This window comes from Eulemur rufifrons, chromosome 19, assembly GCF_041146395.1.
Source record: "Eulemur rufifrons isolate Redbay chromosome 19, OSU_ERuf_1, whole genome shotgun sequence".
Lineage (NCBI taxonomy): Eukaryota > Metazoa > Chordata > Mammalia > Primates > Lemuridae > Eulemur > Eulemur rufifrons.
Window position 1 is genome coordinate 100,994,411 of NC_091001.1, and position 70,075 is coordinate 101,064,485.

The window sequence follows — 70,075 nt, forward strand, 5'->3', positions numbered from 1 at the left end:
CGTCTCGCTCTTGCTCAGGCTGGTCTCGAACTCCTCGCCTCAAGTGATCCTCCCACCTTGGCCTCCTAAAGTGCTAGGATTACAGGTGTGAGTCACTGTACCCGGCCTCCTATATTTTTATAAGAGAGAGACAGAGGGAGATTTCACTACACACAGAGCAGAAGGCAAGGTGAAGACATAGCAGTGGGAAATTTGAAGAGGCTGGCTTTGAACACTGGAGTGATGCAGCCCAAGCCAAGGAATGCAGGCAGCCACCAGAAGCTGGAAAAGGCAAGGAACAGCCTCCAGATGGAGCACAGGCTGCCAACACCTAGATGTTGACCCAGTGAACCTGGTTTTGGACTTCAGGCTTCCAGAACTATTAGAGAATCAATGGATGTTATTTAAGCCACCAGATTTGGAGTAGTTTGTTACAGCAGCCACAGGAGACTAACACACCGCCCAAGTCCTCTTTCTTGATTCAAGGTCAGGTCTAATGGCTTCTCAACCCACCCTCATCTGTGAAACCTTTTGGAGCCTTGTCCCAGCATTTGGAGTCCATTGTTTCCTTCAGCTGCTGGCGAACGGGCTAGTAGTTCACACAAATCTTGGTCTTAAAATGATCATTTATATATGTTTCTCCCCAAAGACTGTGAACACCTAGAAAGCGAAAACTTATGTTTTCACTTTTCTATCTCCAGCATCCATCTGGCCCCGGGCCCGGCTCCCAGTATGTTCTCTGCGGCCGTCACACTGTGGCGCTGCCCAACTCCAGGGGCACCATGCATGCTGGACGTTATGGGAAATGAATCCCTAGAACAGATTCCGAGGGGAACCATTTACATAAAAGATACTGTGAATCGTGCTTCCTGGAGTTGGGCAACCCTGTAGCTCTGGACACATTTATCAAATGAATGAACTATATTCCACCGTCCTCCTCCAAAAAAAAAAAAAAAAGCTATTCCCTATTCCCACAGATGATGGCAGCATCAGGCGTTAAGTGTGGCCTCCCGAGGGAGCTGCTCTAGGAAGGAGATACTCTGATTGGGATGTGTCCATTCCAGTGATATTCACAAAGGCCTGTCCTTCCCTCACTCTTCGGCTGACATTCTACAGGCAGCTTAGAAGGTGCAGGAAACCATACATTAGAAATGCGCAGGAGGCCCGGGGGCGAGGCAGGGATGAGGATGGTAACAGAGAAGCACCTGCCATACAGGCAGTCCCTCCATGCTCAGAACTAGCTGAGCACACAAGTGAAAACAGAAATGCACTTAGATACATAGTTCCCATATCTTCCAGAACAAACATATTAGTTCCTCAGAAGAAATAAAAACTTGCCACTGCCTTTAGGTCCATTGCTCATCTCAGTGGACTCAAGGACAGCTCTACTGCGTGAGGGGCTTCCTCTGGAGTCCCCTGGTGGAAGTCAGGGCCACGCCCTGCGCTTGGACCCCGCAGGGCAATTCCATGGTGCATCAGAGGAGCAAAGGGCCTGTGTGGCCTCCAGACGGTCCTCAGAGAAACCTCTGCCAAACACAGCTCCTTCCGCTCTACACCTCTTCTGGGGACAGGAGCTGTTATGTGACTTAAGTCAAATCCAAAAGTTACCATACAGTCCGGGCTGCCTCCCAGAGGCTCTTATTGGCGGCATTTTCAAAGCTGTTTCTCGAGCCTTCCTCCCCGGGTGCCTCTTCCTCCCTCTTCCAGCCATCCTCCCCTCACTCTCGTGGGATTATCCACTTAGTCATGTACGGAGGACTAAACTTATCAGTGTATTGTTAGGACTAGATATCCTGGCAAGTGACAGAAAATTCAGAATAATAGTGTCTTAAACAACAACAAAAAAGTATATATTTCCATCATGTATAAGGGTTGGCGTTGTGCTCCATTGGCCAGGGACCCAACCTTCTTCTAACGTGTTCCTCTGCCACGCATGGCCCCTGTTCCCAAGTTCACTTCCTGGCGCAAGATGACTGCTCCAGCAGCAGCCATATGTCTGCATCGAGCCAAGAGGAAAGAGAAAGGGGAGGAGGAAGGGCACACCTCTTTCCTTTGACACTTCCCTGAAGGTGCGTGGACCACTTCTGCTCACGTACCACTGGCAAAACCCTAACCACAAGGCCACACATTGCTGTAACAGATGCTAGAAAAATTAGTCTTTGAGTGGCCATGAGCCCAGTTGAAATTGAGGGAATCTCTTATTGAGAAAGAGAATAGATACGGAAGCAACCAGAAGTGTCTGCCCCAACCAGGTGGTAACAAAAGGTTTCAGGAAAATGTTTCATAATGGGTGGGACATTCAGCAAACAACAATGAGATATCATTTTACCTACATCAGATGACAAAATATAGAAAGTCCAACAATACCAAGTCATAGAGAACATGTAGAAAAATGGGAACTCCCCTAACTGCTGTTGAGAGTGTAAATTACTATAAGCCCTTTGGGGAGCAATTTGCTTAGAGAAATTGCTTAGAGCAATTCCTAAGGAAGTTGAAGATGTTCATACCCATAATCCAGGAACTCCACTTCTAGGGAAAGTCTCATACATGCACTCAGGAAGACAAGTATAAGAGTTGACTGCAGCAATGTATGTGACATTTAAAAAAAAAACAAACTGGAAACCACCACCAAATGTCCATGGATAAACAACTGTGCCATTTTTATAATGCAAATAAATGCAATGAAATATTATAGAGCAATTAAAATAAATGAACCACATCCACCTGTATCAACATGGATAAATCTCAAAACATAACATGAGTTGGGAAAATTCAGTTGTATCTGTGGATTAGTCAGGATTCTCCAGAAAAACAGAACTAATAGGATATGTATCTATGGAGACCAAGAAATCTGCCATTTGTAAGCTGGAGATCCAAGAGAGCTGGTACTATGCAGTCCAAGTCCAAAGGCCTGAGAACCAGGAGTTCCAATGTCCAAGGGCAGAAGATGGATGTCCCAGCTCAATAAGAGAGAGAATTTGCCCTTTCTCCACATATTTATTCTATGTGGGCCCTCAATGAATTAGATGGTGCCCGTCACACCGGTGAGAGTGGATCTGCCTTACTCAGTCTACTGATTCAAATGCAAATTTCTTCTGGAAGCACCCTCACAGACACACTCAGAAGTAATATTTTACCAGCTACCTCGGCATCCTTTAGCCTGGTCAAGTTAACACATAAAATTAGCCATCACAATCTGTAATGTTCCATTTCATAAAAAGGGATAGAAGAAAAAAAAATCATATCAAGATTTGGTAAACTAGGTGGTAGTTTCACAGGTGTTCATCGTGTTATTCTTTATTATATGTTTGAAATGGTTTACAATGAAACAGTTAGCTGTCTTTTAAAATGCTTCACAAGGGGAAGAAATTGGCATGAAAAAGTTTGTGTTTTGCATCATCTAGAAGTAAGAATGCCCTCACATGCATCTGATCCTCTCTACGAAGTCAAAATGTTTAGTGGACATGGTATTGGCTCCCCCAAATCCAAGCCCCTGGATGATTAATCTAAAATCATACTGGTAATCAAACTCCCTTTGCCAGTGATGGGTTCAGGGCCCCACTTTGGGCTGGTGAGTTGTTTTAAGAAAATAATAGGTCACTCTTTAAATTGCTCTTTTCACATAAAAATAGGTTTTGAAAAACTTTCCATGTCAGGACCTAACCATCTTCTTCATTTAAAAAAATGTTGCATCGTATTCCACAGTGTGCGAACAGTCACGTTTATTTCACTTTTCCTTTATTGGTGAACATTCAGACGTGCCTCTTTGGACACTGGTGAAAATACTTCTGAAGAGGAAATGTACTAAAGTAGAATTCCTGACTTACAGGAGCTAAGTGCCTTTTAAGTTTAGATAGATGCTGTCGGCTTGCCCAGAGGATGCCTGTGCCAGTTTAGGTGCCTGATGTAGCAACGTGCACCGTGTGCTCAGGTGCTGGCCTCCTCCCTCTTCCTGCCTGCCCACTCCATGGGCTGCAGCTCCCGTGCAATAGCGCAATAGCCTGCATTTCTCCCACAGGGAAGCCCTGGGTGTCCGTGGGAAGAACGAGAGAGAGAGAAACGCAGGAGGAGACAACCGGCCCTGCCTTCTAGGAGCTTTCTTTGATTCACCATAGATGACACTGAAAATATTTAATTACCCATGGTTCTAACACAAATCAGGACAGAGGCCTTGCCCTAGAGTCCCCAGGTAGGAGGCTAGAAGCCCCTTGCTGATCTAGGTGTTAACCCTTTAGTTGCTAGAATCATATGAAGGTCTCAGGGCCCCTCAGAGGAAGGGGTGATGAATGCAGACAGCAATGGCCATATCCAAGCATGTGTACTGCAGGAAATCTGAGGAGGCACAGGTTCCTGAGTACCATGGGACTCCGAGATAGGTTCCTGGAGGAAGAGGCTCTCCTGCAGAATTTGGGTGAAAGCAAGCTGGACAAGCTTGGACCCTCCAATTCTGTGTACATAGCCTTCTTGGGCCCCTCTGTAGGACCCCTCCTCTTTCCTGTTTGCCCCAAAGACACACTGACCTGGGGCAAATTATTGTTTGAAAGAAAAACCACGGATGATTTTAAAAATATGAATGAAAAGACCCCATCAAATCCTCCTTGACCTCAATTTTCTCTGTTTTGAGCAGTAGAGAAAGGTAAGATTCCAAATGGACCTGCTTTCCCACCAAATTGGGTTGGAAAAACAGAAGAGCTGACTTCAGCAGCTCTGTGGAGCCAGCCTCTGGTCAACCAGTCAGGGCCTTCAAAAACACCATTCTTAACCTCCCAGGACTCCCTGGGCTCCTGGGGAGGCCCTCCTGGACCTGGGTGGTGCCATGCTGTGGGTGACCCATCACCAGGGCACTCAGGAAGCCTGCATCAGCCCCAAGGAACCCTGAGGAGGATCTTCACCCCACAGACAGACCTGGGGAAACAGAGACCCCCAAAGGGAGAGAGTTTGGGTCCAACAGGTATTCAGGAGCAGGGCCTTAGTGCTCTGAGGGAGGAGTATGGCCGAGGCGGGGACGCAGGAGGCTGCTCCCCTCCAGGAAAACCTGCTGCATGGCTGCAGAACCCTGGGGTCCATAGTCATTGTCCCTTCCTGCATGACCCAGGAAGATTTAATCAATCTTTTAAAGAGAAACAGTGGAAACTTCCTAAGAGGCCAGGAAGCCTTAGGAGACCTCCTTGGTTCCAAGTTCAGCCAGCTCAGCTCTTGCCCTCTGCCTGAAGAAGGTGGGTAAGGAGGGCGCCATCTTTGGTCCACAGGTCCAGGTACGAAGGTCATTCGGCACCTTCTCTCCTGCCTTCCCGCCGGTCCTTCCCCTTTGCTCTCAGGGCTGTTGGCCTCACTCCCGCAGGCCTTCAATAGCCTTTTTGGACTGAGGTGCCCAACGGGCGATGCAAACACTCATGAGGTCCAGGGCCTCGCAGGGAATGACGCAGGAGCAGGAGCTCACCCGGTGCTTCTCAGACCAGCATGCCCGAGGTCACCCGGGAACAAAGCAGTTATTTATTTCTCCTTTTAGCTCAGAGTATGAAGAGAGAGGGCATTGTCTTCTATAGAAAGACGCTGAGAACTTTTTTTTTTTTTTTTTAACAGCCCTTCCCAAGCGTGTCCGTTTAAAGAAGGCCCCAAGTCTCCAGCACTTTGTGGAGGGCTGACAGAACCGAGCGCACGTAAGAATCCCATCCGCAGCCGGAGGAGAGACGGGCAGTGTGTGTGGGTCCGTCGGTTTCAGGCCCCATCGCCCGGAGACCCCGCACCGCTGGGGAAAGCGATCCCACCGAGCCGGGACTCCCGCGCACCTGGAGCGCGCTCCGCGCTCACGTCCAGAGGGCGCTGCAGACTCGCGCCCACAGAGGACCAACTCACACCCTCTCTGCTCCCCTCCCGGGCAGCGCCCCAGGACCCTGGGCCGGGGACGGAAGGAGGTGCGGCCCGGCCTCACCACCGCGGGTGCAGCCGAGCTGAAACGCCGGGAACCACAGCTTGCGGGAACCACGGCTCCCGAAGGCGGCGAAGTTCAGCCCCTACCCGGCGGGAGCGGGGCAGGCTCGGACCCTAGGGGGCGGGAGGGGCGGGGCTTGGCCGGGGGTGGGGCGTTCCAAGGGGCCGGGCCCGGCTTGGTGGCTCAGGGGGCGGGGTTCTGGGGGGTGGGGACTGGGGCTGGCCTCTAGACCTGGCGGAGCTGGGGGTGGGGGGCTAGTTTTTGCAACGGCTAAGGGCCTCTGAGTTTATTATAAGGCGGAGCTCGGCGGGAGAGGTGCGGACCGGATCCGATCCGAGCGCAGAGGAATCCGGCAGTAGAGAGCGGACTCCAGCCGGGGCACCCCGAAGCCCTCGCCTAGGACAGCAGAGCCCTGGGCAGGCGTCCGAGGGAGCATCGCGCAGCGCAACCCGCGGAGCCGGCCCTCAGCCCCGACCCGAGCAGCCCGCCGAGCTCCAGCCGCCGGTCCGGGCAGCATGAAGCGCGCGGCGCTCTGCCTCTGGCTTTGCGCGCTGGCGCTGCGCCTGCAGCCGGCCCTCCCGGTGAGTGCGGCCCGGGCCGGGCTGGGAGGCGGCGGGAAGCCGGGGCGAGCCACCGGCCGATGCCGGCAGCGGCACGTGGAGGGGGAGGGGTAGCGGGGACTTCCCTTCTTCCCGCGCTAGTCCAGCGGGCCGGGGGACGGTGAGCCCCGAAATCAGGGCTCCACCCCAATTCTCTCCGCTGTCGGTGGGCGCCGCCCGGGTCCCGCTGCTCGGGTCGGGGGGCTAGGGCGCCCCGCCGAGCGGAGCCTGCGCCGGGGCTCCGCGCTCAATTATGTAAAACGTCTCCACATGTGTCGGAGCCCGCCAGCCCGCCGCGGCGCCCGGGGTCGTCCGCTCCCACCCCCTCGCCCGGGCCACCGCGGCGGCTAGGCCCCCGCCGGTGACCCAGGGGATGCAGTGACCGTGGCCACGGCGCCCCTCTCGCAGACCCTAATTCAAACCAGACCCGCGGGCTTGCGCCCCAAGCGCCACCGATCCTGGGCGCCCGGCCCCTTTGCGCGGAGGCAAGTTTGGGCGCAGCTCAGGCGGCGCGGGAGCGGGTGGGTGCGTTGGCCCAGGGAGCCGGGCCGGGGCTGCGTGGGGTATGCGGGCGGCCGCAGGGCCCTCGAGCTTTCACTTGGCTGCTGAAGGTGAGCCGGGCCGGGCCGAGCCGGCAGCGGGAGGTTCCATGAAGTTGGCCTCGGAACGCTAGAGACCCGGACGAGCCCAACTTCTGGGCTACTGAAGTTGAGCTGGCCCCGGAGGGCGCGTTCCCGTGCCGGGCACGGCCGAGGCGCACGGGCGCCTTCCACGCGAGTGGACCCGGGAATGGCCTCCCCCTCCCCGGCTCGGCTTTGTGCTGAAGCCGCGCGGAGGGAAGGCGGGTCCCTTGGCCCGCCCAGGAGAGCTGGGGAGAAAGAGGGACAAATGTGGAGCTCGAGGCTGGGGGAGGCCTTTGGGTAGCATGCAGCATCCACTTTTGGCGGGGGTCATTCTCTTTTAAAGAGGGACGTGGCCGAAAAAGAGCGGCCTGAGGGTCCCCAGAAAGTGAATCTCCCGCCCCAACCGCCGTCCGCTAGCCCGCCTTCCCCAATGGGGGCGCTTTGTTCTCGGCCCCTGTAACCCTTCCTGGGAACCGCCCCGCAGCGGCGGCCCCTTGACGGGATCTGGGACCTGGGCCGCCGCCAGGTGTCAGCGCCGGCCGCCGGGTGCCCACGTCCACCCCCCAGCTCCCGCATCCGGCGCTGGAGTCGTGGAGGTCCTCCCGGCGGGCCGCTCGCCCATCCCTGGGGATGCAGAGGGGAGGTGTGGAGCCGGGGGCTCTTCCCCTTCCGGAAGTGGCGGTCTCGCCACCACATCTGGACAGCTCGACTTCCCCAGCTCTGGCAAAAGGAGGCGCTTGGGCAGGGAAGGAGCGTTGCCGGGGTTGGGGGTGGGCACGCGGGTCCCTCACTTCTAATGTGACATCTGGACAAGTGACCTGCTGTGAGAGCTGCCCACTATAATAGTACCTACCAGTTAGCGAGAGCTTTGGGGTATTTTATGGGGGTCTGGCTCACATGAGGGGAGGTAGGTACTGTGGTTTTTGAGGCTACCGTGGAATGTGCCTTCCCTGCTTCCCGAGTGACCTGGATTTCCAAACATTTGAAGTACAGGAGAGGTCCCTGCTGCCTGTTGAATTGCGAGTGAGTTGGAGTGTGTCGGGTGCTGTATCTGGAGAGCCACCGGGAGGGATATGATTTCTGAGCCGGGTCTCTAGTGCACTCCTGGCTTTCAAGTCCAAGACGTTGCTCTTTAGGGTTGTGGTTTCTGCGGGACTCAGATCGCGCCTGGAATTGCAGTTAGGACTCTGGAGGAGACAGTGGAGCGCTTGGCTTACCTCCCTGCCCCGCCTGGCATCACCTCCTTGCTCTGCTCTCTCCAGGCCCAAGATGGGGCCTGAGCAGGGGATGCCAGGGTGGGGCGCTCCACCTATTTCCAGCAGGAATCAGGGGGGCTGGTGGGTCCTTTGCCTGTCTTGGGTGAGGCAGACATTCCTGTGAGCTCGGATCCTCCAGCGCCCCTTAACCCTGGGAGGCAGATGGAGTTTGGGATTCTCTATGAACTGAGTTTCCTGGAGTTTTCTGTGGGCTGGGTAGGGCCAGATACTGCAGTATGAGGGGTTATTTCTTGCCCAGAAACGTTGACATTTTATGGAGACACAAGGCCCAGGAGGCAGGAGAGTCTACAGGGGGAAAGGAGGGAGGGAGGCCTTCCCAAGGAGGGTTTGCTCCAGCTGAGCTTTGGGGTCAGACTCCGGCTTGGAGCTTAGGTGCTCTGTTTTCTTTTTCTTATTTTATAAAGTTTAGTTTGTTTCTCTTTCCCAGCCCTGCCCTCTCCGTCTTACTGTGAATGCCCATGTTTGCCTAAGGGGGGGGTGGGGCGTAATGTGGCGTAAAGTGCCTTCCCAGAACCCTGCTTTACCCCTTCCCTAAAAGAAATAAGGCAGCTGCGATTTGCTTAAAATGGGAGAAGGTGCCCACAGGTGGCAGAGACCTGGCCTGTCCAAAGGTTCCCCTTGGCCCCAGTGGGAAGCAGGTCAGAACTCCCTGGGGACCAGCGAGGTAGGGAGTGACTCCTGGGCGCCTGACTCTGAATGGGCAGGGGAGGCTGCCAGGGCAGGAGCTTGCTCAAAACCGCTCCCAAGAGACGAAAACAGGTTTGTCTAAAAAGATTTCTCTGTGTGCGTGTATCTGTGTGTTTCCTGTGGTCTTTTGTTTCTGCCATGTAAGAAAAATTGCTTGTTCTGGAATAGTTATTTGCTGTTTTTCTCTCTTTCTCTTGTCTCTTTCTTGAAAGGCATAAAATCCCTTTTGCCTTAATTATGAGGGCCAGTGGAGACATTTCCCCGTGGCCTGGCAGAGTGGGTGGGGGTGGGGGAGAGGCACTAGCTGCCTCCGCTTGGGCTCAGAGCCTTGTAGAAGTGATGTCACCCCTGGCTTCAGCTCCACGGGGAGGGTGGAGCCAGTTTAAGTCTCTACCTGTGGCTCAGGATGGGGTCCAACAGAACCTCATTAGTGCAGATTGGTGGGGAGAGGGGTAAGGAAGGAGACGGGCCTGGAAAGAATTAATGAAAAGCTTGACTTCTGCAGTATTTTATAGAGGAATCTTTTATGTTGCAGCAGAATTTTGGAGTCTCGAAATCCCCTGGAATGAGGTGTCCTTGGTATCCAGGTTTTTTTGGCGAGCTAAGAATCCGTATTGCCCTCAAAAATACTCTTACTTCAGCAGGACTCGCTGAAATATTTGTATCCCTTCCTTTATCAACAAAAAAATGCCAGGCATGATTTAATCTCCTCTAGATGCCAGGGTTGTTGTCCTCATGGTTGTGCTTGGCCACGGCACTGTCTCCTGGGTTTACTGTGCTCTGAAGAGCGCTTTGCCCCTGTGCCTGGTGCCCCCAGGTTGCCCTGGTTTGAGTTCTGGTCTGATCTTTTTCCTTTGTCTATCCCTGTCTGAGAGCAGCCAGAAGTGACATTTGTGTGTCTGGGGTCAGCAAGCAGTTTTTCTGTACAGTTCCAATTTGTTGCTTTTTTTCAGCAGTGCTAAGAAACTGATCAGATTGGTTAGAATTATTTCTAAACCAAGAGTTTTAGGCTGACTAAGAGTCTTGCCTGTGAGTAAGGTTCATAATCTGTGACACGTGGATTTTGTGTCCTTTGTGGGCCTCACCTGGGACCTGAAGGTTTTATTGTCCCCCTCTGCCTCCCTACCCCCACCTAGAGTAACAAAGGGATGCTGACAAGGTGGGGCACTTACAGGCCTCCCTCAGTGAAGAGATGAGTAATCTCTTGGAGGAAGCACCTGAAGACACCCACGTCCCAAGTTCCTCACCCTGGTTTGAAAGTGACTTGCCTGTCACAGGTAGCCTGGACCAACTAGGCAAGGGCCATCGTTCTTTAGCCTTGACTGTTACTCTCAGCTTTGGTCCTGTCTCTGTCTTCACATATGTTTTATTTGGATTTTAGTTCATGTTTCTGAATAATCTACACCCCATACCATTTGGCAGGCCCAAAACAGCTTTGGATTAAGTAGAGCCCCAGGACTGATTCTCAACTCTGCCACCAATTCGCTTCGTAATCTGGGGTGAGTCACTGTCCTTCCAAGGCTTGTTGTCCTCATCTGTAAAGCGGACACCATAATACCTGTTCTCCCTGTCCTCATTCTGTCATTTGCGTATTCATTTCATAATGGATGTGTGAAAGTACTTTGCGATGAAAGTGCCTGAGGAAAGTTAGCTGTCGATATAATTAAGAGAGCCTGCTATCTCATGCTCAGTGCTTTCCTATATTCTTATTTAATCCCAACCCTTTACAATGTATATTATCGCCCTGTCTTGTGGACGAGGAAGCTAAGGCCCCTGCTAAGGCCCCTGCGGAGGTGAGCCCCTCCAAGGGGCAGCAGTGGCAGAACCAGGATTTGTGCGTGCAGCGTGTGGTGTGTGCGTGTGTGTGTGTGTGTGTGTGTGTGCGCGCGCGCGCGCGCGCGCGTGCGTGTGAAGGCATCAATACATCATAGGGCTGTCAAGTCTCCCCTGAGAAGCCTGGGTCTCGGGGGCTGGCTGAACCCTGAGAGGCCCTGCTGGGTGTTTGCTGGTCCGTCCTGGAGAACCATGGGTGTCAGCATTTTGGATGGGAGGGCGTTGGGCTGGGCTCAGCTGGCCTGAACGGTGCCTTTGGGCAAACCATGAGCATTGGGCAACATTCTGGGTTTGTGTTGGGTTTCGATGGCTGCTCAGGGACAGACAAGAGCTCTTCACAGGAAGCCTAGTGAAACCCAGCAGAGCACGTTGGGGAATGTGTGGGCTGTGGCCCAGGCAGAGCCCTTAGGTCTTTGGCTGGGTGTGGGGTCGCCTGTTTGGATGGTGCCCTTAAGCTGGACCCCTGTTGGCACCCAGCATGCACTGGGTGGACATTGTGGAATTGTTAAGCCTGGGAGGCAGGCTCTGTGACACAAGTGGGGTGCTCAGAACCCAGGACTCCTGGCTCCTGTGCTAGGTTTACCTCCTGGTCCCCTCCAACGCCAGGTCCTGCTGAAGGGGCAGCCACATGGGGAATTGGTCATTAGATGATTTCTAGCGTTGAACTGTTGCCTGATTGCCGTCTTCTTTTCACCAACCAATTTTGGAGTACTGGACTGAAAGTGCCCCTCGAGGCCCTGCCTGAGCGTGTCTAGAGAGAAGGAACAGGATTAAGGGAATCTGTGGAAAGGGGGCTTTTGGTGCCAGGATCCTGTACCCTTGAAGAGTCAGTACCATGTCAGTTCCCTCTCAGCTGTTCCAGCAGAGGTTGGATTGTGGGTGGGAACATGCATTCTGGAACCTTCCACTGAGTGGGACATGAGTGCCCTGACAGGCACCAGAGAAAGGCGGATGTGTGTGTGTCCAGGCTGTGGAGCTGAGGCCACACAGGCAAGACCTGGGCTTGGGGCCACTTCAGCAACTGTGCAGTTTCCGGTTGCAGGCACATGGGGAGCCCTCCATGGCCTTCCCCAAAGGACCAACTTTATCTGCACAATGTTACCAAGCCTGCCTGCCCTCAGGAAGCTTACATTTGGGCGGAGAGGCAGTACGAGAAGGTCCCTGGCATTCCCAGAGCTGAGACAGGCACACCAGCAACTCCCCAGTGGTCAGTGCTATGGGAGCCCAGAGGAAGGGGTGGTCTGAGCGTCCCCTGGAAGGTGTCCTGCTGCCTGTCATGCCAGGCGTGTTGGGCGGGGCCGTGAGAGTGGAGGCAAGCTTACAGAGCAAGGGGAGCCTACAGGGAAATCTTGGGGCTTGGGGCCGTTGAGCCAGGAGCCGGGAAGGGATGGTGGCCAGACCTGCCCCTCCACTGTGTCGTTTGCCTGGTGAACTTTCCTGTTGATTTGTGTACTCCGAGGCTTCCAGATGTGTCCCCTTTTGCCCCTGGGCCCTCTCCCCACCGGGAGACCCTCAAGGGTCTCGGACCTCCTGGCATTTATGGCTTTGTGGGTTGCCTAATTATATGTAGAGGATGCGCCTCCTCTGGCTTTCAGCCCTGGGCACAACTCCTCTGCCCAGTGGTTCACCAAGGGTTGCAGCCCCACCGGAGGCTGTGCGTTGCTGTTGTCAGGCTGCAGTCCCAGTTTTGGGAAGCCTGGTCACCACCTGGCTGCACCTTCCTCCTCAGAAGCTGGGAAGCTCCTTCCTCTCTGCATCCCTTGCTGGTGGTCTTTTCCCTTTGTAACTGCAGCTCTGACATTCCTCGGTCTTTGGCTGTAGAAGTCTATAGAAGTTATTCCTGCAGAGAAGGGCAGCCAGGACACCTGTCCTTCCTGCTCCCAGCTTAGCCCCCGACCCTGTGTTGCCTGGGCAGGCCATTGCCCCTCTGGGCCTCAGTTTTCCCATCTGCTCAAAAGGTCTCCTTCCCCTCCTCGGTTCTGAGAGCCATGTGGTTGCAGAGACCTTGTCCTGGAAAGGTGAAGGTGGCACTGTAGGACTTGTTTGGGGCTCATGGTCCTCTGCCATTATTCCTCTGGGGACTCGGAGAACTAGCTGCTCGAGGGTCATCTGTGGGATGGGCTACGCTGGTGGAGGCCAGGGTAGGCTGCGTGGAGGGCTGGATTGGAGCCCAGTGTGGGAGGCAGGGTGATGGAGGCTCCTGGGCAAGGTCGGGGTGGGGGCTGGGTGATGTTTTCTATACACACACACACACACACACACACACACTGGGGCATCCTGGCACCTGCCCCGAGGCCCACTCAGGCAGGTTGGGGCAGTGGGAAGGTGGGTGTGGTCATCAGCCCACTCATCAGCTGAGTCATGGTGCCAGGCCCATGGGTCCTCCCCGGAGACTTACCCAACCAGCCCTGATCCGCTGTGAGCCCACTGTGTGCCAGCGCGAGGTGGGGGAGTACAGCAAGGCGCAGGCTAGGGCCTGGGGGCCTGGCTTCCAGCCCTGGCCCTGCCTCTTTACTGTTGAATGGCTTTGTTCGTGGGTGTCTCTTGGCCTCAGTGAGCCCATCTGTGAAATGGGGGGAGGGGGCGGGGAAGCAGAGGTGAGGTCATGCTTTTGGGTGTGTTTGGCCTCTTGTGGCTGTGTGGTGTGACTGGTGGGTGTCTGTGGGGCTCCTGCTGCCCTAGGAGGGTTCTGTCTCAAGTGCTGAGGGGCTTTGTGAGCCCTACCTGGCTTGACCAGATCTAAAGCCCAGAGCCTGAGCACTTGCTGTGTGCACAGCCCTGCGCAGTGGGGAGGGGTCCATGCCTGGTCCAGGGGACTCATGAAAGAGAGGGTGGCCATTACTAGACAGGAGGGTTGGGCTCTGCAGATAGGCCAGGGGGGCAGTGACGATGAAGGGCGTTCACGATGCAGCACCTCATGGGTCTCCCCAGTCAGAGGAAGGGTTTTGTCCCAGAGATCTTCAATACAGCGGTTTCAAATCAGGAGCTTGGGCTGTAAGATGGAGCTGTTTCCTGGCCGTGAGAAGTGTTAGGGTAGGGGATCTCCCTGAGCGGGGCAGCAGGAGCTGCAGAAGCCACCAGTCCTACTCAGGGACCACTCTTGGGCACCATTGATCTCCAAAGATGTCGAGAGAACCAACTTTCCCGCCACCAAAACATTAGCTCAAATTCACAATCTTTCCCTCGTAGGGCTCCTTGGTGCTCTCTGTGGCCACAGTGGCCCTCTTTGGGTGCATTCTGTGTGACTCAGAGGGCTGAGAGACAGGATTCTGGTGCCTGGCCTGAGTGGGTAGGGGAGGATTGCGTGACCCCCAGGGTGGGAGGTGGAAGGGAACTTCTGGAGGGCTGAGGAGCTTGTGGCCACCCAAGGCATCTAGCATATGCCGAGTACCAGGGGGTCCCAGAAAGCTGTTTAGGACTTGGGCTCTGGCCTTGCTGTGTCCATGGCACCGACACCAGTGGTGGCTGCTGATGATCCAGGGACCTCACCTAGTTGGGGATGAGAGTGTGTCAGTCCTGTGGCCGGGCACAGAGTGACATTGACTCTACTCCCCAGCAGCTTCCCTGCATCCCTGCCGCTCAGAAAACTCTCTGCGGCCTTGGAGGTCCTATATCCCGGGAGTGTTCCGGACGGATATGACGGTCAGGTTTGGGCTTGCAGGGCCCTAGGCTGTAGGTGTTTCAGGAGCCTCTGGACCATCATAGAGGCTGACGTCACTCCAGCTTCTCCTAGAGAAAACCACAGGGGTGCAGTGCTGCTGTCATGGTGATCATATCTCTTCCAGGATGGGGTGCGGGGGAGGGTCTGGACTGCCTGAGATCCTCACGCTCTGCCCCCCATCTCCCCTTCCCGCCCTCACAGGTACTCTAAAGGAGACCCGGGGCTGGGGAGTGGACACAGGTGGAATTTTCCCTGGGGCCAGGCCTGTTTGTTGTGAAGTCCAGGAAGCCGACCCCTGAGCTTTCCGTTGTGAATCTGAAGCAGTGACTGAGGTGTCCTGGGCTCGGGATTGTGGGAAGAGCAGAGACCCGCCCCCCTCCCCCACCTACCCCCATCCTCCAGTCCAGGAGGGCCATTCTTACAGGCCCTGTCTAGGGGGCTGGCCATGCAGTGGGCGTGCTGGCCCACCTGTCTTCCCCGTGTAGGGGCAGCCACCTGAGCTGGGTCTGCCTGCCTTCGGGGGCTCCAGTCTGGGGTCCTGAAGCCTTGGGGTGGGCGGAGCGGTGGGACACAGAACTAGCTGGCTAGTCTGCCTTGGTTCGTTCCAACTCGGGCTGGAGCAGAGAGGTGTGCGGAGGCTGGGAAAGGCCTAGGACATGGAGTCTGCCCACCTGGATCACATCCCGGTTTGTCACTTCCTCCCTGTGTAATCTTGGGTGCAATTCTTCCCCTACCTCCAAGCCTCAGTTTCCTCATTTATAAAATGGAGTTTCTCATATCCTGCCTCAGGGCTTTTGGAGAGATTCAGGGAAGTAACATGTGATATGATTGGGGCCTCTTCCTTGCCTGGAGCAAAGGGGAGCACATCCGGGTGAGCCCTGAGGCTGAGCTGCCCGGGGAGCCCCTGGGAGCACCCTGTTGCCGAGACTGGGGCAAGGCTGCAGTCTGACCCGGCGGGCATGTGGTCACAGTGTGAGCTCCCCCGACCCCAGCCTTCCTGACGTAACAGGGTCTGCAAACATGGCTTTTGCCCCTTCTCAGGAGCACAAGCCTTCCCTGGCAGGCCAGACTTTGCTCTCCTCCGCCTGGGCCCCTGCCAGGGGCTGCCTCCTGACCTGGGGAGGTGTGGGCTGGGCTGGCAGCAGGGGAGCAGACCAGGTAACCCACACACCGGGACACCTGAGTCAGGGCTCTGGCCAGCTGAGCAGGGCCCCGGTTGTGGGGCACAGTAGCCGGTGTCCTTAACTTGAAACTGCAGTTTGTCCAGGAGAAGAAGCCGGGTTCTCTGCGGAGGCCGGCAACGCTGGGCCAGGCTGCAGGGTGCGGGGAGGGCCTTGCCTGTGCTGCCTCCGGTGGAAAAGATGGCTGCTCTCCTCCCACGGTGGGCGCTTCACAGCATGCCTGCTGGCCCCTACTTCAGTGGCCGTGTGCCCTCGGTCAGGTGACATACTCCCTTTGCCTCAACGTCCTCGTCCGTAAGATGGACGTGGTACTACAATCGAAGGTGGTTGTCAATATCAAATAAGTTCAGGGAAAGTGCTTAGATAAGTACCTGCCACGTAGTACTCAGTAATTATCAACTGTGATCATTATTTTTTTCAAGGCCCAATTCAGTTGTTTCTATTCTTTAAGTAACCCCCAGCCCAGGTCAGATGCTTGGATTCTTCTCCCACCCCTGACTATCCCTGAGCCCTGGGCAAGGTGTTGTGGCCACTTCCCTTCCCTGGGGTCACTCTGAGCCCCTACCACCGGGACTGCACCCACAGTCTCCCTGCCAGCCGCCTCAGCGCCAGCAGAGGCTGCGAGGGCGCAGGAGCTCCGCACTGTGCATTTGAGGCGGCTGTGCAGATCTCCTGGCTGGTCGGGAGTGGGGCAGGCCGCTTGGGCCGGGGTCCACCATGATCTGAAGGAGTGGCCCAGCCTCTTCAGACACGGCCTTCACAGAAAGCCCTGTCTTCCATCACCCAGGCCGGAAGGTACCAGCCCCACCCTCCCTTGGGACCCCCTGGGGCCCCTTCAAGGATACTGTGCCCTTCCTGTGTCCCTGTCTAGGCTTCCCAGCGGCCTCAGTGCCCTCTCAGCCCGAATTGTACTTCTGAGAGGCAGGTTCCCAGGCTAGGCCATTGTTCTTCTGTCTGTGGGAGGAGAAGCCATGTACATCTGTGGCTCAAAGGAGGAACAAAGGGAATTTAGTCTTCCTTTCCTGGGTATGGCATTGCTGGTATCCACATTCTGACAAAGGCTAAGAAATTTGCTCTTGGCACCTTCCAGCCTCCCTTTTATCATCCTTTCTCATCTCCTGAAGCTCCTACCCACCCCCAGCGCCCCAGTTCCAGAAATAGCCCCTCCCCCACATGGAACTAATTTATGCTATACTGTGAGTGACTAGTACCCCTTCACCTTCCTAGAGGCATTTTCCTTTTCAAGGGGATAGTACGTGATGACAGGAACGCTGATAGGAGAGATTTTGGTGATAAACTTGGCGCAAGTGCCCCCTCCCCCCATAAACACGCAGCTGGTGCTCTGGCTGGCTGCAGGTGTGTCAAAAGCTGCAGTTTCTGCCTCTGTGAAACTTGGGGACACTTTATTTAGCCAGTGCAGGGGGAGGGTGTCACTAGAAGTCCATATGCCAGAGGTGTTAGGCCCCCAAGCCTGTAGGACTGCTGTTCTAGGGAACCTTCTGGGGACCGGTTTGGGGAGGAGGATGGTGAGGGAGAGAGCCCTGCAGGGAGCAGCCAGGGCTGGGGGAGGGGCAGTGCTCTGGAGGCATCGGCTGCCCACTCTGTCCCAGAGTCACCTTGGTTTGGGATATCGGCAGCATCCTGCCTAGGCCACGACTCCCCTTGGGAAGGTGGCAATGATGATATCGAGTCCGTGTGAATCAGCGGCTCTGTCCCTACTTGTGGGTCTGCCCACTGCTGAGTCCCATGTTGTGCTGCGCCACCCCTCAGGTGGGCAGCCTGCTGTGGCCCCTGTGTCTGGCTGCCCCTTGGGGGCAAGCCCTGACTCTCCAACCAGAGAGCCACAGACTTGGCCTTAGGACCCCTCTTGCCACCATTTTGGCCACACCCCCATTGTATAGATGGGCAACCTGAGGCAAGGTTTTTCCAGTAATTTAGGAAAAGAGCCCAGACTGCAGCCAGGGTTCCCGTACTGGGTCTGATCATTTCCCTTGGCCACCCTGTGGGCAGTGCTGTGGGTCCCTGAGGAGGGGGTGTTGGTTAGCCTTGGGGGACAGACCCCCTGTCTGGCTCCCAGAACAGCACCAGGTGCCGAGGCTGGCGGTGCTGGGGCTGGGCGTCCTTGCCCAACGCCCGAGTGCAGTCTTGCCCTGCCCGGCCCAGGTTCTGGCAAGTGGGGAAAAGCAGAGGAACTGGTCTTCCAGCTCTGTGGCTCCACACCCAGCCCTCCGCCCGGCCGTTCTGAGACTAGTCCTGGCACGCGGGCCGCCGAGGCAGGCGCCGTGGAGGGGGTAGGCATGGGGGTGCTGGCGGAAACACCGGCCCGGCTTGGGCATCAGGGCTGGCATTGGGCTGCTAGGTTCCCCCCTCTCTCAACAAACATCCCCAGCCCCTGGGGTACCCCAAGCAGACCCAGGGCCACGAGGCTCCTGCTGTGACCTTGACCTCAATTTCCCATCTGTGAAGCCCTGACATTACACTAACTTGAAAATGCTACTGGAAAGGGGTCTTTAAAGCCAAGCACAATGCCGGGGTCCCTCCACCTGAGGCCCTGCCTGGAACCCCCCACCCCACCCCCATCGAGGTGCCAGGGTGGGAACTGCTGAGGGGAGTATGGCAGGTGCCCTCAGGGCTGAAGGCCATAGGAACCTCCTTGGCCTGCCCGTTCTGTCCCCTCCTGTCCTGGGCCGAGCCCATCACTCCCTGCCTGTCCTGCCCCCAGCAGGTCCCAGCTTGCCTTGTTCTCGGTAGAGAGTCAGTGAGCTGATAAATCACTGTGCCTTTCCCCGGAAATGCTGATGCTGCCTCGAGGCCCCTGGGGGCTCCTCCCTCCTGGGAGTGGCTCCAGCGGGGAGATTTCAGGGTCCTGAGGCCTAACCTCAGCAGCCCCCCTGGCAGGCCGTGGAGCTAGGAAACAAGCCTTTGGAGAGCAGTGATGCGTCCACCACCACCTGCACATCCAGGGGCAGGTGGGAGCCCAGTATCTCCTGGGCCCTGGGCTGCAGCTGGCCCCTCCCACCCACCCCCCTGCATGGGTCTGTGGCCCCCTTATCACCCCACACGCCCCAGCCTAGCCTGTCAGAGCCATAAGGGAGTTTAGGGTTATCCAGCCAAGCCCTTTCCATTGTCCAGCTGGGGGACAGGTCCAGAGAGAGACAGAGAGCTGCCCCAGTCACCCAGCATGGGGGCTGGGAGCGGGATCTGGCCCTTGCCCTGAGACCCTTGCTCCGAGGTGCTTTGGGTCTGACCCGCCTGCCTGGTCAGTGCATAGTCAGGGCTAATGGAGAGGGTCGAGTGGCTCCCCACAGAGGGAAGGTGGTCACAGGCCACACTGCATTTTTGCAACATTCCCTCTCCTGGCCCCTCACTGGCACCCCTGAAATTGCACACGGAAGCCCTGCAGCCTATGCTGCCCTCCCGGCCTTCACCTGTGGGCCCAGCCTGGCAGTTCTCCTCGCTGAGTCTGCCAGCTGTGGCCTCAGGCCAGCTGAGGAAGGTGGTGGGCGGGGTCTCAGCCCAGCTTCAGGCAGATGCTCCTGCTTTTCTTCGTGACCTGGTTCTTGCACTGCTAGGAATCGAGCGGGCTGGCGCCTCTGGAAGTTTGGCAGATCCCTCGGCTCCTCCGGGAGGAGGCTGGGCTAGCACCATGGTGTACTGGCTGCGAGAGTGGACGCATTGGAAATGTAGGGAGGACATGCCAGAGCCTTCCCCAGTCCTTTTGCCACTAGAGCTTGTTCACGGGGCTCTGTTGCTATTCAGTCCCTTGTGTTTGAACTCTGGACTCAGTTGAGGGACCTGAGTGGGGGTCTTGCCCATTCACTCCGGGGGAGGCCTTTTCCTCTCTAGACCGTAGTTCTCGAAGTACATTCTAGGGACCCGCCTGCAGGACCTGGGAGCTTGTTAAGCGCGCCACAGTCAGCCTCTGGGCCGGAGCTCAGAAGACTTCCTTTGTCACTGTCTGCTGGTGATTCCTGGAGACCCTGAAGCTGAGAGCCCCTGGCCTGGATGTAGGTCATGGTTTGTACGTCACCCTCGGCCAGTGTGGCATCTTGAAGTGGAGTTTGGGGGAGAAGGCTGGGGTTCTGCCGCTCAGAAACCTCAGCCCCAGGAGTCGTGAGGTCTGGGGAGGAGAGAGTCAGCCATTTCCCTTGGATCATAGATCTGACCAAGAAGCCGGGGGGCGGGGTAAAGATTTCTAAATAATCACAAAGCTGTTTTAAGCTTCCGAGGACGTTTGTTGTTGCGTGGGATCTCCACGGGATGGGGTGACGAGTGTTGGTCCTGGCGTGACTGTGGGGCCCTGCTGCCTTTGACCTGGCAGCCTGGGCTCCTGGAACAGGTCTGGGACCCTCCTGTCCACCAGCCCCAGAGCTGGCGCCAAGGCCTGGGGTCCTGGCTGTGACCCAGCTCCTTGGATAAGGGGCAGCTCTTTCTGTCTGGTTGTGACTAATGGGACTTCAGTGACTCGGCTCCCACCCACAGAAGCCAGGGCTTTCGTGAGCACACGGAGCAGTTACAGCCTCCCTTTCCTCTCTGCTGTGCAAAGACTGCGTGTCAGAGGCCCAGCATGGCCGAGCCACTGTCCCGGGGCTAGCACTGTCCTCTCATGGGCCTGGCTGGGGGCTTCAAGGCCCGGCCCTAGCACCCCCCCGTAGGGAGGCCCTCTGTAGCCCAGCCTCCGTCACTGGAATAGGGCACCTGGCTGTGTGTCCTGGGGGCTGGGAGCTCTGCCAGGGCTGGGACCAGATTTTCTTACCCTCTTTTTTCTCCAAAGTCCATGGACAATTTTTGAAGTTGAAGATTTTGAAGTCCCCAGATTTTTGAAGTTGAAGACCTATTAAATATCAAAATTCCATGACCTATTGTAGGTGTAGAATGTGCTGGCAAAAGCAACACGACCCTGTGAAGTCAGTAGTGCTTTTTAAGGGAATTGTGTTTTATCTGTCACTCAAGCCAAGCAGCAGGTGACACACATGTTAGTGATTCAGGGTTTGCGTTGGAAACCATAGGTCTTTGGACCTGGTAGTCTCAGGTTGATGGGGTCGGGGTGGGTGGCAGACAGGCGGCCTCTCTGGTTTATCAACTGGTGCCATCATCCTCACTTGAACCCTCCAGAGATGGCCACTTGATAGCTGGGTTTGTGACCCAGCCGAGGAGCTTTTATGCCCACGATGTCGTGGACAGGTGGGCAACACATCACGCCCCTCAGCCCCAGGGCCAGCCAGGGCAAGGGGCTCTGCTGAGACGGAGGTTGCCAAGGAGGGTGGCCCTCTCTATGACCAGTGTGGGTGGAAGCTGGCAGGACTTGGCTTGAGGCTGCCTTCCGGAAGGCTCTGTGCCAGCCCCTCTGCCCACAGACTCCAGTGTGCTGGCGGCGGGTGATGAAGGCTCTCAGCCCCTGGCAGCCCTGGCCCTGTTCTGGTCCTCACCCTCCTCACTCCACCTCTCAAGCAAGGGCCGGCACCTCGGTACCTTCACCACCGGGCCAGGGCTCTGGGAGTTGTACTCATGGGCTCAACCGGGTCAGGTGGTCCTTCAGGGTTGGGGACAGGGAGGTGGGGATGGCAGGCGAGGCTCTGTTCCTGTCTACCAGCCGTGCTCAGCCTGGCCCTGCTGCCTCACCTGCAGGTGAACTGTAGGAATCAAAGGGTAATGGGTGGAAAGTGTTTCCTGTCTCAGTGAAGGCCTCACACCGTCACACCCTCCTTCTGGGATGGTCCCCACCCTGCGCAGGGTGTGGCCAGGAGGAGCCCAGTATGGCTGAAAAGGAGGCGGATTGACCATTCCCCTCTTAGTCCCTGCCCCCTGGACTCCATGCGTGTGTTCCACGATCCCCCAACCTCCAGGGGAGCCAAGCCTTCTGGCTTTGGGCTTTCCAATCGGTGTCTGCACTGTGGGTGGGGCAGGGGGCAAGGTGGCCCTTGCTTTGAGCAAACAGAACAGTGCGGAAGCCTAAGACCTTGCACCATAAGGTTGTTGATTGGTTACAAGAACAGCTGATTTTCCTGGGATTTATAGAGGTTCAAGGCTGGTTTGCTTTTTGCCTTCCCAAGCAGCCTGAGGCAGGCTCCAGGCTGAGCCCACCTGTTCTTGAGAGGGACAGTTTGCTGCAGGTTGTTAGGGCGGCAGGCCTGGTAAATGAAACCGAAAGTCTCGTGGAAAACTCCAGTCAGCTGGCACCTTGGTAATCCAAGTTCAAACTCAGCAGTTTCTGCTAATTTCCTCCCCAGGGGGCTGCAGGCTCCCATTTTCCTCATCCGAGGTGCTGTCACAGAAGGTCCAAGCTGGAGGAGGTTTGGGAAGTCACTCTAGCCATCCCTAGAGAGGGGAGAGGCTCCCTGAGGCCAGGGGGCTGGTTTCAATGGAGAAAACATTTGCTTAAGAACTTGTGTAAACAAGATCACAGTGGGATAAGCAGAGGGAGCTAAGGGAACAAACTGTTTTTAGGGACTGGCAGACCCAAAGTGCTACCCAGGCAGGGGAGAAGCCCTGCTCTTGGGAAACTGTGAACCTGTTGGGGCTTCTCTGTGTGGGTGAGGGGCCGGCCTTCCTGCGCCTGCCTGGTTTCACTTAGCCCATCTGCAAGGAACAGTCTCAGCCCAGAGGCACAGAGGGTGGTGCCTCTGAGGTTGGAGGGCCCCAGTGTGCTTCTCTGCAGGCCTCCGGCACTTTACCTGTTGACTAGGGTCTGGATGCCATGACTCTGGCTTCTGCTGGAAGGTTCGGCACTCTTCATAACCCAGTGGAGTTGTGGGTTCAGAGCCCCAACCCCCTGCCCCATCCTGAGCTTTCTCTCCAAGGGAGGGACTCGGTGCAGCAGGAGCGGGCGGGGCAGAGGCCTTGGGTGAGTTGGGGGGAGCACCCAGTCTGTGCCTATCTGATGGGTGGTATTCTTTATTGCTGAAGGGTACAGGCTTGGGGGAGGCTAGGGGCAGCATCAAAGCTCTGTGGAAGCATCACAAGTGTTTGAAGCACCTGGGGATGGTAGAGATAGGTTGTGATCTGATGTGAGGGCAGGGATGAGCTGTGACTGTTCATTGTAGATGGGCCATGGTGGGCGGTGAGTATTCATTGTAGATGGGCCGTGAAAGGCCCTTCTAAGGTCAAAACCTTACTCTTGGTGGGGGGCGGGGGGTGCAGTTTTGCTTTTGTACTTTCAAAGGAAGTTCAGTGTTATTTCTAGTCTTGCAGTTTCTACACGTGTCTCATGTGTCCCTGAGACCTGGGCCCTGAGCTGGGGAGCTTCCACCTGATCCAGCTCTACTCCAGGGCTGCCTCAGGAGGCCAAAGGTCATGTCTGTCCCTCCCTGCTCTACTCAAGAGTGAGGCCCTTGGGCCTGTGGCCAGGGCTTGGCAAGGCCTCATGGGCCGAGGTTGCCCTGTTCCCTTGGAGCCCAGCCTTAGGCGGGCCCCTCTGACAAGTCTGTGCAGACGCTGCTGGCGAACTGGCTCCCCCCTGCCCCCTCGTCTCATGAAACCCTGTCCACCTCCGTCCCACCCTCTTTCAGACAGGCCTGCTGGCATCTGAGGCTGCCGTGTGCCCCAGAGTCCCTCTTCCCCAGGCTGAGTGGCTCTCGCTCCCTGGTCAGAGCAGTGGCCTTTGTTTGTGGGTACTTGCTCTGTGCCAGGCTCTGTTAGGATCTTTACTTGCATAACCTCATGGAACGTTTGCACCAGTCACGGAATGTAGGTGTTACTATCGTCCTCAATTTACAGATGGGGAGACTGAGGCCATAAGAGGGTCAGTGACATCCCCAGGGTCACATGACTAGTTAGTGGTGGAGGTCAGGCGTCTGTGAAGCCCGTGTGCTGAGCTGAGTTCTGCTGCTTCATTCATTCTTTGTTCTGGTCCCTGACATTGGGGCCCTCAAGATGGACGGTATAGCAGGTGGGGTTGTTTGGGTCAAAGCCTTGCTGCTGAACCGAACTCTCAACGCCACCCTTCCTGCCACCTGGCTGCTGGGTCTTCCTTTCCCCACTTGCCATGCTGGGACCAGGGTTGGGGGCAGAAGTGGTCCTGACTTTCTCCCTGCACCCCCAGGGTTTCTGCACAGGCCTGCTCACGGTGCGTGGCATGTTTCGTCTCCTCACAGCCCCTGCCTCAGGAACTGGGCATAGGTTTGCACTCAGCCTCTTGGAGCTGGGCCACGCTGGTGGCATTCCTGGGGCTGCCATTTGCAAACAGGGTCCATCCCAGGCCCACAGCCCATTTACTAGAGGCTTGGAGCAGAGCCCCTTCCAGATGAACCTCGTGGCTGCCCTGTCCTTCCTTCCCTGGGGAGGACAATACTCTGGCCAGAGGGCTTGGACCCAGTCCCTATTGTGGATGGGGGCCTGGGCTGGGTGTGGGAGGAGCATCGTGGCCAGGCCTGGGGCTGCCCCATGTGGGCAGTGTGGCCCTCGGGGTCCACACCCTGGTGTCCAGCGTGCCTGGAGGCAGTCTCTCTGGATCCACGTTGTGGGATTGTCCTAAGGGGCTCTTGAAAGCCCCTCAGAAGGGCAGCATCAGCAATCTTGGCCCCCAGAGCTCATGGCCAACAGCCCCCAAGACCTGGTGGGCTGATGGTGTCCCATGGGGCCCCCAGCCTGTGCTCCCAGTAACAGTGTTTGTGTGCCCTCCGAGAGGTCTGGGGCTCCCTCCCCTCTCGTGCGTCCCTGCACGCTGCACCCCTGCACCCCCCTGTGTTGTAGCAGCAGGAGTGTGTGAGGGCCCAAAGGGCTGCCCAGAGCTGAGGGTCCCAGAGCCACACGAGCAGGCTTCCTACGCGTGTGCCTGTGCTGTGCAGGCTGGGGTGAGCTCACTCGGCTGTCTAGGATGGGGACCTGGGAAGGGCAGGGCCCCACCCCGCCTCCACTCACACCTTTTTCTGATCCTTTTCCAGCAAATTATGGCCACAAATGTGCCCCCTGAAGATCAGGACGGTTCTGGGGACGACTCTGACAACTTCTCCGGCTCAGGCGCAGGTGAGGCTAACAGAGGCCATGGCTGGGGGCAGCGGCCAGGCGGTTGCCCGTGCTTACTGAGCAGTTCCTGCGGACACCCCCGCCCTGTCCCTGTCTGGCTGGGTCTGAAGGGTGGTGCCGAGGAAAAGAATGGGGTCCGTGCTGCACGGAGACGCCTGTTAGGGAGAAAACGCGCTCGGAGGTGAAGCTAGGGCTGTAGTTCCCCGGAGGCCCCAGGCCTGCCTGCTGCACACAGGCTCGTGTTCTCTTCGCTCGCTAGGCCACCTTTGGAAGGTTACTTGACTTCTCCGAGCTCCTGTTTTCTCATCTGGAAAATGGGAGTAGTACCTTGTCCTGATAAGGTTGTTTGGAGCTATAAGGCAGCGCAGAGCCTGCTGGGCAGTCGCTTTTCTATCCATGTTCCCTTCCCAGTTTCCCCTTTTCATGGGTGAGAGGAGTTTCTGAGCTGGAGGTGGTCAGGGAGGGCTCCCAGAGGAGGTGGCTCTTGAGGGAACCTTGGAAGAGGGGTGAGAACTGAGGGGGGCACGCCGAGGCCATCCGTGGGGGAGTGGCCTAGGCAGAGGCCTGAGCGCCGCAAGGTGGGATATGGCATCTGTTCTCGGGAGCAGGAGCCTTTCCAGGAGGGAGGGGCCAGAGAGGTGTATGCGCCCCTAACGGATGCCACCCCCACCTCCGTTGCTGCAGGAAAGCTCCTTTCCTGATGGCCTTGGCACCTTTGTCATGGCTCCAGAAACCAGGCCACCCCGGGCATGTGCAGCGGGAAAGGTGGCTCTCCATGTTCGTTTTCCAAGTCAAGTTCAGCGTCAGCTAGCTCCATCCCAGGGCACAGCTTCTCGGGGGGAGGGAGGGTGGCTCTCCTTGCTGGTCTGGGAGTCAGAGCCTCCCTCGCAGCTGGAGCCTGGCTGGCCTGGGTGCCCTGGGGCCTCCCCCACACTGACACGCTCTGCTTCTGGTCCTGCAGGTGCTTTTCAAGATAGCACCTTGTCACAGCAGACCCCCTCCACCTGGAAGGACATGTGGCTCCTGACAACCACGCCTATGGCTCCCGAGCCCACTGGCCCAGAGGACACAGCCACCTCCACATCCATCCTGCTGACTGGAGGGGGGCCCGAGGAGGGAGAGGCTGTAGTCTTGGCAGAAGTGGAGCCTGGCCTCACCGCCCGGGAGCAGGAGGCCACCCTCCCACCCAGGGAGACCACGCAGCTCTCAACCACCCATCGGGCCACAACAGCCAGAGCCACCACCGCCCAGGCACCTGCCACCTCCCACCCCCACAGGGACATGCAGCCTGGCCACCATGAGACCTCAGCTCCCACAGGACCTGTCCAAACCGACCCTCACATTCCCAGCGTAGAGGATGGAGGGTCCTTTGCCACCGAGACGGCTGCTGAGGATGGAGCCTCCAATCAGCTGCCGGCAGGAGAGGGCTCAGGGGAGCAGGTGAGCGGCCTCTGCCTTTCTTGAGACATTGGGTGGCCCCTAGTGCCTGACACCCAGCAAGCCCAACACCCTGTGCCCTGTGAGCACAGGGTCCCACTTTCCCCTGTCCCCAGGGCCTTGCATAGAGCAAGACAGGCTACTCATGAGATCGGAGCCACAGATTCCTTAAAGATCACCCAAGAGAGGGCTTCCCAAACTTAGTCGAAGGCCCTGCTGCAAGGGTGAAAATTCTATTAATACCAAGTCTTATTTTTGATTTTATAGCATCATGGGAATTTTACACATTATACTAAAATAAGCCTACTTATTTCCGTATAAAAAAATGTGTGCTTTGTATCAGTTTTCGTGATATCTGTGCCACGGTCCAGCCAGGGTCGAGTGCGATATGGCCAGAGGGCCGGGCTTTGGGTCCCAGAGGTGGGTCTGGGTGCTTCTGAGCAGGCGTCAGGTGAGATCACAGGCAGGCACTGGCCACAGGGCTGGATGCTGCTGCCTGCGGTGGCCCAGCCCCCTGACCTGCCCTGCCTTCCACAGGACTTCACCTTTGAAACTTCCGGGGAGAACACAGTCGGGACGGCCATGGAGCCTGACCACCGGAACCAGCCCCCAGTGGATCAGGGGGCCACAGGGGCCTCGCAGGGCCTGCTGGACAGGAAGGAGGTGCTGGGAGGTAAGTTTGCTCTCAGGTGGGGGGGGCAAACTCCTACTCTAGGGTGGGGGCGGCCGTCTTTAGCCCTTGGGGTGGGGCTCTGAGCAGAGCCAAGGCCACCTCTGAGGCTGCCTGGTGGCGGAGGGACCGCGCGGAGCCCCAGGAGCCGAGAGCTGAGCTGGCCCCTGTCCACCACCCTAGGGGTCATCGCCGGAGGCCTGGTGGGGCTCATCTTCGCTGTGTGCCTGGTGGGCTTTGTGCTGTACCGCATGAAGAAGAAGGACGAGGGCAGCTACTCCCTGGAGGAGCCGAAGCAAGCCAACGGTGGGGCCTACCAGAAGCCCACCAAGCAGGAGGAGTTCTACGCCTGACGGGGGCACCGTCCTCCCCCTCCCCCACCACTCACTAGGCCCCCACTTTTCTCTTCCATGAAGAACTGCAGGCCCTGGCCCCCTGTCACCACGCCACCCCCCCAGCACTCCGGCCCCGCTGGCCACTCCCTGCCCACGGAGTCCTGGGGTGTGCGGGGAGCTTCACTCTGCTTCTCTGACTTCCGCCTGCAGACTTGGGGCGCAGAGGGTTTCTCGCATATGACCTTTCCACCAGGCCAGCGCCTGGCGTCGCACCGTTCTGACTCGGTTTCCCCAAACTGGAGCAGCCCCTCCCCAGGCCCAGCTCTGGAGAGAAAGGGGACCCAACCGCTTTGGACCTGGAGGGCCCTCTGTGGGTGGGGCCTTCGGGCTGACACTTCTAGAGCACTTACTGTAGAACCAACAGTCCGGGGGCCTTGACCGCTGAGTGCCGGGGAGAGGAGTCAGGGCTCCATCAGAACTCTCGCTGTTCCGTGGGGAAGTCTAACTTAGATATCAACTTGTTTTTGCACATGTTTCCTCTAGTTTCTTTGTTCATAGCCCCTGTAGACTTTGTTACTTCTGAGGTAAGTTAAGTAAGTTGACTTGGTATCCCCCATCTTGCTTCCCTAATCTACGGTCAGGAGACAGCATCAGGGTTAAGAAAACTTGTTTTGTTTTGTTTTTTTTTAAACTAGGAGAACCAAATCTGGAAGCCAAAACGTAGGCTTAGTTTATGTGTTGTCTCTGAGTGTGTCGCTCATGTGTGCAACAGGGTATGGACTGTCTGGTGGCCCCATTTTTGGTGGCCTGTGGGCAGGCTGGCCAGTCCAGGCTGCCATGGTGCTGCCACTGCTTTTGAGCAGTCATGCCTGTGACCTTGAGCTCACGGCCATGCTGTGGCTGGTGCTGCCGTGACATCGGAGGAGCCCGTGTGACGTGAATGCTGGCGGCTCACACCGCAGACGGAGAGAGGACCTTGGGGCCAGGGAGCGGGTGGCCGTGGCCCGGAGACTCTTGCAGACCTCACCCCTCTTGTGTTTGGCCCCTCCCGGGGGGGATGCTTCCCCCTGGCAGTTGACAAAGGGCGTCTGGAGCACAGCTGACGGCGCACGCCTCCATCAAGGACCAGGGTCACCCTTAGCTCCTGTGGCCCTGCCCTGGGCTGGAATCAGGAATGTTTTCCAAAGAGTAATAGTCTTTTGCTTTTGGCAAAACTCTACTTAATCCAATGGGTTTTTCCCTGTACAGTAGATTTTCCAAATGTAATAAACTTTAATATAAAGTAGCCCTGTGAACTCTACTGCCTTTTTGCTTCTTTGCTCTGTGCTGTGTGTGGACGTGACTGGCCTTTTCTGCAAACACCAACGTATTGGGGCACGCGGCTGGCATCTCTGTGCCTTCATCTTTCCCACATGGAGGGATCCTGAGTCCAGAGTCCCTCTGGTTTATTTGTCTTTTTATTTTGGCTGAAATTCTTCTGGAGGTCGGTAGGTTCGGCCAAGGTTTTATAAGGCCTGATGTCAGCTTCTGTGTTTCTGGGCTCGAAACCCCGTCTTCTCCACGGCTGAAGAAGGTGGACGGCCCGGCCCGGCCCGGCTCGGCCCGAGGCTGCTGGCCCTGGTGGAGATGTGGCGCCCAGGCCTGCCTCGCACACACTTTGGACAGCCCTCCTCCCGCGCTTCCGCAGGGACCAGAGACCCCCAGCCCAGGACTCCCAGGAACTCCTGCACTTGCTTATTTAATTTGACAACGTTCCAGCAGCTCTGTGGGCTGGTCTGTGGATCAGAGACGCACTGCCAAGCAAGGGAACCTGTGCACTGGTGCTCGATACTGGGACTTTCTGCCCGGAGTGTATGACTGGACATGGCTTGCGGGTGGGGGAAGGGTTTTGTGACCGTGCTCATCTGGTGGTCCGTGGGACGGCGCCCATGCCTTTGGCTGGGCCCATTCATGTAACTGCAATAAACGGTACTTGTCATTTTGGGCAACAGCTGCTGTGGTGGTGGTTGAATCTCTTCCTGGCCTGGCGATGTCCTGCCCTGTCACCTTCCTGGGGTGGGACCCTACATCATTCCCTTCTTCAAGGGCACAAGGGGCTCCCTACTGACTAACTTTTGCTATCCTGGTTGCTCATTGTTGTGTGATTCCTGAAAACTCACTAGCAAGCAGTCTTGCGTGCCAAAGGTCAAAGGTCTAAAGTCATCTGCACATGAGGGAAAACAGCGTGGGAGAGCTGGGGGCTGAGGAAGCGCAGTGCGCCGTGTGCTGCAGGGGCCCCCAGTGTTCTAGGCCATCTAGCTGCCCTCCCGTACTCAGTCTCATCCACTCTCTGGCCCTGGGGCAGGTCAGCCCCTCACCCCACACCCCAGGCGTGTGCTGGGTGGTGCAGAGCAGGAGGGACCATTCTTTCCTGGCCTCTGCAGCTGCTGCTAGGGCAGGGCCTGCAGGCTCCAGGCAGCTTTGCAGGGTGGAGAATTCTCTTCCCTGTCACACATTCTGCTCCAAAGGGGTTGAAGGCAGAGGTCATTCATTCACTCAACAAACACTGAAAACACCCAGTGCCTGTTTTCTACCACTTCCCTGGACTGGATAGTGAAGTCCCAGTTGTGGAATTGGCCCCTAGATATTAATGCTTTTATTAATAGTGTCCCCTCCACATGAGACCTACAAGGTTGCAAGACTCATCCCCCTGGCCCACCTGCTCCTGTTATAACCAAATTAATTAACCCTCCCTCTCTCCGCCTCCCCCTCCCCATCCCACCCATCCTTAAGCCCTCTCTTGCCTGGCTTTCCTGCCCCGGGTCCCTCCACCCCAGGGCACCACCAGGACGGGGCTGTGCCTAAAACAGACTTTGCTGCTTGTTTGAGGCTAACAGTAAGGAAGCTGACATGCGGGTGTTTGAAGGTCATCTGGAGTTCCCTGGACACGCCTGCCCCAACCTCCTCTCAGGCTCACCTGCCGTCTGTGTCCCAAACCTCCTCCCCTTTTCCTTCCCTTCTTCATGTTCTCTGCCCGGCAAGGGAACAACTAGGCTCTATTTCATTTTTCCTCCCCTGCACGGCCCGGGTGTGGGAGTGTGTGTGTACGTGTGTGGGCACTGGGGGCTCACTGGATTGTCCACTAGGACAATCTAGCTATTTTCAATCTTTCAAGCTATTTTTCAAACAAATGAGCCATCTTCTCTTAGATTGTGTTGTGCTCTCAATTTGCAGCGGTCTGTGTTTTAAATTGCACTTTTTGCCGCGTTTGCCTCTGGCTTGTGCTCTGGCTATGTTTCCACAGCCAGAATAAAGACCCTGGACGTCTATTCTGCTCCCTGCTCTCAGGGAGGTGGCGGCGCGAGGGAGACAAATGAGAGAGGTGTCAGTGACAGCTGGGCCAATGTCTAGGTCACAGAGGTGCCAGAGGGTGGCTGAGCTGGGTCTGGAAGGGCAAATTCAAATCAGCCTCTCAAACAGGGGGAAGGCACAGCTTCGGCCAAGGTGGGGACTTGGAGCCCGAGGCTCCACGTGGATGTGAAGGGCAAGCGGTCAGGGCAGGGACGGGGCTGGGGTGTGGGGCCACCGTGAGGGAGCGGGAGCCCTGAGGGGCTGTGGGGAAGGTGAGGTGTTGGGGGGAAGGTGAGGTGTTGGGGGGAAGGTGAGGTGTTGGGGAGGGGCGGGCCCAGCCTCAGGACAGCCGTGCGGTGGGTTGGGACTGTGAAGGCAGAACTGGCAGTGCCTGGAGATGTGCCCCCGCCTCACCTTGCTCCCCCACAGGGATACATGCCCAAGGGCAGCCTGAGGGAAAAAGCCCCCGGAAAAGGGTGTCCTCTGAGCCCTAGTCAAGACAGGGGCAGTGGGCCCACAACAGCATCCGGGAGAAAAGGCTTCTTTTCGATGGGTCTGCACCTAACTGCCATGCAGAGGAGCCGGGGCCAGGCCTCGCTCCCACCTCCCAGGCGCCTGGCAGAAGAGAAGGGCTGGGCTGCCCTGGCAGGAGATGAACCCTTGTCCCTGGAGCTGAATGAGCAGAGAACCTGGAGGGCTGAGAATCTGCTCTGGGCCCACAGACCCTAAAGCTGTGGGAGCTGGAGGGTCCTGCCAGCTTCTCCCGGCCGTGGGAACAGCTCTCACCTGGCTCTCTCCCCTCCTCCCACTCCCCAACACCTCTGCACCGCCCACCTGTCCTTGAGCCACGCCCACTTGTGTGAGGAGTGTGCAAAGAGGGGCATGCACGTGCCCCAACTCAGGTCCTTGGCAGTTCTACACCATGCCCGCTCAACTTCAACCTGGGGGAGACACATGAGCCCTCTGTGCCCCCATAACGTCCGGGTCACCCCTGTGGGGCACCTCTTGCCGTGTTGGGGCAGCTGTCTGTCTTCCTGCCACCCTGGGTGCTGTTTTTTTGGTTTTTTTTTTTTTAGACAGAGTCTCACTCTGTTGCCCAGGCTAGAGTGCCGTGGCGTCAGCCTAGCTCACAGCAACCTCAAACTCCTGGGCTCAAGCGATCCTCCTGCCTCAGCCTCCCGAGTAGCTGGGACTACAGGCATGTGCCACCATGCCCGGCTAATTTTTTCTACATATATTTTTAGTTGTCCATATAATTTCTTTCTGTTTTTTTTTTTTGGTAGAGATGGTGTCTTGCTCTTGCTCAGGCTGGTCTCAAACTCCTGAGCTCAAACGATCCACCTGCCCTGGCCTCCCAGAGTGCTAGGATTACAGGCGTGAGCCACGGCACCCGGCCCTGGGTGCTCTTATGTGGCCCAGGAGGAGGCCTGGCACGCAGGGCTCATTGTGAGTGTGGGAGCCTCTGCCTTTTTGGTGCTTATCGTGGCTGGCTGGTGCTGCTATCCTGCTCTGAAAATCAAGCAACATTTACAAGCTTATTAACAATGCAAGACACCACCCCCATCCCACCAGAAAGGCTGGACTTAGAGACGGACCCTATGTTGGAGTAGGTGTGGAGCGACTGGCGCTCTCCGAGGCTGTTGAAGGGAGTATTAATCCACTTGACAGTATCTGTTAACACCAAGCACACACCTACCCCATGATCTGAGTGGAACGACAACATATGTCTGCCGAAAGGCATGTGTAAAATGTTAAGCAGCTGTATTCAGCAGAGCCCAAGTGTGGAAATAACCCAAATGTACATCGCTGGGAAAATGGATATAGTGTGGTATATTCACACAATGGAATATTACTCAGCACTAAAAAAGGACAATCCACCGACACGTGTGCAATGCAGATGAACATCATGGGCAATACATTAAGCACAAGAAATCAGAAGCAACAGAAACCATACTGCATAATTCCATTTATAGAAAGTCCAGGAACAGGCAAAACTGATAGATGACAATAGAAGCCAGTGGGTTCCTCTGGCCGAAGGTGTGGTGTTGACTAGGCAGGGACACAAAGGAGCCTTCTGGGGTGCCGGAAATGTTCTCTGGCTTGATGTGGGTGGTGATTACAAGGGTGAACGTATATGTAAATAAATCATCAAGCTATACACTTAGATGAGTGTACTCTGTATGTTATTCCTCAATAAGAAAGTTAAAGGGAAAAAAATGCTTATAAAAGGGCTTCTGAGATTCTAATTAGTTCCTTTAAACCTCACTGTAGCTTTTTCAGCAAAAATGAGGGAGGCCCACATGGCCCGCGTTTTCTTCAGAATCCCAGAGGATTCTAATTTATGGGCAGAGAGGCCGGGGCAAAGCTTCTGGCCGCTGCACACTAAGCAGGGCAGGGCTGCTTCCCGGCCTGGGCCCGGCCTGCTGGGCTAGGTAGAGTAGGACCCCCTCGGACAGCGGGACAGTAGGAGGGTGGCACCGCCCAAGGACAGCCCTCAGGACCCCTCCCCTCGCTGCAGCCGGGCTGTCTTCCTCGGTTCCTGGAACCTGCCCTACCCAGCCGGTGTTTCCAGCACTTAAGGCTGGGAGCTAAGCTGTTCTTCCACTCCAGGAAAATATTTGTTCAGGGACTTGGCACCCGCAGAAGAGGAAATAAAAGCCACCTTGGAGTCGAGCGGGCGGCCCTGCTGCGGGCTGCTTTGTCTGCCCCTCCAGGTCGTCTCACAGGCCTGGCGTCTGGGGCCGGGTCCGGGGATCCCACCCCACAAACAGGCCCGCTTTAGGGAAAAGCCCGGGTGCCCACTGTTCACCCGTTCAGTGCCTCAGTCATCCGTCGGTTTGGTCAACAATTGTTTCTGATGCCTACTATGTGCCGGGCACAGCGCTGGGCCCTAAACACTGGCGGGGGCCCAGGCCCCATCCTTCAAGTCTGTTGCAAGGTCGTGACCTGCAGAAAGGTCCTTACGGCACAGTGGGAGCATCGGCGTGACCAAGGGGAAGCCAGGGCACTGGGGGCCGCCAGGCGGGGCCACGCTGCTCAGGACAAGTGCCTGGCATCAAGCTGGAGGCTGTGTAAGGCCAAATTGAGGGGCGATCGGGAAGGGAAGAGCATGCAGCTAGATGGAACAGCATGGGCAAGGCCCAGAGGTAGAGAGCACAGGGGCTGTGGGGTGTAGAAAGCTGGCGGGGTCAGGAGTCCAGAGGGGTGAGATTGGAGGAAAACGCTGTGGTGGAACCTCCCTCGGGTGTAACACTCCGAGTGTGGACTTTACCCCCAGGGCAGTGAAGGCTTTTGTTTGTTATGAAACATTTTAAGGCATTGATTTTAGTTCTTTTTAATTTAAAAAAGTATAAAGAAAAAAACTAAATTGGCCTTGAATCCCACCACCCAGATATTTCCTGATCACATTTAAAAAATGAATATATTGGGTGCACATGATTAGAAATGCAAGCAAAATGAAAACTGAAATCCTCCTTCTCCCCACCTGTCTCTTGCCAAAGGCAATTTCATTTAATAGGTTTTCAGTGTATGTTTCCAGAAATTTTTTCCATGCACATACCTGTGAGGATAAGTCTACGCTGTTAAAAAGTTACACCGAAGGGCTGGGTCTATCCACAGAGATCTGTGGCTCCTTTTTCTGACCCAATTTCACTTCGGCTGGTGCAGACAGTTCTACCCATGCTTGTAACGGCTGCGGAGCATTTAGTTGTAGGGATGGACCGGAACTGACCCGATTCTCTTCTCTTGGTGGGCACTTTATTTCCAGGGTTCTGCTCATGGACACAGGGCTGGACCGAACTCACGCAGATGTCTCAGTGAGCCACGATGAGCACACACCTCAGCAGTGGGCTCTGGGTGGAAGGGGATGTTCTTTACAATTGCCCTACAAAGTGTCACCCATTTGCCACACCTGTCACCACACCCAGACTGCCGGTGGGAGTCCCCACGACCACCCCTCACACAGCGAGTTTTATCAAATGGTTTCATTTTCTTTTATTCCATTGAGGTGGTGGGTGGAGACGGTATCTATCACATAGTTGTTTTACTTTTCATTTATTTAATTGCAAATGAAGCTTTTCATGCTTTTGCCATTTGTGTTGCTTTTTCATAGGGGAACAGCTTTTGCCTATTTTCTGGTCCATATTCCTAATGGACTTTTTCTTTTCGTTGTGGATGGGTATGGGTTCCTCTCTGCCAATGATTTTGAGAGAGGAGCATGTCCGACTTTGGTTTCTCAGTGATCTGCTGGCCACAGTGTAAGGGGACAGGGTTGGGGGGGGCAGTCAGCTGGGGGACCATGCAGGGGTCCCTGAGGGAGGCGCCAAGGCCTGGAGCAGCTGCGGGGGAGGGAGCTGGGAATGGGTTCTGAAGATATTCAGGGAAGAAGACTGACAGGACTGGCGGTGGATTGATTTTTTTGCACAATAGCCTACAGCACTTTTGGTTCAGTGACCAAAAAAAAAAAAAAAAAAAAAAAGTGCCAACCACCCTCCCCTGGCAAGGGCAGATGGGCTACAACGTTTTGACACAGGGTTCTTCTTGATAAGCCACACAGGGGGCCTGCGTCCCCGCTGGGCCACTGCCTGCCGGCTGCTGCTTCTCCTCCCTGATGGTACTGGGTGGGGTGTGAGGGGGGTGGGGAGACAAGGAGGAGGATGGTTCCCAGGTTCCCAATTCAAATATTATGGTCCCATAAACTAGGGAAACGTCTCAGAAATTCCACTATTTCAGCACAAGTAACTGGCTGATCCACATTGGTCACCGTTAGGCAGAAGACATCCAGAGTCCCCAAGAAGGGACATAGGGGTGCACTGGGCCTGAGGGTGCGGCATTAGGAATGTGCGGAGGGTCTTCTGGTCCAGCCCCCTGCTCCCTGCCAAGCACCGGACCTGGCCTAAGGGAGAACTCCGCAAATATCCACTAGGTGACATTCTTTAATGATTCAAATTTATGTTAAGGTCAAAATGAGTAGAAAAAGAGTCAGGAAAGGAAATGTAATTTTTTCCTTTAAAAAAAAAAAACCTGATGTTTATTTTACATACGGTAAAATTTGTCCTTATTGGACCCCTTTTTTCAAATGCATGCAATTGCAAAATCACCGCTACAGTTATGACTTAGAACAGTTTTATCACCCTCAAAACTTCCCTATACCCTTTGTAGTCAACCCCTCCCCTCCCCCGCCCCTAGCAACCACCGATCTGCTTTCAGTCCCTATAGTGTTGCCTTTTCCAGATGTCCCGTGAATTCATCATACAGCATGAAGCCTTCAAGTCTGGCTTCCTTCATTTAGGAGACCGCATCTGAGCCTTATCCAAGTGGTGTGTATCAGGAGTTTGTCCCTTTTTATTGCTGAGTAGTCCATGGTGTGGATACGGTAACTTTATTTGTAATCACTCAAAACTAGAAAAATCCAAAAGCTCTTTTTTTTTTGAGACAGAATCTCACTCTGTTGCCCAGGCTAGAGTGCCGTGGTGTCAGCCTAGCTCACAGCAACCTCAAACTCCTGGGCTCAAGCGATCCTCCTGCCTCAGCCTCCAGAGTAGCTGGGACTACAGGCATGTGCCACCATGCCTGGCTAATTTTTTCTCTATATATATTTTTTTAGTTGGCCAGATAATTTCTTTCTATTTTTAGTAGAGACGGAGTCTCTCTCTTGCTCAGGCTGGTCTCGAACTCCTGACCTCACAAGCGATCCACCCACCTCTGCCTCCCAGAGTGCTAGGATTACAGGCGTGAGCCACTGAGCCCGGCCTATTTGTCTCTTTTTTAAGGGAAGTGTTTTGCCATATGAGATGTGCTACCCCTTGAACCCACTAAAAGAGTCCCGTTCCTTGGTGTGACAGACTAGGGCTTTCGGGCTCGGAATCCACACACGAAGCAGGGCTCCCCCCAGAGAGAACTCGAGCATGCTCTGCGTACCAAGTGCAGGTCTCTGCCTCCCAGCGTGAGCTTAGCTGTCCCTGAGAGGTGCCTTTCAGCTAGAGTTCAGCGCAAGGCTGGCAGCCCAGGGCCCTCAGGACGCCCCTCCCCGAAAGGGACCCCTTGCAGCCTTAGGGCTTCCGCACGATCCTGACTCTTCATGTTCTCACAAACACTCTGCAGCTGTGTCGTGGCACAGGTGTCATCATCACTCCCAGTTCACAGATGAGCACACAGCTCTGCAGAGGACAGAGGTTTGCTCAAGGTGGCAGGTGGGTCTTGGGGCACGGCCTGACTCAGTTATGTGGCCCCCAGCGGGGACTGACGAGGGGCCTTGCTGCCTAGACACTCCCGTCTAGGCCTGACAGGCGCCCTTCTTCCCAGCCCCGTGTGCAACCCGTGCCCACAGACGAGGAAGCCTCTCCTGGGAGCAGGGGGCAGGCCGGAGCCCAGACCCGGAGCTCAGCCAGGCTCTGCCCCCACTGGCGAGGGGCTGCGTGGAGCCCCGCACCTCCTCAGGCCTCGGGTTCCTCATGTGAAAACCAGGAAAGCTGGTGCCCACCTTCAGATTCAGATGAGACCTCGAAAGAGATGTGAGAATGCGCAGTCTCCCACCAAATGCCAGGCAGCAGGATTCTGGACGGTTATGAATGAGAGCTGCCATCTACTGTGTGCCTGGAACTGCCGGGCCCTCTACACACCTACCCTCCGATTTTAGGGACACAGGGTCACAGTGGCAGGAGCAGGAGCTCTGGAGTTAGACCCCACTGTATTCGCTAAGTGGCCATGAACTCCCCAGAAACTCAGTTTTCGGTCTGAGAAATGGGGCTAACAGCTCTTGCCTCCCGGGGCTGTGGGAGCATCACAGAAGACAATGAGAGTAAACTGCGTAGCATTTCGGTGTGGGCACTTTGCAGGCACTCCACGAATAGTGGCCGTTACTTTTACTGTCACACAAAGCCTGACAGGCAGGTATACTACCCCCACTTTGCAGATGAGGAGCTTGAGATACAAGTTGGTACTTCACACAGCTACTGAGTGGCCAAGCGACTGCAGACCAGGCCTTCGCCAGCCCCTGTGCCACTGCTGTGTCCCCGTTCTGGTCCCAGAGGATGCCTGGCGTGGGGAGGCTCTTCCAGGCTGGAACCGCCCCAGGGAGCCCTGAGGCAATTCCCAGGCCTGGGAAAGGGTGGCCTCCCTGAAATGTCTGGGCGCTGGCACCACAGTCAACAATGATAATGTGCCCTTCAGGAAACCATGGTCACCAGTACACAAACAACCGGAGGCGGGGGTGGCAGCTCCTTTCTGCCCGGCCTCCATGTGCCAGTGGGCAGGGAGGGGTGTCACTGGTATATCTCAGACCCAAAAGCCGGGGACCACCCCTCCTGCAATGATGGGATGAGTGTGGGCAGCACCCTCTGTCTGTCCTGCACCCTCCCAGGAAGCTGCCAAGGAGGCGGCACTGGGCTCAGCCGTGACCCCGAGGTGGCCCTTGCCCTGTAGCCCTGCACCCTGAGCATGCCTGTATGTGTCTCATCCCTTCAACACAGTCACGGTGGCCTCCTCTGTGCCGGGGCCCAGGGAACTGGAGACCAACAGGAACACAGCCCTGGCCACTGAAGAGCCCACAGTTTGGTGGCAAGGACAACTATGCATTATTACACAATACAGATGTCCAAGGGCAGTATTGTAGAAACAAAGCTGAAGGGCACCTAGTCCAGCCTGGGGAGTCTGAGAAGACTGCCTGGATGAGGCGACATCAGAACAGGGTCTTAGGGGGTGGGCTTGCCAGAAAGTGAGGGGTGTTCTTGGCAAGTGCTAGGTGCACCCAGGAACCCACAGGAGCCACCCAGTGTGCAGTGTCTGTGTTCGGGTGGGAAATCAGGGAGAGGTGATGTTGGAGGGACACCTGGGGCCAGTAACGAGGGCTTTGTGTCCTAGGTCAAGGGTACGGGGCACCGGGGAAGGTTGCAGGAGCCAGGTCCTCCCGGCTGTGAGAGCTGGCTATGCTCGTGAGTTCCATGGCCTCACGGGTAGCTTAAAGTTTACCATGGTGGGAATTTCACATCATGGACGTTGGCAAGTGCTACAGATCAGAGCCAGTTGTTCAAAAAAGTGGGGGAGGCAGCAGCCTGTGGTGGATTTTAAAGCAAGGACGTGGGATCATTGCTTTGTTCCTTAGAAGGATGCTCCGGGGATTGCAGTAGAAAGAGTGGAAGGGCCGGGCTTGGAGACTGGCGCTAGGCCTTGGGTGACCTCTTGCAGAGGGCGAGAGGCTGCCCAAGAGGGTCTAGGTAGTGGGAGAGGACAGGCCCCTGCCTCTTGCTGTGTAACCCGACTCCTGCTGTGCCGCTGGGCTGGCCTGGGGGTGGGGCGGAGGATTAGGTAGCTCTTTCAGCCTTCCCCAGCCCAGCCTGAGAATCCGCAATAAAACTCTTAATGAAAAACACCTGGGGCTGTGCCCCAGCGCAGGCGTAGAGATGGGGATGGGAAGGGGATTAGGGGATCGGAAGTGCGGGTGGAGAGGGACCATGTGCTGGTCCATTCATTTGTTCATTCATTAACTCTTGTTTCCCCCAGCTCCCTGTGCCTGGCCCTGGGGGGAGAGTCTGGAGCTGGAGAAAGGGGGGCTAAGGCCGGCACAGCCACCAGAACACTGGCCAGAGGACCCTAGGGAGCGCCTGAGCCTCCTGAGAATAGATGCTTACTCTATGGAAGCTTCTGGTCCAGGTCACAGGATGTCTGAGATACAACTGGGCCAGGCTCTGGGGTTCCCATGTCTTCCCCACAGAGTCCTGTGTGTGCGCGTGTGTGAGTGTGTGTGTGCACTCGAGTGTATGTGCACCCGAGTGGGATATGATTGGTGAAAGTACAGGAAGGATGATGGCTGAGTCCCCCCTCCCCCACCTCCTGCCCCACTCTGCCCGGACTTGTGGGACAGGGAACATCTGACATCCCAAAGGGGAGATTTGGCTGATCCAGAGCCCCCTGGGGCTTGGCCTGGTCCAGACTGGCCTCTGGGTCAGAACTGGCCCATGGGCCTTCAGAGATTTGGGGTGGCTGTGGGAGGGCCTGGGCTCCTCTGCCCGCCTTTCTCTCTAGGAAGGCCCAGACTGGACGGGACTTGCTGGCAGGGAGGGCATTTCTCTCTGGCTTCTCAAGATGGTTCAGGGCTGGCCCAGAAGCAGCCGTGGGGCTCCTAGGCGCGGCGCTGACTGGCACAGTACTCAGGAAGAAGGATGTTCTGCCCTGGGGGGATGCCAGTTTGTGCACTGAGTTCCCACCTGCTGTCATGCACCTTCTGAGCCCTCCTCCCCACCCGCATTCTGCCCAGGATGGGTGCCCCCCAGGCACAGTGTCCGGGCATGCAGGGGCACACAGAGCACCTCTGTGCACATCAGAAACAGCACCCTTCTGGACAGACGCAGCCTTGCAGGCATGGATGGACATGGCCTTTACTGCAACTAGAAAAGAGGACACTCCTTCAAGCCCTGGCGCAGTGACCAGTTCGCACAGACACACGCTGTAGCCCAAGCACGTCCTCCAGTGGCTGGTGGAGTGGGCTCCATTTGTACAAATACAACCGCAGCTTCCATACCCTGTCTGCCCTCCCCTGTCCATGGCCCAGCTCCCCATGCCTCAGTTAATAAACACCCCTTAAAGGGATGTGAGGGACTTGCGGGGTGCTATGAAAGCAGAAATCCTCATGCTTCAAGGGGTAAGGGAGGCATAGCCCCCTGCTGACAGCTCAGCCGGGGAAGCCCCCACAGGCCTTCTGGGCGCCATGTGGGGAGGGAGGCCCAGGCACTTGCAGATGAAAGGCACAGGCCTGGCTGCAGCCCCAGCCACCTCCCAGGAGGCAGCTTAGCCAGTCTTCCTTCAGGGCCATGTGGTCCCAGCCTGCCCACACCACCCCCCAACACTGTGTCTGCAGCGCATCCACAGATTCTCCCAGGCAGAGGAACTGGCCTTGCCAGCTGGGCCATGAGACACAGACACCTTCATTTCGGCTCTTGAACGTCTTCCCAGCATCCTGGCCCCTCTTGTGACCATTGACCCTTTAGGGCCAGTCCTCTGGGGAAGGCAGAAAAGGAGTGCAGAGCTGCAGCTGGCGGGCCCAGGGCCTCGCCCTAAGGTCTTGGGTGCACTCCATCCCTCCTGGAGCCTCAGGTTTCCTCGTCTGGAAATTGAGCTCAGAAAGTTGCCGAAGTGCTTCTCAGAAGCAGAACCAGGACTTGCACTCAGAACTGCCTGGCTCCAAAGCCTCGTGGCAGCAACGCAGTGTCCCCTGGAAGCCAGGGCAGAGAGATGCTGTCGGGACGTGCCCTCTTGGGGTCCTTCCGGATATGGCTGGCCCCGCAGCACTTAGAGTACATGGACTCCTGAGGTCCTGAAGCTGTGGGCGTTCTTAGGGCTCCTGAGGCCCAGACCCTCCACGTTGAGGTCTGAGAAGGGGAGCCCAGGCTCCCTAGGTCTCCTAGCTGCCAGCTAGTGCCCTGTCTGCTGTGCAGGGTGGCTGTCTAGAAACCTATCCAGGATGGACTCCACAAACATGGAGCCCATGTTGTGACCCGGGGCCTCCCTGCCATGGGAGAAGAATGTCCCCCTGGAGAAGCAGAAACAGGGGTGCCCCCCCATGACTGCCACTATCACATGAGGCCACCCCCTCTTCTTGCTCCTGATTACTGACTCACAGGACAGCAGTTAGTTCCTGGAGGGGAAAGGGGCAGCTATCAGTGACTGGCGGAGAGAAGTTACTGACAGCTCCGGGTGGGCCAGGCGCTAGGGCCAGGCCAGGTTTGTGCTGGGCTGAAAATAGCTGGGCCAGGGCTGCCTGTGAAGCCTGGGGCAGGGCTGAGCCCGAAGGCAGGGATCCTGGAGCCTCTTACCTCGGCCAGCAGCCAAGGGGATTGGGAACCAGGGTGAGGAGTCAGTCCTGCCCCAAGTCCCTGCTGAGCACTGACAGGATGCACGGCCCTCGGCGCACTCTGGATACTTTCTGACCCCCAGTGCCCAGCCGGCCTTCCCACCATTCCCTTCCTGCTCCAGGACGACTTCCTGGGAGGGTTGCTCAGCTCTGCTGGTGCCCCCAGGCTGGGGAAGCTCAGAGGCACAGTTACCGTGCTCCCTCACCCACCCAGTGCCTCCTCTTCTGCTCAGGAGAGAAGTCTCTCCTGCTGCCTCATCGCGAAGCTCCACATCTGCCATGCGGCGGTCCCCTGGGGCAGGGAGTCCTCAGGAGCCAGGCCCAGCCATGGAGCTAGCCTCTGTCTCCTCATCGCACCTGCGGTTCTGGCCTCTGCTTTCCCCACTTATTTCCCAGCAGCTGCCCTTTGATTTCAAGACTAGCTATACTCACGGTTGGGGGCGGGAGAGCTTCCAGGAGAAGGTGGCCACTAAGCTAGATCCTGGAGAGCTAGGAGGTCCTGCCTGTGACTCCAGAAACTTCTAGGAGTCAGGAGACCTGGGGCAGAGACAGTCCTGGAGGCTGTGAGTGAAGCAGCTCAGCCCCTCCTTCCACATCCTCCACTCTGACCCTCAGGTTCTCTTCAGGCCCAAGTGGGATTGGGGTGGGGATGACAGCAGTGGCAGGACTAGACTAAGGAGCTCTGTCTCTGGAACAAAGAATTTTATCTGCCTGGTGGGGTCTGCAGGTCCAGGGAGCTTCCTGGGGACACAGGAGGGGGATCTAGAACCCAGAGGAGAGACAGGACAGGCACAGAGAGAGAAGGTGGGATCATTCTCTCCTCATTGCCACCATCCCAAACACATTCCTGACTCTCGCACCAGTGTCTTGGGGCTCTGTTGCCAGATACCCTGTCTTTGGCTTTTCCCTGGAGCCCTCGGTGATTTTAGGATGGTTTCTCCCATGGGGAGAGCAGGGGAGTCCGGCCCTGGGTGCCTGCCGCATGTAGCTGGGGCTTTGGCCAAGTGCACTGAGTGGAGGGACCACTGGACGCCTGGGACTCGTGACAGTTACGCCAGTGCCCCTCCCCCAGCCTGCCAGTGAGACTGATGACTTCCTGAAAGGGGTTACATGGAGGCTTTGTGACATGGAACATTTGATGTGACCAGAGGACTTCCTGTTCAAATGACCCTGGGGCTCCTGACCTACTCCGTGGGAGTGTCACGAGCTCAGTCAGAACAAGCCCTAGAAAGTGAGACCCCTCCCAGCAGAGCTGCCGACCAGCTGTGCCCACCTTGGGCACCCTGGGCACAGGAATCCAGGCTCCCCTACTCCCCTGGGCCTTCTGTGTTGCTGCCACAGGAGCTGCTTGGTGGCCTCCTGGCTAGGGAAGACAACAGGGGAATCCCAGCAGGAAGCCAGATCATCCCATCAAAAGGGGCTTCTGGCTTCCCTCCCCCCCGCCTCTGGGCACTGAGGAAAATGGACCCTGAAAGGGCCTTGGGAGCCCTGTGCTGAGCCCTCGGGCCCTAAAGGCTCCCCTGCGGGCTCCTACTCAGGGCTTGTGGGGCCTCGGAAGATTCCCTGAGACCCGCTGCGCAAGGCCACTCCCTAGTAAGGACCTGGGCTGTCCTCCTGTGAGAGCTGAATCCTGAAGGGTGGGGAGAGGGCTCGGCTCGGTCTCTACCCCTCCCCCTCCATGCCCTCAGTGCTCTTGGTCAACATGGTCTGGTCTGGACGGACGTACATGCCTTGCTTTAAGAAAGAGTCTCTACCCGCTGGTTTCTATGGAGACTGTGCGTCCCTCCAACTCTGTAATATCCTGGCTGTTCTGACATGTGAGGTGGGCCCTAGTTCTAATCTGAACTTGGTGGATGCAGTCTGTGGCCTCATTGTCCTACCCCTGTGTTCATGGGGGAATTTTGTGGTGGAAAGACCTGCTTCCTGCATGGAATCTGAGTGGAAAATGCTTTGGCAGAAACACAGGTACCCTAACTATTTGTATAGCATCATTAAATTGCACCCTCCATCCTGATCCCTGCAACTGAGACCCTGGAATCACAGTTTCATTCCTTCATGCCCAATCTGGTGTAGGGTCAATAGCTGGTCCCCTGATGGTCTTCTGAAAGCCTGAGTCCTCAGCAGTCTCCGGAGTGTCAGAGAAGAAAGATCCAGATTGTGGTGCTCAGCGACTAACACACCCTGTGCTCTGCACAGGGGGTGCAGGGGCAGTTGCTGGGGTGCACTAGGGAGAGGTCGCAGGCCTGATGGTGGAGTCTGGAAGCTCTCTGGGAAAAAAAGCCTTCCTGAGTTTTCCAAGGTCCCGGCATTGCATGGTGAGTGCAGGCAGGCCAGGGGACTGCTCCGTGGGCCCTGGCTCAGTCTCAGCCTACCAAGGCCGACGTCCACCCAGCTGTCCCTGTCAGCTGCATTATGATCTGACTTGACCAACCAGTCGGTCAGACTCGGGTTGCCCAGGGCATTCGCTGTCTGCCCGCTGGGCTGCCTGTGAAGCAATGTGGCCCTATCAGGTCTTGACAGACACTAATGGATACCAGACCGTGGACTGGGGCTAGAGGTGGTGCGGGTGAGGGGCCTGAAGGCGGGCCAGCCTCTCAGGAGAAGGAGATGTGGTAATTCATCCTGGGCAAGTGGATGAAGCATTGTGCAAACCGCCACCCCCTCGGAGGCAGTGACCATAAAGTAAGCCTCTAAGGCCACACCTGGCCCAGCCCCTCTGGGGACGAACTGCAGGGCATCCTGTGGGTGAGAAGAGTGGAGAAACCCAAGAGCCCGTCCCAGGAGAGGGTGAGAGTGATGGAGAGCAAGGCCTGAGTGTGTTTGCTTTCCTGGGAGAAGGCAAACGGAACAGTGACTCAATTGGGAAATATTTGATCAAGTGTTTGGTTTCGAAAGGACAATGTAATCAGAAGGAAGTCCAATTAGGAGGGCCATGAAGCCCTGAGGACTTAAGTCCCCACCCCTACATGTGGTCTTGCCCCAGCCCCAGGGCTCAACCCCAAGGAAAGCCTAGATCTGCCCTCCTGCCTCCTGCAAGCCCCAAGGGATGGTGGCTAAAGGAAGATCCAAACCTAGTACCTCCCAAACGGAGGTACTTCATCATGTTCAGCTTCCCTGGCTGAAGGGCAAAAGTGTCTTTTGTCAATGTCACGGGCTGGCTCCTCTGGCTTCATTTAACCAACGGCCCCTCTGGGGATAGAGTCCTTCCAGGCTGCTCCTGGGGGCCCAGCAGGAGGCCCAGGAAATCGCTAAGCTCGTGCCTCTGAGAGCCTTCTCCCTGCAGGGGAAGGACAAGGTCAGCACCACTTTTTCACTGACTTGTCCCCAAGGCTCCCAGGCCATTCCTGACATGGCTTGTCTGGGAGAACTTGGTGGGTCCTGGCTGAAAATGGCAGAAAATCAGGGCTTCAGGAAGGCTGGGATGCACCTGTGTGTTTATCCACGTGGATGTCTTACAGGCACCACCTCATACTCGTCCTTGCCATCCCCAACACCTGCCTCTCGCCCTGGGCATCTCCCTGAGCACCTCTATCTTCTCAAAGGCCTATGCCAGAGAGGCGCTCCCCTTCCTCTCTCTCTCCTCCCTCTTTCGAGGATCTAAACAGGCCTCGGTTCCAGCTCTTCCTCCCGCTCTCCACCACGGTCCTGGTTCACTGCTTCCTCTTCCTTCATCCAGACGACAGTAAAGTCTCCTACCTGGTATCTCCCTCCATTATAGTGTCCTCTGTGTCCAACAGGCAGGTGGAACTCAAATTTGGATAATTTGAGAAGAGTTTGCAAAGACTTGGGCAAGGGGCAGGCAGACCCCCAGAACCAGTGAGGTGAGCCGGGATTGGTGCTGTGACCTTCTTGGAAGGATGCAGCCGGCTTGCAGACACCCTGCAGGAGGCCACCAGGGAGAACCTCACTCTCCTCTCCCCCGACCCTCTCCTGCTGGGCTCCCCATTGGCTGAGTCGGGCCACCTTAGCCCCCAAATGCTGTCCACACAGGGTGGTCTTCTGAGCACAGGGCAGAGGAGAGAAGGGTGGGGGATGGATCTGGAGGGTGAAGGGAAGTTCATACAGATGCCAACCTATTCTCCACATAGTACCAACGAGATGTTTCTAAAACACATATCCGAACATGTTTCTGCTTAACGTCTTGAGAACAACCAAAACAATCGTATAAATGAGTCATAAACACCACCGCCACCCCTGCGGGTCCCTGGCGTGGGCTAGGCACCTGTCTCGGCCCCTTTCACAAGACCTAAGCTCTCTCTTTTCATGCTCGAGGTCAAGGCCAGTGTCCCATTTTACAGCTGAAGCTCAGACAAGCAAAGGCCTACGTCTCACAGCCAGAACCTGGTTCTGGGCCTAGGGCTGACTCTGCTGTGACAGTACCTCCTCTTGGGGTCCTTGAGGCCCTCCCGGGTTGGCCCTGCCTCTCCACTCTTGGCCCAGCGCCCCTGCCCGCTCCTGGGCTCCAGCCAATCTGAGAGCCTCCCTGCTCTCCCACCTCTCGGAGCCTTTAGGGCAGGGGTCCGAAAACAATGGCCCACAGACCAAGTTACTCCCCCGTTTCATGTGTTTGTATGGCCTTTGAGCTAAAAATGCATTTTATATTTTAAACAATTGAAAAAATTCAAAGAAGAGTAATATTTGTGACATGTGAAAATCAGGTGACATTCAATGTCCATAAATAAAGTTTTATTGGAACACAGCTGCGCCCGTTTGTGAGCACACTGCCTATGGCTGTTTGTGCTCGAACAGCAGAGTTGAGTAGTTTAAAATATTTTCTGATAGTTATCATCTGGCCCTTTACAGGCAAACTCTGCCAGCTCCTGCTGTAGGGTTTGGCTTTTTGACACACCACTCAGTCTTTATTGTGTTTGCGTGTGTGTTTAAACCTCACCTGTAATTCATGACTATGTGCTCAATGTTGGAGGCTCCAACAACACAGGGCGATGGGGCAAGTACAGGAATCGCTTGTCCCCATCTCATCCCTGGGGTGACCGCTGTTCACACCTCTGAGCCTTCCAGATGCTGCTCCCCCGTCTGTGGTGCCCTCGCACTGCTTCTGTCTGACAAACCCATCACGCCCTGGGCCGAGTGCCGCTGCCATCTGGTCTACACCATCTGGTCTACACCATCTGGAAGCTGCCTGGCACTGGCTTCCTGTGCGTGTTGCTCCAAGGCGGTGTCCCATGGGGCCTGTGGGCACAGGTGCCAGACCCAGCTGCCCCTACTAGCTGTACATCCTTGGCAAGTTGCTGAATCTCTCCGTACCTTAGTTTCCCCTCATCTCTAAAATGGTGGTCGTAAGCACACACATGTGGATTGCTTAGCGCAAGGCCTGGCACACGGGAGGCGCAGTTCGGGGCCTCATCATGGCAGCCAGCACAGGCCTGTGGCTCCGTCAGGGAACCGCACACACTGCCAGTGTTCCCGAGTCAGGTCCCCAGGTTGCAGGCGCCTGAGCGCAGCGAGCACTCTCTCCTGTCCCCATCCTCGGGGTCTAGCCCAGCAGGTGCCACCAGAAGGCAAGGCCGCAGGGGCTGGGGCAGGCGGGGTCTCAGGCGTCCTGGGAGGATGAGGGCTCCATGGGAGCTGAAGGCCCAGGTCTTCTCAGTCCAGGTTGTGAGAGAATAAATGAGATGTGGTACCCCAAGCACATGACCCAGAACCTGAGGTCCCTGAGGCTGGGCAGGCGACCTTGGGGTAAAAAGAGGGCACAACTTCTTGGTCAGCAGGCTCCCATCCTTTCTTTCTTATTGGAGAGCCTTCGGGCCTCACTGCCTCTAGGCTGTGAGGGAGGGCCAGGCAGCCCAGCCAGGCTCAGGCCTTGGCACCCAGACTCCAGGCTTCTCTGAGGGGCACCCAGCAAGGCGACTGAGTCTCAGGTCAGCTAGGACCCCTCAGCAGCCCAGCAGGAACCAGCCTTTCTGCAGTGTTGAGGACTGATGTGGGGAGGGGAGAGGCCAACCACCCTGCCAGGGGCACCCGGCCCCCCCACCCCAAGAAAATTACCTTGCACACACCCCTCCCCCTGCCCCACTCGCCCCAACCTTCCCCAAACATCCAGCTTCTGAAGCAGTAAAGACAGATCTGGAATGGGCATGGAGTTCATTTAGGACAAAGGACTTTAGTGCTCCATTCCACAAACACGTAAGAGGCTGGAGCCTCAGGCGGGCTGGAGTGGGCAGGTGTGGAGACATCGTCTGGAGGCAGACTTGGCTCGGTCCAAGTGTGAGTTCACTCCCACCACCACCACCATGTGGGCTCTGGCACTCAGGACCCAGGGTGCTCCCAGGGAAGGGCCCTGGGGGCTGGTGTGGGTGTGGGTGCACATGCCTGGGACATGCGCACGCCTGTGCTTCCCCGCGCAGGAGGGCCAGAGACACAAGGCCCAGACTCCGGAAGGGGTGGAGAGAGCACAGTGGTGGGGCAAGCTCTTGCATCCTCCAGTCCAGTCTGGGGTCTGATGTTCTGTGGCCAGAGCAGCATGGGACAGGCTCTGGTGACAGTGATGGAGGAATATCTCCAGCAAGGCTGGTCCCACTCCAGCCCTGGAGGCCTGGCAGGAGGTGCTGGAGTCTGCACAGGCTGGGGCTGGGGGTACGGCACAGAATATGGTTGTGATCATGTCTTCCTGTCCAGCCAGGCTGTCCCTTGTCCCCTTCTAGGGCCACTTCCCCAACTTCTGGGAGCCTGCCTGGCCCTGCCCACTGGGCCAGCCCCCGAGCTGGGCGGGTGCGGCCACCGTTGTGCAAGGGGTGAGCTCACCCGCCGTGCCCAGCCTGCCTGCACTGGCTTGCCCGCTGCTGGTTAATCATTGTTCAAACACCCTGGCAGGTGAGCCGGCTGCGGAGGGAGGCATGACAGGGCAGGGCCGCCTCTGCCAGGTCTCGGCAAAGCTCCGCCAGCAGGCCCAGGGCTGGAGCCGTTCCCCAGGACCCTGCAGGGGGCAGCCTGCAGGGGGGTGGGCCGAGACCACCTCTCCTGATTCCTTAGGAGGAACTCAGTAAATATTTTTGATTGAATCAAAGAATGCCCTTTTGTACGTTTCCTCTCTCAGGGCACAGCTAGGAGGGTGGGCCCCAGCGCCCAAATGCCTTGGTTCAAACCACAGCTCTGCCATTTACTGGCTGTGTGTCCTTGGTGGAGTTTCATAACCTCTCTGTGCTTCAGTGTCCTGGGCTATGAAAAGGAGTTGTTCATGGTGGTGAGAATAATGATGCCCTCATGGAACTGTTTTGAGGATTAGGATAGATACATATATAAAGTGTTTACTATGCCCATATAACACAGAAACCCCAGTGCTGGGAACTGAGACTAAACCACCCATCACTGGGCTCAACTAGTCCCCAAAAGGAAGATGAGTGGCCTCCAGGTGGTGGGCCAGGCTGCTTATACATGTTGCCTAGGCAACCATCACATGATCCCTTGTGAGTCAGGTACTGCTCCCCTCTTCCCACACGAGGATGCTCGGGGTCAGGCGGAGGGTGGGGAGAGGTGTTGTGTGTGAAGCGACTGCCCAAGGTCACACTGCATAAGTGACAAAGTCAGGCAGGTTTCAAGCCCAGGTTTGCCTGCGCCCGAATCCATGTTCTCTCCACCACCCAGCCCTGCCAGGTTTGCAGATCAAAGATGCAAATCTGAACTTGCCAGGCAATTAAATGCTGCCCACGCTCACTGACATCCTCTGAGTGTGGGGATGGGGGTGGGCATGGGCGAGGGGTTCCAGGCTGAGTCTGCTGTGAGAGGGACAGAGGTTAACAGTGCCCAGCCCACGCCCTGGGCCCAGAGAACCCCGAAGGATGAGGAGACAGGAAGGAAGAGCCGCGCGCTGCCCGGCAGAAGCCCATCGCCCCCCTGGCCGAGACCCAGGGGACTCCAGACCGCTAGACAGGCAGGGCCTGGGAGGCAGCTGGCGGGCAAGGGGCCTTGAAGCCACACATTGTTTTTTTTTAAACAACGCATGTGTATTTGGCATGGGTTTTGGGGGGAGCTGCAGAAGTTATGGGAGGCCTAGAATCCCATCCCTTTTCCCTCCCACCCCAACTTTCCATGGAGCTCCTGCTAGCAGTGACGGAGCTAGAGACAGACACAGCGGATGGTGCCCAACTCCCGTTTAGGGCCCTGGCGGAGGAGCATGCGTCTCCCGGAAGGAGTCTCGGCCCTCCAGGGACTCTGGCCATCTGACAGGCACACCTTGAGGGAGAGTCCTGGGGGTCAGGCAGCTAGGCCTCCGGCCTGTGCAGGCATTTGTGGGGCCCCATGGGAGCCACCACACCATGGGACTGGTGGCTGGGAAACCCATGTCAGACATGCGCTCTGAGACTGTGGGAAAGAAAGGGCCCTGAGGCCAATGGGTGCAGCTCAGGGACTCTGCGTGTGCGCGTGCATGTGTGTGTGTGAATCTACTCCTGTGTGTGCACACATGCACGTGGGCTGAAGGCTGGCTAGGGCCGCAGTGCTCCTCCTCAGAACGGTGAATTAGTAAAGGTCACCTCAGACAGCTCCAGGAACCTCCCTCTGTATCTCCCCATCTTCCTTGGCACTTGGTGTTCTTCCTGGGGACACCCACCTGCGCCACCCCTCACTCACATGCCCAGTGCCCCTGCCCTCTCTGCCTCTCCCCACCCAAGTGGGCTCTCAGCATGTGCTCTGAGAAGCTCCATCCCCTGAGCTGTTGGTGACTGTAATAAGGTCTCCTGTGTGACCCTCCAGCCACACTCACTGTTCACTGACTGTCCTCCTGTCACCATGTGCATGGCCACAGCCCGTGACCAGGGAGCACTGCGGCTTTCTAGGACACCAAGGCAGCCTGTTCCCGCTTGGAGGCAGCTGGAGACTGAAGACACGCCCGGCTGTAGACTAAAGGCAGCTGACACCAAGCTTGGCCACCAAGGCCAATTCCAGCCCCTGAGGCCAGACTGAGGCACCCCGCTCTCCGACATGCTTGCTGACGTCCCTTTGAGGCCCTGGGAACAGGGAGACCCTTCCGGGCCATGGTTGAAGACACAGACGGAGGTGTTGGGAGACATAGGTGACACCCTGGCAGGGCAGGAAGAGGTGTGTGTGATACTCGGTGCTGGTGCCAGAGAGGTGTGTGGCAGATACTAGAAAGATCCTAAAGGAAGTGAAAAAGTTCTAATCTTTCTAATCTGCCCTCTGCACTCGCCACCAGCACTATCTTCCCCATCGCAGCCAATCTGGCTGTTCAGTGACACACAGTAGTGGTGCCAGGGAGACATGTGGTATACCAGGAAGATACGAGAAAGATACCCCGATCTCGAAGGAAGTGAAAGGTTCTAATCTCGTCTTCAATTTGTCCTGCACACACACACTCCGATTATTACCTTCCTGATCTCAGACCACTTGGCCCAGTGATGATCAGGTTCTTAGGTAAACATTAGTGTCCCCCTAATTCCTAAGGGCCAGGTGGGAGCTGGGTCTTCAGGCCCCCACCTTTGCTACAAGGAGATTTGTTACAACGAAAGCAAATTTCAGACCAGATCCTGCCACAATGATATACTTTTATTAGCAAGTAGGCACAAAAAACGTCATTTGACTCCCTCCACTAAACTTGGGGGCATCCCCTCTCTCTGTCCCTAGGTGTGCTGACAGGCACTTGCTGGGAAGTCCAGTGCCTCAAAGATACGGCCACGTTCTGTCGGAGGACCCGCCAACCTTCTAGGTGGACCAGAAGACAGAGTCTATCAGCCTTGGTGGGGGAGGGTTGGGGCCCAAAGGGGGACCCAGAACCAGATGGGAATAGACCCAGAGCACTAGCCCATGGGTGTCAGGCATCCAGGCTTGCTGGATTCTTCTATCTTGTTCACGCAAAGACATAGGTGCCTACGGCACCTTCCCAGACAAATATTCCTTCAACATCCCTCACCTCACCAATGGCAAATTATCTAGAGTACCTTTTACGCTAGTTAATGAATTTTGGGGAGCAGATTTAGAGAACTGTATTTGAAGCCCCTTCTAGAGTGTTAACTAATCACCCCTAGAGCATAAATTACAATTAGTTCACACACAGGCACGTCATCCCTCTGGTTCATACCGTGGAGCTTAAAGTAAGTCACAGAAAATTCCACTGACCCAGGGTTTCTCAACCTCCGCACTGTGGACATTTGGGGCCGGAGGAGTCTTTGTTGTGGGGCTGACCTGTGCATCGTAGCCTTTTGTTCTGCTTGTACTCACTAGCCAACAGTAGCATGCCTCCCACCCCCACACTGTGACAACCAAAAAGGTCTCCGGACCCTGCCAACTGTCCCCTGTGGGCAAAACCTCCCCTGGTTGAGAACCAGTCAACTACAGTGACCATAGTTACTGTCTGCTCTGAGACACTTTCTTCTTAAACTTCTACATGAGAAAGTCTTAAACAAATATAAAAATAGAGAGACTAGAATAGTGAACCCCCACGTATTGACCATTAAACATCAACAATCGTCAACTCAGCCAATTTTATTTCATCTCTACTCCCACCCACTCCCTGCCACCACCCCACCTTGCTGGATTAGTTTGCAACAAATCTCAGGTGACGTTCATCTATGCTATAGATATTTAGGTGTATATCTCTAAAAGATAAGAAAGAACTCTTTTTAAACATAACTATTATATCTTAAAAAATTAAAAATAATTCCTTAATATCATAGAATTTCCAGTAAGCAAATCCAGGGTACTGTTGAGAGTGCAGTGGGCAGTTAACCTACTAGGCTCCAGGGACAGCAGGCATAAATGGGACAGTTTAGGCAAACCAGGACTGAGCCAGGCACATGGAACAATTGTTTTCCCTAAATACAACCCTTTCTAATGCACGTATCTGAAGTCACTCCACTGCTAAAGGCTTTTAAAGGCTCCCGGTGCCTAAACACGAAGTCCCAACTCAGCCTGACTCCCAAGGCCCTGTGGGACATGGCCCCCACTTGCTTCTGCCTTAACCTCCTACAGTCCTTCTCTTGCTGCTGATGTGGTCCCATCCGGGGACTCCGTCACACTCCCTGCTGCTCAGAGGAGGGGCTGGAGCATAGAGCACGGGGCTGGGTGTGCTGGGAAGCTCTGGGGGGACAACTGGAGCCTGGGTACTTTGTTCCCTTAAGTTTAAGCTGTTCCTTCTAGGCACCTGAATTCGAATGTTTGCAGAAGTAGGATGTCTGAGGTTTGCAGTAAAAAAAGTTCTGGGCTAGAAGTGGTCTGAAAAAAATTTTTTTGTGTCTTCCTTCCCTTCTTTTTTTCCAAACATATATCTAGGACCTACTTTGCCCTTGAGGGAGTAAAACAACTAACTCCCAAATGCCAACGGCTCCTGCCCATTCTCAGCTGTGTCCAGGCTCTCTCCTCTTTACAATCCAAGCTCTACAGCTGGGTTTTCTGGGGGACCCCACTCTCCAAGTCTCTGCAAAGCTCCCGAAGGTTGAATTTGGGGGCTTCTGGCAGAGTGTAACTCCAAAGAATGAAAGAAAGCCATACTGCTTGACACGAAACTAAGTAATAACTACAAAGCCCTCCCAGACCCTGCAAGGGCAAAATCTTCATGTGTCTCAGCCCACATGCCCAGGACTGGCCACAAACTGGCCTGTGCAGTTCCTGGTCACCCACCACCAGGATCCCTTGCAGACAGAACTTACCCTGGTGCCGCCAGAACCCCTTCCTTGGCTTCTCCCTACCCCAGCCAGGTCTCTGTCCACTGCCCAGCAGGGAGGTCTCTTTTGTCCAGGTCCCCACCCCGTCCGCAGCAATGCCCAGTACCTGGGGCAGCCCTTGTGGTGGCCTCCTGCTTGCCCCGTTCTCTGGTGGGTACTCTTCTGGGCCCTTGGAGTCCTTTTCTGCTAGCACTCCTTCATTCATTTATTCACTGGACAACTAGTAATGGCACATAGTAACCTACTATGTGTCAGGCACAGGAGTAGGTGCTGGGACTCACATTAACAACACAAACAGATACCCTGCCTCTGGGGCTTTCACTCTGGTAGGCAGTGCACCCAGGCCACCGCGATCAGTTCTCATTCAGGTGTTGGCATCTCTTCTCTCATCAGAAGCTCTGGGATCCTTGTGCAAATTATTCTCTTCTTCCCAAGGAACCTGGTTTGCAGACCGGGAGGCCTTAAGAGAGGCCTGTCCAGGTGAGGTCTCAACATGTTGCACTGCAACCTCACCCTGGGCACCCAGCGCCTGCATTTACATAAGAGATAGATTTGTCAAGTGGCCTTCTCTGAGGACAGAAGGTGAAGTTCAAGGTGACTTGCCATTTCCGCTGGAGTGGATGAAGTGTGTGTATGTGTGTGTGTGTGGCAGCAGGGATTTAAGCTTCTATGAGCAATCTGGTACATTCTACGAGGACATTGTGTGGCTTCTAAAAGGAGTCTATGAAGCTTCTACGTGGATTCCATTAAGATCTCATACGGATTTTATGTTCATCCACAAGAAGTAGACACGGATTCTACAAAGTTTCTAAGAGATGTGAACGTGTGAGGAGCCGAAGCCTTGACGGTGGGTGGACGGGCAAGGGCTTTGCTTCCAGCTGCACCCGCCTGGCCGGAAGTGGGCTCCCCCGCCCGTAAACTGTATAGCATCTCCTTTCTGCTGGGCTCCGTCTTTTGCCCTGTACAGAACCAATTTAATGAGATGAATTTAAAAAAATGAATAAAAGGAAAACCCCGGAGCAAACAGCCGCTGGCTTCCGAAAGGCATCACGAACCACTTCCAGCCCCCGGCACGCTCCCCCAGAGCCCTCCTTTTCTGAGCATTAGGTTTCTGGGCCCGCTTTGGGACGCAGGCAAGTGGGCCGCGGCGCTGGTGGCCTGAAGGAGGCTTGGCTGCTCCCACGACTGCTGGTTCCTGGTCAGCTCCCTGCAGGTCCCCACAAGCCCCGTTCTCCACCCTGGGTGGTAGAGGACGGCCGCAGACAGGCCCCTGGTCGGGCAGCCGGAAAGAAACCAAAGCAAAAGCAGAGCATGCTCAGGCCTGGGGCCGGCGCCGGAGGGGAAGGAGGGAGCGCCCGGCCGGGGCTGGGCAGGGCTCATGCCAGTCCGGCCTTTGAGGCCTTCTCCCTCCAAGAACCACTCCTCGGCACCTGGCTCCGTTCCAGCGGGCTGAAGCATTTTTCATTTTATCAGACTTCCTCCTAGGGCCGGTGCTGTCCAGGGGAATTTTCTGCGTTGGTGAAAATGTTCTGTAGTTGCACTCTCTGACATGATAGCCCCCTAATCAGATGTGGCTGTTGAGCACCTGCAATGTGACTATTGCGACTAAGGAACTGAATTTTAAATTGTGCTTAATTCTAATGAATTTATAGATAAATCATCCACCGTGGCCAGCAGCAGCCGTATTGGAGAGTGTGGCTTGTAAGCAGGGGTCACGTGTGGTCCGTGGCTACTCTCCTCTTTAAAACTGCGGCACCCACAAGAGAGTTGGCACAGGCCGGGGCAACAGCAGGCCTCAGGCTGTGTGTCGTGTATCTGTGTCCCACGGGACTTCTTCCCAGCTCACTCTCGTTTGTGTTAGTGGCTCCTGTTGGCCAGTCCTCACTGGGCAGGGGGTCACCAGGGCTGAGGCTCTGCCTTGGCCTGGGGGTGATTGAAGAGACCTGGGTTCTAGTCTGAGCACAGCCCCAGACCTTGTGTGTCACCCTGGATAGTCTGCCCTTGTGCAGTGAGGAGCAATGCTTGACTGTGCCCAGAGGTTTAGTGACTCTCCAGTGGCCTGGGGTGCGAGGAAGTGCAGCCCGCTAAGGCAGTAAGGTGTTCTGAGTCAGCTTTCTTGCTTCTGCTCCTCTTCCCTATTAGGCCCACCAATGGAGATAATTATCCAAATGATAGTGGTGAAGAACTTGGCCTTGGGGTCAGACTGACTACCTGTGGACCTCCAGTACCTCTGGCAGTGTTGAGTGGGGGTTAAGAGTGTGAACTCTGTGTCAGGGGTCCTGGCTTTAAATCAGCAGCGTGCTGGAGCCAACTGTACACACTCATGAGAACACACTGTCAAATTTTCAGGGATTTTGTGAGCCACACAAAGCCATTGTTAACAATTGAATTAACTAAACTTACAATTAAATAAATTATATTAAAAGCAAAGATAATAAGTACTCCAAACTCACCACTCTCTAAATATCTTATTATCTACGCTCATTTATAGTTTATTTACATCAACTGTAGATAGAAGCACTAAATAGTGGTGTGCTACTGTGCCTCTCCTCCCAGCTCTGTGTTCATCGACATCACATTCGTAGTGTACAATCAGCTACAGTGGAAATATTTACACCATGGAAATCGGTAAGCACTACAAATCATGGCTTGATTTTTGCCTTGTTAATTGTCTAAATGTAAGAAAGTGATGGAGAAAATGTTAATGCACATAAAACTTAAATATGTTGTGCCTGTAGTTATTCTATCGTGAATAGCATAAAAAGCCGAGGAAATCATTTTCACATGTTTGAAAACTCTTATCCAACTCAGCAAACAAGTCACTTATATCATTGGTGAAAGAGTGACATTCTAACACACCTTTGTTGTTTTACTTTCATTTTATTCATTAACATAAAGAAAAATATTAACCAACGTTCAAGTTGTGGAATTGCACATGGAAAACTGGTTTTTAAACATTGACCAGAGCCCTTCTGGTTGAGGTCCTGGTTTTGCCGTTGCTGGCAGGCAGGGGAACTCTGTTTCAAACTTCTCCTTTCTAAGCCCCAGTGTCACCATCTGTAAAATGACGATTTAAAATGTCAGATGTGTTTGATAGATTGTCAGCACCCATTTCCACCTCCTAATGTGCTACAGGCCAGAAAGATAAAAATTATTACACATTTACAGACTCCCTTGCAGCTAAGGTGCTGGGGCTGAATTCATTTCTGCCCAGTAGATATACTCATAACAGATCTGGAAAGCAGATGCGAGGCAGAACCGGAGTCCCACCTCTTTGGGCAAGGTCATGTGGATGGGCTCTTTGGCATGAGTGCTCGGGTGTCAAGGGGAAGTCACAGTAAGCTTTTCTCTGGCTTGTCTTAGTAGCACTGCCAGGCTGAGACTCCTGCGCACTCCCTGAGCCTGAGGGAGAAGCCCAGAGACACAGACACACAGAGGGCAGGTGCACAGGTGTGCACAGGTGGGCTTCCACTGCTCAGACCTGCTCCCAGGGCTCCTGCCTCACCCAGCCTGACACAGAGCCCACACTCTGCCTCAGAGGGCTGCAAGGCCCTCACGGCCCCTGGCATGTCTTCCCCAGATGGAAATCCCCCCAGATATTTGGATAGCCCCTCAGTCCAGGCCGAGACCGACTCCCCTTCTGCCCACCTGACCCTCTCTTGGCTACCACTGGGTCTGAGAACAAACTTTTCCCCCACCTCGATACCAGGAATAAAGTCGCACTTCTGAGGACATCCGCTCCAGCCCTTGGGGATATTTCCCGTCCTCAGAAGAAGCCTAGCAGTAATCCAGCACCTCAGCCCGACAGGGACCCCATAGGAAACTCAGAGCCACCCGAGAGTAGTCCCACAGTAAGCTCAGAGGAGCCCCACATCAAATCTTTTCAGAACCGTGTAGTATTCTTGTAGGAAATTTACAGTGACCATACTGAGAATGGAGCGTTTTCAGGATCCCAAATCAGGCGTTTCTTCCATCTGGAAGGACCTGTCTTCTGTCTCTGTGTGTCTCAGCCCTTCTGGTCCTTCAAGGCCAAGCCCACATATTACTTTCCCAACTGAATGTGAAGTTTTACTCTCTCGATCTTTCCAACTTCACCTACCTTCTGCATATTCTTCTATTAAAACTTCTGTCAGTGTCCCCACTGGGACGAAAGTTCTCAGCTCCCAACACCCTCTGGGCACAAAGGAGGACAGGTGAGCATCAGAACCCACCTTCCACTGTGGGTGGCTGCTGCTCTCTCTACCAGCAAGCCCAGTGGGCATTTGGCCCACCTGCTGACATCTTTGTCACCTGCCCTTCTACTTTTGCTGCTCTTGCTTCCAAAGTGACAAAATCCTTGCGGTATCAAATCAGGACAGCCTTTGCTTTGGGTCCACTGGGCTGGACCATATAGTGAGGTCCTGTCTTCTTTCAATCTGTATCACGTTATGTCCTCTGGGCAAGCTACTGATGTTCAAGCTTTCATGTAGCCCTTTATTTCAATAAAGTAAAGTGAAATAAAATCGTTTTCAGTTTTTGTCTATAATCCTTCTCTCCATGGAGCTTCAAAAACCAGCCCATGGGGTGGGCAGGGTACCACATGCTGTCTCGTTTCTCCATGGTCCTTATGTTCCCTGCACCCCTTAGACAAATGTCTGCTGCACCTTAAGCTTCCCTTTTCCTTCAGCAACTATCTCCACACCCCCAAATAAAGTAAAGGGGAGAAGAAAACCCACGGGAAAATCTACTCCTGTGGAGGGATGCCCACGGGACTCCAAGTGACTCACCCTCAGGGTCCCCAGCAAGTCTATTCAGACGGGCCCTTCTCCCCATCCTGCACGTGAGTAATCTCATTGCTCTCCAACCCTATTTGCAGATTAGGGACACAGCGCCCAGAGCAGGACTTGTTAAAGGCCACATGCTCAGTATCGGGGACTGTACCCCAGTTTTCCATGTATAAAGTCTGTTTGCTACTGCACACGGGATTCTCCATGGCAGGGATGGGGTGGGAGTTATTTATCACAGTCACTCCAGGGATGTTTCCAAACCCACTCCCTCCTGCAGTTCTGATGTGCATGTTCCTCCTTCAGGTGTGAAGGGAAGGAAAGCAGGAAGGGGACCACCAGGCTACCCTTCGCTGTGTCAAGTATAGAGCACACAGCTCCCTACCAGGCCTCCTGTTCCTTTGTGTGGCTGCCCTGGGTCCCGCCCAGCTGCCCTGCACTGTGAAAAGACAGGTGGCAGCAGCAGGGGTGGGGGTCTGGATTCTGGTTCTCTCCCTCCAGGCCCCATGTCAGGAGCAAGAAGGAAAGTTCTCACTTTCCTGGACATGGTGTGTGTGGGGAGGAGGTCCTGGCGGTCACAGCACAGCACCAGGCTTCCACAGCAAGGTCCCCAGGGCATCGGCCACAAGCAAGGCCTCTCCTGGACCCTGAGGCTGGGCCCCAAGAAAGGTGCAGCACAGAGACCTGCTCCTCGCTGCCCTGACAGCGGTAGCTGTGCTGGGGGCCGGCCGAGGTCAGAATTGGTTAGCACAGCCTTGTATTTTTGGTTATACTGTTCTGCACCCCCCACAGATATATAGACGCAATATTTTTACATATGTGCATTTTTGCAAGAAAACTGTCTACAGATTTCATCAGATCCTCCAAGAGGCTCTGATCCTTTTATCATTGAGCCAAGTGGTGGACAGAGAAGGCCTTGGCCTTGGACCCGGGAGATGTGGCTTAGTGTTCTCATCAGTCCTAAATTGCTGCATGAACTGGACAGGCCACTTTATTTTCTAGACCTCTCTCTAAAACAGGGCAACAACCCTGTCTTGTGTGGTGATTTAAAAACTGGTTCACCATCACGTTCACCTATCTTTGACACTTCCCATCAAAAGGTGGAATCTACTTGTCCTCCCCTTGAATGTGGGCCAAGTTTGAAGAGACACTTCTAACTAACCGAGGCAGAAATGACACTGTGTGACTTCAGAGTCTCGGGCATACAGCTTCCACCTGGCTCGCTCTCACTCAGGACACACAGCCCAGGAGCCCTGAGCCCACGGGTAAGAAGTCTAGCTACCCTAAAGCCGCCATGCTGGAAGGGCCAGGAGGCTGGACTCCAGGGAGATAGAGAGGGGTGTGAGTGCCCCCCTGCAGTTCTTGTCCCCAGCCATTGGGTCTTCCCAGCCCAGCACCAGGCACACAGTGGTGTAGCCTCAGCCCCAGCTGCGCCAGCTGAGCCAAATGGAGCAGAGATAAGCTGGCCCCGCCCCCTGCCCACTTTGCATATTCATGAGCAAAATAAATGTTGCCTTGTTTTACACCACTGAGTATTGGGTGGTTTGTTCTGCAGAGTTAGACAATATCTGAGCACACTGCCTACCTTCAAGGGAAGTTGTGAGCATCACTTGGCACAATACTTCCCACGCTGGGCACTCGATAAAACCGAATACATGTGACCTGACAGCTGGACCCGACCGAGTGACTGTTGGCCGTGTGACAGGGTAACCTGGTCACCACCTCATGGGAGCTCTGCTTAGCTAAGCCGAGTCACTCTGTGCTTTCTGGAGGAGAAGAGGGTTAGTCACCCCAGCCCAGCCAGTCCTAGTCTGTCGGTTCCCTGGAGGGGGGTGTGTCCCCAGACCAGAACCAGGCCCTGCTATGGGAACCCAAAGGGAGGGTTCTTTTTCTTGCTGGCTGTTGGCCATGACAGGTGCCCCAGGAAGGGGTGGGGAGACTGGGAGGGCCTGGGAGCAGGGGACTGAGGCTGGCTGAGCCAGCGGTGGTCCCGGCAGGGCCTGCGGCATCCAGGCCGCCGCCTCCCCCGTGCACTCCACCGCTCTTGCTGCCTCCCACACCAGGAACTCCTCCAGGGAAGGGACTGATTTTTATTTATTTTGTAATCCCAGAACTCAACACACGGTGGTGAGAGTTAGGTGTCCCATAAATGTTGGGCGTCTGTGAGCGTCTCGCCGAGTTGCCAGAGTGCCTAGGGTGGCCAAGAAGTGAAGTGGCCCCATGAAAGGTTACAGCGCTGGCATCAGGGGGACCAGTGTGGGAGCCCCTCCTTGGCACCCCCTGTGGGGAGAGAAGGCCTGGAGGGTGGCACTCTCTCCTCAGGCTGAGTTTTGGGGTCCCTGTTCTGCTTTGTGCCCCGTATTCTGTGACTGAATCCCTGTGGCAAGAACCTGCCCGGGGCTGCCAGTCCTGTGGGAGGGGTTCCCACCCCGAGCCTGCTCCGGCCCCTGTCCCCCACCAGGAGCTCCACCGCTGCTTGGCCAGTCCCCTGCCCCTTCCGCATCACAGCCGACTGACCGAGGCCCCTCTCCCTGGCTGGCTGGTTGTACAAGCCACAGTCTGGCATCGGCTCTGACTACACGTTCTACCCACCCATGACCTCCCAGAAGGAAGTTCACCCAGACCCAGAACTCAGAAGCCTCACAGAAGAAGGCTGAGTTGTCTGAGGCTCTTAGATAGACCATAAAGGAAGCAACCAAGGCCGCCCTGTGCCGCGCACCCCAGCCTGGATTTCCTATCAGACGCAGAGCTTTGTGGCAGGAAGGCCTGCCCGCCAGAGCATCAGGCAGCCGCGCCATCCGCCTGCCCTTGGCCTGGATGTCTGCCCGAGCAGATGCGATGTAACTTGCCACAGGAGGAATATCTATAAAACGTTAACTATCATCATAAAAGCAGCCTGTCCACCCAGGGCTGGGCTGCTGGAGGAAGGTCCGGCAGCCAGGTCAGTCCCCGCATCGGAGACCAAAACTCCAATGTCCAAATGTCTTCCCCACTTCCCCCTGATGTCACAGAGCTACCCTGAAGGTCGGCCTTGGGCTGTGTGCACTGCCACCCCTGAGAACTGTCCAACCCCATGCGGGGACAGCCCTGAAGCCACACGCTCTGGAGACAGGGACCACACCACCATGCGGCGGAGGTGCAGGTGAGCTGCCTGCATGGGGTTGTTTGTCTCTGGGGCCTTTTAGGTGGACAGGAAGCTTGGGAACAGGGAGGATGGTGTCCGCAGACATGTGGACAGGCAGGCAGCTTTCCTGAGGCCTTTGTTTACCTTTGTGTGCCCAGGGACTCCCTGAGAGTGGGAACAAAGGGGCGCTCCAGGGGAACAGCTCCCAAGGAGGAGGAGGAAGAGGAGGAGGAGGAGGAGGAGGAGGAGGAGGAGGAGGAGGAGGAGGCGGCGGCCGCTGTGGTGGCGGCTCTATCGGTCCCTCTCAGTCCAGCGCTGCCTGGCCCACCTGCTATGCTGGAATGGCCACTTCTTTTCTTCCAACACTGCCCACATCCCCCTTTCTGGGCCTGGCAAACCCCTATATCCTTGGCACACACAGCAATACCAAGGTAACCAACGGGCATCGGACTCCAGGTTAAGAGAAAGAGACCCGGGATAATGCCACCCTGGCTGTGTGCTGATAGGGGTCCAGCTTGGCAGGGTGATGGACACTTTCCTTGGGGACTTTTGTCTGTGGGATCTGCAGTCACTCTCTTGCTGTCTGAGCACGCTAAGAGTGAAGGTAGATGGGACAGAACAGCCAACACGCTGTCAGAGGAAGAGGAGCAGAGGCCTGAGTGGCCAGGCCAGGAGACTGAGGTGGCTTGACTGGGAGGCTTTGCTCCCTGGAGACCTTCAGGAGCAGGTCCCTGTGAGGACCCCTTGGGACAAGGCGGTGAGAGGAATGCAGTGGGGGAGCCCCAGGGGAACTCCTACCCACTGAGGCCCACGATGGGTGGGTCTACATGACCCTGAGATGAAGGACTGTTTGTGTTTCCTTCAGGGCCCTCTGTACATACCTGAAGGACTGACAGTAAGGTGGGCAGTGATTACAACACCATTAAGAGCAGATGTGGGGATTAGACTTCCTGTACACACACGCACACGCACACATGCACACTTGCGCATACACACAGATGCACAGACATGCGTACACACTCGCGCGCACACATGCACACGTTCCAATGAGGTGTGCTGGAGACAGAAGCTCTGAGCAGGGCGTGCACTTATGATGCACCTGTTGTATCTCCATGGGGCCACAAAGGAAGAAAAGGTCTCTTTGCTGTACAGGGATTTCATCTATCCAGGCAGGACACACACACACACACACACACACACACACACACAACTCAGACACCCAGGGTATAAGGCAGTGCATGAGTAAGCGCTAGACAGTGGCTGTGTCACCCTGGTCTGTGGCTGTGAGTAATGGGCCTAGGCAATGCCGTGGGACAGACAAAAGACACACTGGGCTCGTGAATCTCTTTCTTCTTGGCTTGGTATGAATCACAGCGCCTTTTCCCAGACATGAGCACCCACAGATTTTTGAGGCCTTGCTCCCTAGAGATTGGGATACTCTCCTGCCGTCTAGAGCTCGTCTCATGTAATCCCACAGTGTAGCTGGCAGGCAGGGTCGGCCCCCAGCAGATCTGGAGGGTTCAAGTGGGCTTTGCTGTAGAGCACAGGGGCGCGGTGGGAGGGGGATTAAGCATGTAGGCCTGTGTGGTTGTGGCAGCGTCTCCCTGCCGGGCCTGTCGTCTCAGAGAGGGGGTGATCGCCTGGACTCTTGACTGGAAGATCCCCATCCCCTGAAGACAGCTGGGTTAGCAATGGGAAGGGATCACCCTTCCCACCCTGTATTGCATGTTGTGAGTGTGTGTCCATGTGTGGTGTGTGTGTATGTGTTGTGAGAGTGTGTGTTTATGTGTGCATGTGTGTGGTGTGTGTGTTGAGAGTGCGTATGTATGTGATGTGTGAGTGTGTGGTGTGAGTGTGTGTGAGGACCCTTGAGAAGGACCAGGACATCTGTCAGCTGTGGCCCAGCTTGGCAGAAGACCCTGCTCAGCACGGAAGGGAGGGGAACGAAAAGGAAAAGTGACAAAGCCTGAGTCCCCGTGCCCGGGAGCCCATGCCAGGCTCATGCCCTTCCGTGGACAGAAGAGGTTTCCTTGGCTCAGTGCAGCCAGGAGAGGGAGGCGCAGAGGGAGGGACAGGTTCAGCCCGACACTCATAAAACCTCTTCCACGGAGTGTCCCTGGGCCCAGGTCCCCACGGTAAGCCTTTAACGGCGTGTAGCAGACTCCTGTGTGTTCGTAGCTCCTTTCTGCCTGTAACTCATTTCCCTCCCAGGCCACTGTGGTTCCTCCCATGTCACAGCCAGGTGGAGGGTGGGGAAGCAGGAAACCGGAGAGTCCAGGTGGCCGTGCCAGGGTTGCGGGGAGGTGGGGGTGGTGCAGTGCCCAGGCTGAGGCTGCTCTTGGCCGCGTGTCCCAGCCTCCTGGGGAATTCCACGTTCCCCGATCCTCTTCTGCCCAGCTCCCTCGTGGAGGACGGGCAGCCCTGGTGACATCCCAGGGTCTCCAAGTCGTGTCCCAGCTCTCCCGCATTCCAAGGGAAGTAGGAGAAGCCGCGTTGCCAGATAAAACACAGGAGGCTCAGTTCCATTTGAATTTTGGTTGGACAAGGAATAACTTTTTAGTGTGAGTATGCCCTAAATATTGCATGAGACATACTTATACTAAAAAAATGATTCATTGTTTATCTAAGATTCAAATTGAAGTGGTAGTGCCGTCGCTTTATTTACTGGATCTTGCAACCTTAGCTCAAAGGGAACAGCAGTTTATTGCCATGAGTCACTGAGACAGCCCTGTCGTTCCACGTGCTGGGCTGAGCCTTCGAGTGTGTTATTTACATTTAAACCGCACCACGCCACTACCCTCCATCCCAAACTTGGGTGATTTGCTTAACACCTTTAAGATTTCTGCCTTATCTTTTGCCCACCACTTGTACAATTTTTTATTTAATTCTTTTCTTTAAATCACTTTCCTTTTTTAAAAAACCTAGAAAAACTTAAATCTACTTATTTTTAGAGGAAATTTTGTATTGCCTTGTAAATAGCTGCGGTATTCAATACATTGCCTATTGAGTGGTCTTTTGAGGCTGATGTGTTCCGAGGCAGTTTAACCACTGTGAGACAGGTGTTCAAGACCCACTGTGGCTGACACTGTTTCTGCTCACCTTCTCCCTCCTGGAAGAGCCCCCTCCTCTTCTGGAGGCCAAGCACGCTCTGCCTCTCTGCAGCCAGGGGATGAGATTATAGCCTAGTTGTGCCCACCGAGATCTGAGTGAAGTCTGCTGGAAGCTTCTGGGATAGATTTACTTCCTGGTTTAAAAAGCAAACAAACCCTGGAAGCAGCCTAAATGTCCATTAAGGGACAAATGGATCAAGAATGTGTGGTATGTACATCCAGTGGAATAGTATTCAGCCTTAAAAAAGAAAGAAATCTTGTCATATGCTACAACATGGAGGAAATCTGAAGACATTATTCTGCGTGCAAGAAGCCAGTGGCAAAAAGACAAATACCACACGATTCCACTTATATGAGGTACCTAGTACCTAGAGTAGTCAAATTCATAGAAACAGAAAGCAGAATGGTGGTTGGCAGGGAGGCGGGCAGGGGGAAGACAGGAGTTGTCCACTGGGGAGAGCATCTCGGTTTTGCAAGATGAAAAGGTTCTAAAGATCTACTGCACAGCAATGTGCATATAGTTACTACTGTACTGTATATCTAAAAATGATTTACATGGTAACTTTTATGCTATGTGTTATTTACTGCAATTTTAAGAAAAGTTTTAGTAGTAGACAGAGGTGATGGTTGCACAACATTGTGAACCACTGAATGGTTCACTTTAAAGTGGTCATTTTATGTGAATTTTACCTCAACGAAATTAATTTTAAGTCTTAAAACAAAAAAATCTGATTGAAACTACTCTTAATGTCTTTAGATAAGCTCATGTATGTCTGTGAATCCTGGGGCCAAGGCAGCTATTTTGTAGCCATGAGGGAACATGCCTAAGGACCAAGCCAGTAAGATGAAGATGACCAGGAAGGCTAGAATGAGCTTGTGTCTCTAACAACCTCCTTGAGCTGCTAAACTTCCCTAGGGCTGTCTTCCCCTGAGTGGTTATGTGACTAATACTTTTCCCTCATTGCCGTGTTCACTTCCAATTTGGATGTTCTGTTACTTGCACAAAAGGCATCCCACCTTATACAAGACTGGAGACTTTCTTCTTACGTGATCAGAAGAATTGGGGGGAAAATGAAAAAGGAATGCATTTCTTACCATGTTATTCATCATTATTTAGTGGTATGTCCACATGCTATGTAAAATAATCTATTAGACTACCCCAAATCTCCAGTGATGAGCATTTACAATTTGGGAAACTTTCTGGAATTGCTAACCCTATTTTGTAGTTGAGAAAATAGCTACGGTCACAAAGCTAAGAAGCCGAGTAGCCTTTATTATTACCAAATCCTGAATGTGCGCGGTGCAGCTGAAATGAGGATTTCAGAGGGGCGACAGGAGGTGGGATTCCAGCCCCGAGCCTCCCTTCCCTCTGGGAGACTCTCTCTTTCTGCTTCCCCCTGACACTCTGCAGGATACTGGCCCCAGGCTACTGATCCTGTATCTCTTACAATGTGCTTCCCTTGGCCTCTGGACAGGGCTGAGACAGGCTGGAACTCAAAGACACCATGGTGAATCCCCAGTGAGATAAACAAGGAAATCAGCGAAGAAGCCAAGGATCACCCACGTGATTGCACTCGCCTGGCTCACTTCTGACAGCCCCTTCTACAGCTCTCGTGCTCCTCAGCTCCCAGACTGTCCCTCCCCACACCCTGTCCCATGTTCCATGTGGCCAGACCCCTCAGCACCTGCTCTCGGGCTGCTGCCCGTGGGGGGTGTCATCACTCGCTTGGTACCGGAGGGCTGGTCTCCTTCTCTCCTGGGCCCCTTTGCTGCCCCAGCCAGGAATTTGGCTTCACAACATTCATAACTCCAAGTTACTTAAAGAACTATACACTTTTTTTTTAATTATAAAAGAATTAGGAGAAAAATACAGGAGATTATTATTTTTTATTTTATTTTATTTTTTTTTTTGAGACAGAGTGTCGCTTTGTTGCCCTGGCTAGAGTGAGTGCCGTGGCATCAGCCTAGCTCACAGCAACCTCAAACTCCTGGGCTTAAGCAATCCTACTGCCTCAGCCTCCCGAGTAGCTGGGACTACAGGCATGCGCCACCATGCCCGGCTAATTTTTTCTATATATATTTTAGTTTGCCAGATAATTTCTTTCTATTTTTAGTAAAGATGGGGTCTCGCTCTTGCTCAGGCTGGTCTAGAACTCCTGACCTTGAGTGATCCACCCGCCTCGGCCTCCCAGAGTGCTAGGATTACAGGCGTGAGCCACCGCGCCCGGCCGGAGATTATTTTTATGGTTTTTGTGATAGAGAAAGCTTATGAAATAAATAAGTTTTTTTTATAGATATGGAGAAATTATTCTAAAATTTATATGGAAATATAGAGGAATAGAGAGAAATAGAATATGGAATATAGAGAAACAGCTAAAACAGTTTTGACAAAGAAGAATTAAGTGAGAGTTAGTCTCCCCAATTTCAAGACATTATACAGCTATGATAATTAGGGCCGGTGATATTGTCAGAGGGATAGAAGCGTGAACAGAATGGACAACCCAGAAATAGAACTACCCAGATATGCCCAGCGGACTTTTGACAAAGGTGCAGGAGCTGTGCCATGAATGGAGGACGGCCCTTTACACAAATGGTGCTGGAACCACTGGACATCCATAGGCAAAAAAACCCAACAACCAAAAACCAAAACCTCTACCTTGACCCCACATCTTATACAAGAAGTAACTCAAAATGAATCACAAACATCAATGTGAAACATAAAACCATAAAACTTTTGGGAAAAAAAAAACATGGGAGAAAATTCTTGGTGATTTTGGGCTAGGTAGAGAGTTCTTAGCCTTGACACCAAAAGCATCATCCACAAGGAAACATTGATAAATTGGGCTTCATCAAAATTAAAAACTTTTGCTTTGTGAAAAACCCTATAAAGAGAATGCAAAAGTAAGCTAAAGATTGGGAGAAGATATTTGCAAAACATGTGTCTCACAAAAAACTAGTACCAGAATATTAATACATAAAGACCTTTTAAAACTGAACAGTAAAAAACCAAAGAATCAAATTAAAAAATGGGTAAAAGACATGAACAGACACTTCACCAAAGAGAGGATACTCATGGTTATAAACACAGAAAAAGATGTTCAATATCCTTAGCCATAGAGAAATGCCAATTAAAACTATATAAGATATTACCACACTTCTATGGAAATAGCTAAAATAAAAAATAGTGATATCAAATGCTGACCAGGATCTGGAGAAATTGGATCCCTTATGCTTTGCAGATGGGAATGCAAAATAGTATAGCCATTGGAAAACAGTTTGGCAGTTTCTTAAAAAACTAAATACATAACTATCATTGGACCTAACAGTTGTATTTCTGAACATTTATCCCAGAGAAATGAAAACTTACACTCACACAAAAACCTGTGCACAAATGTCCGTAGTAACTTTATTTGTAATATCCCCAAACTGGAAGCAACTCAGATGTCCTTCAAGGGATGAGTAGTTAAATGGGAGTGCAACCGTACCATGTGTCACTTTCAGCAAGAAGAAGGAATAAACTGGTGATACACAAAACAACCTGAACGGGTCTTCAGAGAATTATGCTGAATGAAAAATGCCAAACCCAAAAGGTCACACAGAGTTGATTCTATATGTATAACATTCTTGAAATGACAAAATTATAGAAATGGAGAAGAGATTAGTGGTTACTAGAGGTAAAGAGGGGGTGACAGTGGGGTGAGGACTGAGGGAAAGAGAAGTGGGTGTGGCTATAAAAGGGTGACACCACAGCTCTTTGTGATGGGGGGACTGTTCTGCATCTCAGCTGTGTCAATGTTAGTATCCTAGTTGTGATATTGTAAGTTGTCACCGCTGGGGAAACTGGATAAAGGGTACATGGGATCTCTCTGTATTATTTCCTGCAACTGCATGTGAATCTACAATTATCTCAAAATGAAAGGTTTAATTTTTTAAAACTACAAAAAAATTCGAAGAAAATAGAAGATATTATTTTTATGAATTAGTGACAGACAAAGCTTGTGAAAGAAAACACTCACATACCACTAAGAAAGATATCAGTAAGTTCAACTACATCAAAAGACACCATTGATAAAATTGAAAACTAGCAACCAACTAAGAAAAAGATTTGCAATAATTACCATATACAAATAATTAATATTCAAAATATAGAAATATCTTTTATAAGTCAGTATGAAAAAGTAAACAATGCACAAGAAAACAGAAAGAATATGAGAGGATGATTCACAAAAGAGATATTCAAATGGCCAAAAACATTTGAAAAGATGTACTGCCCCCAATAATAAAGGAAACAAATTAAAAAGACCAGAGAATACTTCTTATTCTATCAGATAAGCAAAATAGAAAGTTTGATTGAATCTAGGGTTGATGAAGATGTGGGCAGTGTTCTAATATTTTTGGTGGGTGTAGTAATTGGTAAAGTCACTTTGGAGGACAATTTGATGGGACCTATTAAAACTTAAAATATACTTACTTTATGACCCAGACATCTACTTCTTGGTACATCCCTGGAGAGATGCTCATGTGGGCATGAGGCAGCAGGTAAAGGATCCTTATCATAGTGTAGAATTGGAGATGACCCAGCCATCACCACTGGGGAATGGTTGAATAAACTCTGGGGCGTCAGTTCTGTGTAATACTGGATACCGTATGTACAGCACATTGGAAAGAGACAAAGCAAGTTGCTAAATCATACATAGAGAATTCTGGACACCATTAATACAGACATACACACAATTTCTGGAGATAATTTTCATTTTGATTGCATGACCACAAACTGCAAATAATCATGCAACACAACCTGGTAATTCTAGAATGTTTCCCTAGTAAGTTTGTTTTCTCTTTATGAAATGATTATTTTGTATATTCTCTCCTTGCATCTTCCATGTCTTCTCCCCACACCACATCCATCTAATAATGATCTTGCTTAACACTTCAACCATAAAAACCAGAAGCCCTCAGTCAGGGGCAACCTTGCCTGCCACTGTGAAATCTTCAGTCCTCTGTGTGTCTGTCTGACATTCATTTCCCTTCACCCTGCCAAACTCCTCCCAGCTCCTTTCAATGGAAAATCCCTTCATCTCCCACTACCTCGCTGAGGACTTTGCTCTTGCAATTGTCTCCTCTCTCTCCTGCATCATTAGATTCTTCCTCTCAATCATTCTTATCGGTACACAAATGTGCTCCACTATCTCCCATATTGAAGAACAAGTCTCTTGTTCTCAGGCTACCACCATGTTTTTGCTCACCGTAGCAGACACCCAGTTGTCTACCAAAACCCTATGGCCCCTTGCACAGTGGAGCGCTGCTGTGCCAGCCCAGTGGGGAACCACACTTCGCAGCTCCTCTCGCATATTCATCGGAACATGTGACTGGAGTCTGGATAATATAATGTGGGTGGAAATGTCGTATGCAGCTTCCAGTCTGGCCTAAAAAATTCTTCTACATGGTCCTCCACATTCTCTTCCCGCTTCTGCCAGTTGGGTGTTGACACCCAGGGCAACTGTGAGTGTCATGTGTGGAAGAAGATGTCTGGATCATAGGGGACATGGTCGAGTCCCCGAATGACTCTATGGAGCAGAGCCACATCCTGCTGCTCTCACTCATATCACATATTAGAATTTAAAAGAGAAAGAAGTAAACTTCGATTTAGTTAAACTACTTAGATCTTGGTGGTTTATCTGTTATAGCATCTGGTCTTACCTTAATTCATACACTCTCTGTTTATAACAAGACTTCTCAAAAGAGTTGTCTCTACTTACGGGAGCCAGACCAGTTTTATCTGGGTTCAAATGCCAGTTTTGTCATTTCCTAATTGTGTGACCTTGGGCAAGTCACTTGAAAGATCTGTTCCTTATCTGTAAAATAGGGTAATATAATTTTACTTACCTCAAAGGGCTATTGCACAGATCAATACATATAAAGCACTCAATCAATGTCTGGCACACAGCAAGTTCTATATAAATTCTAGGATTTTTATCACTCGCATTCACTTACCCCATTCCAATCTCCCTCTGTACCACCCCACTGCAACTGCTCTTATCAAGACGGCGTCTATGCAGCAAAGTCCAAATGCACATTTCTCTTGCCTCAC

General features: G+C 54.4%; 1 protein-coding gene across 1 annotated transcript; it reads left to right on the top strand.

Annotated features, from left to right (window-relative positions):
• Positions 1-6,137: 6,137 nt before the first annotated feature.
• Positions 6,138-29,160, top strand: SDC1 (syndecan 1). The gene is made up of 5 exons (XM_069495194.1): positions 6,138-6,492; positions 24,655-24,736; positions 25,698-26,176; positions 26,711-26,846; positions 27,027-29,160. Exons 1-5 carry the CDS (start codon positions 6,427-6,429, stop codon positions 27,194-27,196), a joined length of 933 nt encoding a protein of 310 aa, XP_069351295.1. The 5' UTR covers positions 6,138-6,426; the 3' UTR covers positions 27,197-29,160.
• Positions 29,161-70,075: the final 40,915 nt, after the last annotated feature.

Excerpts from the sequence above, each read along its gene's own strand:
- SDC1 (XM_069495194.1), top strand. The coding sequence starts at position 6,427 with ATGAAGCGCGCGGCGCTCTGCCTCTGGCTTTGCGCGCTGGCGCTGCGC. Across the intron at positions 24,737-25,697 it reads CTTCTCCGGCTCAGGCGCAG|GTGCTTTTCAAGATAGCACC; the intron begins GTGAGGCTAACA and ends CTGGTCCTGCAG. Across the intron at positions 26,847-27,026 it reads CAGGAAGGAGGTGCTGGGAG|GGGTCATCGCCGGAGGCCTG; the intron begins GTAAGTTTGCTC and ends CCACCACCCTAG.